The 72,089-nt window shown below is 41.0% G+C and overlaps 2 protein-coding genes across 3 annotated transcripts; one reads left to right on the top strand and one right to left on the bottom strand.

Moving 5' to 3' along the window:
• The first annotated feature begins 17,483 nt into the window (after positions 1-17,483).
• On the top strand, positions 17,484-40,717 carry LOC122653050 (3-hydroxyisobutyryl-CoA hydrolase-like protein 2, mitochondrial). The gene is made up of 14 exons (XM_043846980.1): positions 17,484-17,737; positions 17,824-17,904; positions 18,090-18,158; positions 18,312-18,375; positions 18,965-19,044; positions 22,237-22,320; positions 37,311-37,395; positions 38,414-38,499; positions 38,595-38,716; positions 39,204-39,264; positions 39,968-40,066; positions 40,152-40,253; positions 40,333-40,374; positions 40,462-40,717. The coding sequence occupies exons 1-14, from the start codon at positions 17,606-17,608 to the stop codon at positions 40,579-40,581; spliced, it is 1,227 nt and encodes a 408-aa protein (XP_043702915.1). The 5' UTR covers positions 17,484-17,605; the 3' UTR covers positions 40,582-40,717.
• Positions 40,718-48,199: 7,482 nt separating this feature from the next.
• On the bottom strand, positions 48,200-54,795 carry LOC122651764 (leucine aminopeptidase 1-like). Of its 2 annotated transcripts, XR_006331505.1 has the most exons (11): positions 54,580-54,795; positions 54,016-54,436; positions 53,715-53,909; positions 53,247-53,472; positions 52,623-52,749; positions 52,408-52,503; positions 50,120-50,197; positions 49,220-49,280; positions 48,796-48,983; positions 48,343-48,567; positions 48,200-48,312 (listed from the first exon to the last, which is right to left on the bottom strand). XR_006331505.1 is itself a non-coding variant. In XM_043845295.1 (10 exons), the coding sequence occupies exons 1-10, from the start codon at positions 54,778-54,780 to the stop codon at positions 48,439-48,441; spliced, it is 1,722 nt and encodes a 573-aa protein (XP_043701230.1). In that variant the 5' UTR covers positions 54,781-54,795; the 3' UTR covers positions 48,200-48,438. The 2 variants fall into 2 exon arrangements, 1 of the variants encoding a protein (XP_043701230.1); XM_043845295.1 differs by having other exon boundaries at positions 48,200-48,567.
• Between the last annotated feature and the right edge of the window lie 17,294 nt (positions 54,796-72,089).

The following is a 72,089-nucleotide window of genomic DNA, read 5'->3' as shown; positions in this document are numbered from 1 at the left end:
CGCTACCCTTGCTTATCTTATGAACTGTTTTGAATTTCCCCTTAAGGTTTGCAGATCCATTGATTCTATTTGTCTAAACTTCTGGAATGGTAAGTATGGCTCTTAGAAGAAATCTACTCTTATTGCTTGGGATAAAATGTGTATTTCTAAAACTCTAGGAGGGCTGGGATTTCGCAAAGCTGAGCATCATAATAAGGCTTTGTTGATGAAGTTGGGATGGAGATTGATTACTAATCAATCATCCTTGTGGGCTCAAGTCATAAAAGCCAGGTACTTCCCTAAGGCTTCTTTCTTTGACCCCAAAACTGTCTTTAAGAATGGTTCGTGGACCTGGAATAGTTTTAGACATATTATTCCTTCTTTGAAAAAAATTGTGGTCAAGAAAATAGGTAATGGGAAATCGATCTTTTTTTTGACTGATCCATGGATTTCATCTATACCTGGATGCTCTATCTCATCCCCAAGTTTTGTTGGTTTGACAGACAAAGTTGATAAATTTATTACTAATGCTCAGTGGAATTCTAGTTTGCTTAATTCTATTATCTCGGGGGACGTTTCTTCACATATTCATAGAATTGATTTGTTTGCTTCTGATGATAGTTGGTGGTGCACTCTGACTAAATCTGGAAAATTCACCACTAAAATTGCTGCTAGATCTTTGTCAGCTCCAAATCCATCTTTTAACTTTCTTCTTTCCAATTGGTGGAAGTTTTTTTGGAGACTTAAATTACATCCCAAATTTAAATCTTTTTTCTGGCGTGTGCTACATGTAGGTCTCCCAATCAAGGCAACTTTACACAAGTGGCTTCCGATCGACCCCTATTGTGCTCTTTGTGGAAACTGTGTTGAGTCAGACTGGCACATATTCCTTTCATGTGACTGGGTTAAACGAATTTGGGCTCCTGGTCCACTGGGACTGAGAACCGAGTTCTTGTCTTACCCCTCTCTAGAAAAGTTTTGTCTCTCTATGATGGTTAAGCTTAAGATGGACAAACAAGCTTTATCTTGGTTCTTTGGGATTTTTATTATTTCTTGTTACTTTATTTGGTCTGTTCGAAACAAGGTGATCTATGGTCATGAGAAATCGGATCCAGTTTGGGTTATGAGAAACATTGATCGTTGGATAGCTGATTTGGAATTATTACCCCCCATTGTTCACTCTTATGGTGTTGTTCCCCATCTTGAGGAGGTGCCTCATCTTTCTAAATCTTCTAATTTACCTAATTTCAATTTTCCGGTCCTAATTTGTGCAGGTTTTCAAACCCCAGGATTTCGTAAAGCAGGATGGGCGTACCTATTTTTGATAAATGGCAAGTTTAAGGTGCTTGCTGCAAGTTCTATCAAATCTACTCAACAGCTGGAACCCGAGCTTTTTTGTATTCGCACAGGGCTCGATCATGCTTCCAGTTTAGGACTGAAGATGAAAGAAGTGTGGTGCGCGAATCAACAGATCCCTGATCTCCTTCCATCACCAACTACTAATCCTTGGCTGTGGCATCTGCTTCAAGACCTGTTGTATATCAGCTCTGTAGCCCAGGACTTGGACTTAGAGTTTAAAAAGTTAGGGAACCCTTTCTATTATGCAATTGCTTCTAATCTGGCCATAAAAGCCCTGAACTCAAACTCTTTTGTATTTTCCTCTTGTTAGTGTGTTTTTCTTTTGTTCTCATTAAAAAAAAAAAAAAAAGTTAGAAACAACAACAAAAATGCAAGCAAAAAACCTCCCGCCTTCGGCAAAGCCATCAACGGGAGGGAGACGCTCGCAGCTCCAAAGAAATATACCCAAAAAAAACAATAAATACAAAATCTGAAAAAAGCGTTGGCATTTGGTAACCATTTCAAAACCATTCTCAGCTCCCATATCATTCATAATTAAATAAGTTGACGATGTTCTTCTCTACCTCATTTGTAAGGTTTCCTCTCAAACAAAGAATTCCTTCTTAATTTGTATATTGAGATCACTTCTAATCTATATTATTAATTTGATATTTTTCTACTTCAATTTTCGTTGATGAACAAAGTTGAAAATAGTGAGTAAAGAAACCAAAAGCTCTAGGTTTACCACTAGCAGTATGGAACCCCAATATTTAAATCTTTCTTATCTTTCTTATTTTCTTTATAATGGGTTTTTTCTTAAATGACAATAGAAGTATTTGTTTTGGAGTTAGAAGATATCATATCATGATACATACTCATTATAGGGTATCCATGGAGCGATGTTTAAAAAGGATGTTTGGGATGCTTAGGTTCCTCTAACTGTATCTTTTAATTAATTGATTTGATCAATTAAAATGTTGAGTTTTCCACTTGACACTCATTTGTTTTAACTAGAATGTTGGGAGTGTTAAGATGCCCGAAAAATATTGAGAATGATAGGTGTATAATTTTAATTTTTGTTTTACAATATTATTATAGTGTTTTTTTTTTTGTTGCATTTTCTTCCCTACTTAAGCAACTACATATTTTACTGTTTCTCCAATTTTATTTTCTTTTTGATATTTTCTAAATTCTTTATGATAAATTTATTTGTACAAGTTTAGTTATAATGAAATATGTATCTCCTTTTATCTAACCTTGTCCTCAAGCTATTACAACTTTGAAGTTGTAGACAATTCATGGAATTTAACGTTGAGATCAAAGAATTATCCAAATTACTCCTTAATGTGAGGTCTATGCAAATTATTATTATTTTGACAGAGTGATCTATACACTATAGTAATGATATTATATGCTAACATTTAATTGAGTATTGGATTCTTTTTTTCTTTTTTTCTTTTTTTAAATCTCTAGAAACTTGGGATTCTTTTTATTTTATTATTATCTTTTAAGTGGGATAAATTTGACAATACAAGGCACTTAGAGCACATGATCATAATATAATAAATTTACTTATCTCTATGAAAGTTGGCACACCTTGTATTTGATTAGTGGACATTCCTCTTGAGATATCTATATGAAAAAAGAGCACCTATATGTAATACTTATTATGATTTGTATATATATTTATTCCTGCCCTAATAAAAGTTGATATCTCAACAATAAGTGGCCAACTGCCCTATAATGTCAACTAAATGTCTTTATAATAATTCTGTCATTTTACTTTTTACTCGAGAACCATAATAGAATTGCAACTTTATATTAAAACCACGATAATATAAAGAGTAAATTACTCCCCGCCTCCCCTCGATTATGCTCAAATGACAAACCCCTCCCTTAGGTATTGAGTAATGACTCTCTCCTCCCTTACATTAACAAGATTCTATCAAACATACCCATTCCGTTAAAATTCGCTGTTAAGTGATGACATCATCAAAAATATTGTCATTTAAACCCTAAAATGCCCTTATTATTCTGATATACCAATAATACCCCTGTGATATACCAATAATACCCCCTAATAAAAAAAATAGACAATGAAAAATCTCTTCTTCTTCTCGTTGGAACATTCCAGCGGAAGTTCTCGGAGATCTTTTGTTCGAACACTCCGGCGGAACCAGAGAAGATATTCTTCATTTCATTAGATGAGGTAGGTAGAATGTTAGCTCTTTTTCTGCTTGTTAAGAATATCTTGCTCTATTCTCTAACAAATTAGTAGCTACTCCGGCAAAACTCTCTCCTGTAGTCCTGTGCCCAAAGGCCCCAAACCCCAGAGATTAGCCATGGCCTCAAACTCAATCTAGAATAACAATAACAACAACAACAGTAGCATCAACAACAATCTCCAAGCTCTCAGTAACCTTTCTGGTTTCATGCAATCTGCTTCCTCCAATTTTGTCTCTCTATTCAATTTCAACCTCAACAGCAACGCCAAGACTTGACGACCTCACCACCATCTGGTCTTCTCTCTACTACATCATCTTCTTCGTCAGTCATATGTTTGCCTTTCTTATTACCCGATGTCCCGCGGCCACCAATTCCTTCTCTGTTTAATATGCCCCCTGCTTCCTCTGACCAAAGCAGTTCCCTTTCATCTTCATCAACATCGGCAATCAAGGGCATGTCGCCGGCATCGGGTTCCCTTCAACTGTTAGGGTCGTTGGTCTCAATTCAAGCGTAAAGGAAGGTGGACTTGCTTTCGTGGGTCAGGTCTTCAGCATGTGTGACCTTTCCGGTACTGGGCCTCATGGCCGTCTCAACTCGCCTCAAAATTCCCTTATTCTTTTCCAAAAGGTCAGCATTCGTCTATATCTCTCTTTCTTCTCTTCTGTAATTCAAGTTTATATATGCAAATAATTCATTGAATCCCACTGTCATCATTGTTCATGGTTTAAAAAAAAAATTGAGACTTTTGTTTGGTATTAATTAATTTATGCCCCACTCGATATGGGAAGGTGGATATGAGCTTCTCTATTTGGTCGGGTTCTACATCAGCTTGGTTTCATTGATGTTGCAGCGAGTGGCTTATAACTTCTCTTACTGTTTTAACTTCAACGTGATAGTGACGTCCAATCTGGGGCAAGTGCAAGCCGAGGCTTTTCCACCTTGCATATTGTCCGTTCTATCAGTTACAAACTTTTGATTGTTAATGGGTAATTCCTCTGTTTATACCTCGAAACAATCGGAGATAGTTGGGAGTGAGAGAAGAACCCTAATCGTCGAGATGGTAATTGCAGGTCCAAGCTGAGCCGAGATGGAGTCGCAGGTCGAAGCTGAGATGGGATGGGAGTTGCAGGTTCAAGCTGATATGGGAAAGAAATTGCAAGTCCAAGCCGATTTGAATTGCAGGTGGTTTCAGCTCCTCATCTTGGATTTTCTCTTTTCCAAGGGTTGAAGACAATAGGGAAAGGAGAAAGAAGTAGCCTATTTGGATCCCTAGAATGTTGTAACACTTATCTCAATGGGTAATATGGTCTTTTTATAACACTCAACTTTTAGAGGGTCAAATGGTCTTTTTCTAACACTTAACTCTTAGAGGGTAATATGGTCTTTTTTTATCACTTAACAGCCATTTTTTAACAAAATGGGTTTGGTTGATAGAATGTTGTTAATGCAGGGGAGGGGAGAGTCATTACTCAATACCCAGGGGAGGGGTTTGTCATTTGAGCATAATCGAGGGGAGGGGGGAGTAATTTACTCTAACATAACTAACCAATACTAGTAAGGGGTTAATGAATGGAATGTGTACTCTAGAATATCTTTCCTATTATTTTTTAATGAGCAGCGAAAGAGCTGTCTTTATTTTATGAGTAGTAAAAGAGCTATTTTTCCAATCAAAACTTCGTTGAAAAAAATTCAGTGGTGAAGTGCATGTTATGGATACGATAACATTTATATTAGATAAGAATATCCATAATCTCATAACGTAAGCACATGGACAAACGTAAAAAATGGATGTGCATAAAAACCTATCTAATTGAACATGTAAAGTAACTTGAAATATTAATCGACATACATAATACCATGTGAGCAAAGGCATACATAAACAAACATGTGGATATTCATCAAAACATATTAAGGCAATATAAGAAAAAGGATGTACCCAGTGCACAAGGCTCCCCATTGCAAGTTTGGGGAGGGTTATAATGTACGTAGCTTTACCCCTACTTTCACAGAGAAGTTGTTTCTAGATTAAAGCAATATAAGATATATCATAAATTACATTAGTACATGCAGTAAACATACTACAACACATATTATAACATGTAATAAGAACAATATCGCCTTAATACATGTTATTCAATGTTGAAAAGTAAATGTGTAGTAACACTGCCTTATTACATGTTATTCAATATTGAAATACAAATAGAATTGTGTAGTCATACCATCTTATTATATGTTATTCAATGTAGAGAAAACAAATGGGTAGTTGTTGGATATATATCATCCAAAACATACATGATACTACATGTAACAAGGGGTTAAGATCACTTATCTAAGTTGTAGACAAATCAAGTTTGAAGATATGATTTCAAACACTTACATTGCGTCACGAACCTACAAATACATAAAGATACTTAGGTCCTATTTGTTTGATGGAGAAGTAGAGAAGATAAAAAGGATTGGGAAACTTGTACTTGCTTCCCACAAACTACTACAAATATGAGTGTTTGGTTAGGTGGGGTAGTAAACTTTCAAATAACCTCATTAAATGTATTTATTCTTATCTGGTGATGTGGCAGTTCACCTTTTCTCACTCTACTTTGTCATTATTCATTAAATAGTTCATTTTATGTCTATCTCTCTCCTTCTCCCATTTCCTCTCTCTTCCATAGAATCTCACCCCATCTCCATTTTCTTTCTATCTCACCCACTACAAAGTACATATTCCATTATTTCCTTCCCTTCCCTTTTCTTGTCAACCCAACCTACAACATGTGAGACCCACCCCTTTTTATCCATCAAACAAATGAAATCTTTAGGAATCGATGGGGTTGAGTCATGCCCCCCTTAAGACTGTAAAAATCCCCTATGATGCAAAAGGGTTCTTGCGAATTAGTCTCCAAGATAAAAACAACCATGTGAACCCTTCCAATGGTCACTGCACTCATTTGCGGGGCCACGTCCAGGTTGTGCTCAACCAATAACATGAATGGAGTAGTCAAACCTCCCAAAACGGTTAAAATGGGGGGCAAAACTCAAGAGAGAATGCAAGGAGAGTTCGAGAACTAGAGAGTATAAAACACTTATATTTTCATATACAAAAATGTCCAAAAACGTTTTCCATATATAGAGGAGAAAGACCCCTTAGAAACACCCTTCCTAAAGGCTGCGTATATCCAAAAACATAGAAAGAAACTATATGTAACCGATAATGAGTATTGGATGGCACACAGAGAAAACGTTGACACCGGCAACAAGCTAGTCGGCTTTGAAAATCGGCACCCAATATCGGACAAAGAGTTATATAAGTCGGCTTGATTTTTGACAAACCCCAACAAATAACATTCTCTAGCCAACGTTGGTCAAGCCATGACCAATGTCGAAAATACTCTATTTGGCGTTGGTCTAAGAGAAAACCAGACCAAGTCTGGACCAAAGTAAACATAAAAAGGTATTATGAAATTTAATTGTTTTAAGTACAATAATAGTGACACCTTCGTATTATATGTTACAAATTTTTTTTGGTAATTACATGTTACAGATGAGTCTCCATCACTGTTTAATATTATAATTAGACTAATTTAAAATGATCTCATTAATTATTTATACATTATTATCATCACTTTTTACTTCTTAGGCAAAAAATATGGCATTTTGGTAACCATTTCAAAGCCACTTTAAGCTTTCTTATCATTTATAATTAAATAAGTTGATGTTCTTCTCCACCTCATCTGTGAAGGTTTGCTCTCAAACAATGAATTCATTCCTAATTTTTACATTGAGATCACTCTCATTCCATATTATTAATTTGATCTTTTTCCTACTTTACTATTCGTTGATGAACAAAGTTTGAAGCCTTCTTCTCTTCTCTCTTTCATTTATAATGGCCGGCATTTTTTATGACAATAGTAGAATTTATTTTGGGATTAGTAGGTACAATATCACGATGCATACTCGCCAAAGGGTATCCATAGCCCAGTGTTTAACATGCATATTAATATTTTCATTTGCAAGTAGCATGTTGAATTCCTCTTCATGTACTTGATGCACATCAAATTAGCCCTGCATGATGGTCTAGGACATATAATTATGGGAAAATATTCGAAATCAAGCATCTAGTAGAAAGATCGGTTTAACCGAGCAAGATGGGGTGCTAATACCTTCCCATTCTCGTAACCTGACCACTTACCTAAAATCTCTGATAAGACCATATGGAATCATGTAGTCCTTTCTACTCACCCCAGATGGGGTTTCCGCCCATTGGGTCATAGGTCCAAATCCGAGATGGTGACTCCTTTTATTTTGATATATGAAGCATAATTCCGAACCCCTTGTCGCCAAGGGACCCCAAGACCTTCGAACCCGCCTCGGAGGACCACAGTACCCATAGTCCCCATGTTGTGTTTTATAAGCTAGAGTCTCTGTTAGCAATGGTTGTCAACTACTCTATTGAACATGGACATGTCAAGTGAGACTTTAGTTGATTCCATATGATCTATCACCATTTAACGTCTGAAAAGATTGAAAATCATCTTCAATAGAGTTTTCTTGCTCTGAGTCATAATCCTCTTGAAAACCCAGGCATTTGTTGTGTTGGTCATCCTCACAAGGAACAATATTCATCTATAGATGCAAAAAACCCTCTACCACCACCAGTAGCATGGTCCTCAAAGAAAACCTTCCTTTTGCCTAACTGATCACTACGGGATCTACCCGAGCCTCCACCAATAATGAAATAGATCAATGAATTATTATCGTATGTAGCACCTGCAGTCATAGCCTCATCAGATCTCCTAACCGGAGAACCAACAACATTGACAACATTGATCCCAGCCCTAACTTCACCATTAGGACTTCCTCCACGAGAAGAAATCTGAGCCGCAACTTCCATAGAAACTGCAACAACCATGTTAGGGTTAACAAATGAAGGATTTGTATGATTACCTATAGAGTTGACTCGCCACTCCTTTCTAAGACGTGAACAAACTTTTGCAACATAATTTGTGCCTAGGATTGAAGGCTCTTCCATATGATCACAATCCCTAACAGTGCAAAATTCGGCTTGTGATCGTATTATCGACAAACCACACATCGGGTGGGAGGGTCTTCAAAAACCACCAACTTCTTGAAAAGAAAATAAATTAGACATCCCATGTTGTTCCCTTTCAACCACCAACTCCTCCACCCTAGGTTGGGTGTCATCAATATCCACACACATCCTTGTATAGCGTCCATAATTTGAATCTTTGGTTTTTCTTTTGAATAGCCACAGGTCTGCCAATAGCGTCAACCAAAGAAAGAATGATGGCATCATGCCAGTACTCTTACGGTAAATCTGGAAAACAAATCCTCGAGAGAAGATGAGTAATCTGTTGGAAGTTCACATTGAAATCAGGCTTCCAATGTTGGAATCGCATTAACTGACATACATGATACTCTGTACAATGAAAACATCGTATGTCTGTTATTCTCTTTCTGTGGCTTACTTTGTCTATTATCTGTGTGAATTGCCATTAAGCTTTGTAAGGGTAAGGATACCATAATCTGTGGGGAACTGTAAGGATCCAAGTATGGGGACCTGTGAGGATCTAACTATGGAGATCTGTGAAGATCCAGTTATCTTGATACACCTCAGCTAATACCTAAACCCCTACTAGAAAAGGTTGACAGTCACAAAGTCTTTACTTTTTTTGTACTAAACTTTTCTTGAACTATTGGTGCTCCTCTGCTTTCGTTACTAACCTTCACATCTAGTCCTCACTATTTATCCCAACTCTAGGATGAGTAGGATATTAATGGAAATCCTAGAACATTAAGGGACATCATTATCCCTCTCATTCCTTTTGTTGAACTAGACATTGATGAAACCTTTAGTTTCAACTCTTTTATGTACTTTTCTGGTCTTTTAACTTGTCATGCCTCACTTTGCTTATAATCAGTTATAAAATGAACATTTCATTTCTATATAAAACATAAGAATCTTAGAGGTAATGATATTATATACAATACTTATTAGAAAAACATGCAAGGATATGATAGAATTCCCCTCATCTGTCTGTGTCTTTACTATGATGTGTCTATTGTCCTCAAACAGTGATAATCTAGTACTCCTCTGTCACTTTTGGATCAAAATGGATCCCTAAATACCATTCATTCACATTAGGCTTCTCTTTTATACTCTTGCACTAGTGGGTAAGGTCCCCAATGAACAATACTAGACAAAACTCCTCTCTACAACCCTACTTGGACATCTGGGCACTACCGGTCAAAAGAAAACAAAAAACTTTATTTGTTTAAAAGGACGTGAGCCAGTGGCCATTGGACATGGTAACAATCTGCTAATGGAGCGGACCTAGATGGAACTGGTAGCCAATTTGGAAAATCTCAACCTTAAAATAGGGTTTTTTACTAATTTTCTCCTAACTTTATGGGACTTCATCCCTTCTCTATATAAATTACTTTAACAACTTAACAATACTACTAGGGAACTTTCTAACGGATTAAACATCTCAAAACACTAAAAGAAATCGAAAATGGACATAGAGTTTACCTTTCCAAGCTCAAAACCCTAACTAGAGAGATCTTCTTTAGTTCTTTATGATCCTCCTTCGATCTAAGAGCCTTTGCTATAATTCAATGCAAATCTTCAAGCCTCTTGCCTATAATCCTTCTCTTTCTCTCTTTCTTCTTTGGTTTCCAAGTGTTAGAACACTTGGAAATGACCTTGATTTGGCTCTAATATAGCCATTTTCAGCACAATCGGTCGACCGGTTCTCAACTAGCTCAAGCCGGTTGAGCTACTGTGATTAACCGGATTGACCCAGTTCCTGCTTATTCAGGATCCTTTGATCAACCTTTGCTTACTAAATCGGCCATATCTTGGTCGATTCAAGTCTAAATGCCCTGATTCTTTTTTCACTTGAAAGGTAACTCAATTACCCTCATTTCTCATGTTTTGGGCTTTCCTAAACTTTGATTAGATGGTCATATAAAACTCATGTGGATTCACCGCTTCACCTACCACCCTACTACTGACAATGTTTTCTCTTTACTGTGGAACACCGAACACCGATAGGGTCCACACTATTCTTCGGGTCAATCTAACCCACTCAATGCTTGTAAATAATGAAATTCATATTTACTTATGCTGTCAAAACTTCTCTGCTAATTCAACATCAAACAAAATCTATCAAAACGAACCCGTGCATACTTGTCAACAAAGACAATCAATATTAAATATTTTTCTAGGTACGGAGTATTACAATGAGGGATCATATGATTTGGGGTAACTGTGGGGACTTATAGGAGTGAGCATCATGAGGCCATCATCACCACAAGGGAATGAACGAGAGGATGGAGGGTGGTGCTCTACATTTGGAGGAGAGACCACAAGAGAGTGAGTTTGTGAGGGCCATGAGGCTTCCATCGCCACGAGGTATCAAACAACAAGAGTAGGGGAGTCACAGTTGGAGAGGGAGAGGGAAGGGGACGATGGTGTGAGGACAATGACATGGTGGGGGACCGCCACGTGTCCTCCACTGTTATTGGTGAAGCTTGATTTTGGTCCAAAAAGTGGTTCAAAGGATCTTCAAAGGGCCATTTCGGCCTCAAAACGAGCTCAGATGGCCTAAAAAGCGGATATGCCAAGGGCGGTGTGTTGTGTTGGGCTCGTCGAGACCTTCGAAACGATATGTATTTCAACATATGTTATGTTTTGGTCCGACCCTGTCCAGTTTGGCAATTTTTGGGTCTAGGGCCATTTTTGTACTTTCTCGGGTGAGTGAGATCTGAGGGTTTGTAATATTTCCACAGATAGTGAAATTCGTTCTGTTGCTTGGCCGTGGACGTAGTTTCCCATCATGGGGTGAACCATGTAAATCCTGTGTGTTTGTGTGTTTTTGTTCTTCTCTGTTTCTCGTATTTCTTTTGCAAATCACCATTTCTGGGTATTGTTTTCTTAACATCCACCTCATCTCCTCCTTGGGGAGAAGAGAAAGAGGTGCAAATTGTAAGTGTATATGGAGTCACCACCTAGAGGAGGGTCTAGGACCCGAAATTGTAATGTAATGACTCTCATTGCAATGCCCTACTGGGGACAAATGATCCATTGGTCTGGACACGGGTCAAGTTACTGTCTGAGGAAGGTATTAGGCACCCTAGCCCGTCTGGACTTGCTGGTCTTTCTATTGCTAGACAAAATTAGGTTATAACATGCTTTTGGGTAGGATGTAAAGTACGCAGATGGATAAGAAGCACATATCCAGAAGTTTGGCTGCAAAAATAAGGGTTAATATATAGGAATGTAAAATAAAGGACTCAAAACCTAGAAGACCTAAGCATGATTGACACTAATCTAAGCATGGTAAAATGGTGAATGCATGAAGAACCAAAAATTGCAATTTGGTACATGTACATGGAGGAGCATGAAAATTAGGATTGAAGACGTATGGGAAACACGTGCATGGCATGTGAATATTCATAAAAGAAAAGTTATATTAAGAATGTAGGCAAGAGGGAGTCTTAGACTATGGGGGATAGGGATCATGAAGGATGCGTACATGCAAAGGATTTATGAAAAGAAAGAGAAAAGACTAGAAGAAGAGAGAAAGAAGAAAGAAGTGTGATCACCATCTAGAGAGATGGGATCACACTCCTTTGGAGATGCAAAATAGGTTAAACAATAAAACAATGTAAAATAAGCGAAAGCTTGAGAAGAAATAGTCACCTACCTAGTTAGAAGATAACCCAAACGGAGATGTGGAGGTTTCCCTTTTGTGACTCATGGGGTTCATACGTGGAGCAAATATCGTTGCTTGTAGCAACTTCTCTTGTCTCTTTATATGCGATACTTCGTTATCCAAGCCGAAATTATTGGGTAGGGTGATTCTAGACTTTGATCTTGAAGCTTTGAGTGGATTGTTGTAATCAATGGGACACTGAGGCAATAGGCTAAGGCCAAGTAAGGGCCAAAGACTAAGGACTAAAGGCACTAGAGTGGGCATGGATAGAGGCTTGTGGAACTTGTGGGTTCGCTCATGTAGAGTTCATGTAACCCTCCTTAATGTGAGAGGGGGTATATTTATAGATGTAAAGGGGTGTGTGCACTCCCAAATTCGTGTAGGGATGCTAGGTTCGATCTAGATCATCCAAATGGACTGTCATTACATCGACGATGGGTGTTTGATCAAGGCTAGAGTCAATGAGGTGTGAGCAAGTGTTTAGTTGCCTTAGGGGATGTTTATTGGGGCCTAAGGAAACCATAATACACATCCAAGATGCCAAAAATAGGCTTGGTCGCAAAAGGAATCGAAATCGGAGTTAAACATGACAAGTTTTGGCTTCTCGGATTTGCATAGATTCGATAGTGAACTAGGGTCGAGTCAACATCGAAGGGGGGTGAGGTCGACATCGAAGGCAATGGCTCGGCTATCGATGGTTACATTTTGAATAGCGAGGCAAGTTCGACAGTAGAGATGTTCTGCCCGACAGCCAAAGGGCATGGCTAGATGTCGATGGAAGATAGGGTCGATGTCGACTCGGGGTCTTTGAGTATCGACTTGGGTTTTGATGTAGACATGGATGAAAGGGACTATTTGGACCAGGTTCTGTACTGGGCTAGACTTGTTCCAAGGGGTTTGGGTCAGGGCTAGCCTTTCCAAGGGATCTTGGAGGGTTTGGAGGCTCTGGTTTGGGCTCCGACAAGGGGAATCGATGATCAACAAACGGGTCCGGATACGCACACTGACGATACATCCACAGAAACATTGAGTCTAGGCCTTGGAGGCCATGGGTGCTCATCATCGTCACTGAAAACATCCGAGGGGAAAAACAAAATGAAATGTGTACAGATGGACTGAAATTACGTATTTAGGTCTTCCCTTATACCGTCGCCTCATTGTATTGGAATAAAAAAAGTAAAATTACAAATTCTATTTGTAACCTTCTTGATTACATCACAAACAGATGAACCCTTCAATTAAAGCATAATATTTTTTTTTCCTTATCAATCCTTCTAATGATCAATTATACTCTCTTATAATTTACCAAGGAAAAAGGTATACTCTCTTCTAAAAAGTAAAACAGAAATTTTGGAAAAAAAAATGTCATGCCATCTCCACTGTTTATTATTTTAGAGTAGAGACCTTTCATTTTATTTTCAAGAAGAAAGGTTAAGATAATTTTCCAGATTTATTATGGCTCAATGGGTGTAAGTGGTAACCCTCCCCCCATTTACTGAAGAAAACATAAAGGACACTAACATTTAAGGTATCTAACATTTTGTAAAATTAATTGGAGTTAAAGTACCCAGCGTTTCACATTTTGTGTTAAGGTTACCTAAATCAAGATAACATTAATCAGATTAATATTTTTTTTATTTCCAATTTTACCCTTTAACCTGGCACACAAAACCGTCAATCCAAATAATTACCCCCCAATCTCCCATCTCCCATATACCAACTCCCACCTCTCGTCTTCCTCACTCCCAGGTATAGCTCTGTTCCACGCCCCCATTCCCGCAACTCCCTCAACCTCATCACCCCTGTCCCACCCCCACCATCACCATCTCCCAAGTCCCACCTCCCACCTCTCCCCACCATTTTTAAATCCCTGTTGCTTGGTGACATTTGCCCATCATAAGGGTATCCTCACTTTCTTCTCTAGAAGAAACATACTTCTTCCCCGCTTTTGTACTTTCACTACTCCATCTTGCTTCAAAAGACTTCCATCTGAAATTAAAGCGGTTGTTAAGTTCATTGGCCATGAGATGAATATTATTGGAAGGAGGACTATATAACATGGCATTAGACAATGTCAGCTGCAAACTCTTAGATTCCTCAAGCACAACTTTTTTGATTGGAATTCTTTTGTATCCTAGTCCATGGGTTTGGAGATGACTGAGAAATAATCATCAACACCACTTTCTGTATTTTTGAACAATTAATTTCATTCCAATTTTCTCTTCTGTTTACCAAAAGCAATCTCATTGTTTTCACCCTGTAATGAAAACTGCCCGACAGATTCAAATAATCTTCTCCCATGGACTACTTCAATCCTTTTTGTTGTAAATTGTTTGAGTTAAAATAATAATGCAAGCGTACGGGTCAGTCGTAGCTACGGTTCGAACACGAGGAGATATACGCCACTCTATTTAACTAACTTAAAAATAATGCCAAGTGAACCAAATTAAAATATTAAATTAAACTAATTAAACTAATGAAAATTACTGCATCCTAACTCATAAGTATCTAACAAAATTAAGGGATTAAATTGACGTCCTAACACATGAGCATCTAACCTATCAAACTAACGCAAATTGAAAGGAATAAAAATGCAGCCATATATAATAACCACATAAAAAGGAATAAGGGAATAAAAGTGCATCCACAAACCACAACCGTATAAAAAAATAAAAGAAATAGAGGGAGAAGAAGAAGAAGATAGAGAGAGATAGAGGAGAGGGAGAATGAGATACCTTGATGTGCTTGAACCGGATTGAACTTGCTTGCATGAATACTTGAATAAACTTACCATGGCTTCTTCTTCTAAATCTCCAAGTCTTGTCATCAACATAGGAATTTAGACTAGAAAGCTTTAGACTAAAGCTATTACAACCATTAAACTAGACTTATGAAATCAAAACTAAAAACTTGGAAGAACTAATCTTATGAAATCAAAACTAAACACTAGAAAGCCAAAAATCACAATTTAGAAGGAAAAGAAGAGAAGAAATTTCACTAAGTGAATGAGCCAAATTTACAAGAGAGGTAGGGGGTATTTATAGGGGAAAGGGGAGAAGAGAGAAGAGGGAAGTGTAGGAGAAATATTCCCTAAGAAAAGAGAATATTCTCTTCTCCTTCCTCCTTTACATTGCCTTGAATCCCAAGAAAAAAGAAAAAAAATAGAAAGAAGGAGAGAAAAAAATATTGTTTACATAAACCTTCTATTTCTAAAAAAGTAAATTTCTAATTCTAACTTGTGCTTCCTTTTCTTTGTAGGTATTTTCTCCAAGCAATAAAATCAAAGCATCTTTGATTTTTCAACCTTCCATAGATGAGAAAATATCTTTCAAAATAAATCTATCCCAAGTAAAATTTCAGGAATGCCCTTGAAAAGTCGGAGGGGGGAGAGAGAGAGAGAGAGAGAGAGAGAGAGAGAGAGAGAGAGAGAGAGAGAGAGAGTAATGACTAGGATTCCACTCAACCAAATAACAAAATCCCCAATGTGTCCTCTAAAAATCGTGGGGCATTAAATGCAGCCCATAAAAATCGTGGACACTTTGTGGGCCTTCAAAATTAATGGAATCTAATGGCAATGTGGGTCCCTCTATGTGGGTAGCAGTCCTTCTCTCTCTTCAAGAATGCAAAATTACCGAAACGGCCTTGTACTTGCAGTAGATCTCCACCATTGCTTAGAAATATCTTCTATAATGTCAAAAATGTCCTTGGGCAATGGTAGACTGACTATGGGCTTGCACTACAGCTCATTTCTGACCTATTATCCTTTTTTGGGCTGAAAAGAATAATCAACTGTACGGTGGGCTAGACGAATGCGTACTTGCATTCCGTCACGTCCAATTTGCTCCAAATTTAGTCCTCTTTACAGCCATGGAAGGAAAAATGACAACTTTACGTGTAACTTGGGACATGCAGCTCCCGATAGTCCAGAATAACCCAAAACCTGAAAAACATAAGAAAACATCAAAGTAACTCTGTCCAATGTGGTAAAATGTACGCTTTATGCCTTAAGATTTCACACATAAATGTGCTCATCACAAATCTAACACGAGCAAGTTCACTATTCAATTTCTTCTTCAATGCCATCTCTCTGATGGCATTGGTGAGGGAAGGAGAAATGGAAAGGAAGATGAGAGATGGGAGTTGGAAGATTGTGGTGGCCTGGTGGCGGTGGGACAAGGGTATGTTATGAAGGTGAGAGATATGATAGAGTAAAATTGAAAATTTTAAAAAAAATTAGGGAAAAAGTTTTCTGTCCGGGAGTGTGGCCTACGCCAGCACTCCCATGAGTCTATCTCTCTCCTCCCCATGTGAAAAGACACCTCTACCCCCTTGTTTTAAGGAGGAGAGAGATACACACATGGGAGTGCTGGCGTAGGCCACACTCCCGGACAGAGAACTACTTACCAAAAAATTATTAATCTAGTTATGTTAATTTGGTTTAGATCCCTCAAACATAATATGTGAAAGTGTGAAACATTAGATATCTTAGATGCAATTTCATGAAACGTTAGATACACAAAATGTCATTTATCAGGAAAAAGAAGGAAAGTAGTTTTCTGTCAAGAAATGTTGCCTACGCCATCACTCTTAGTCTTATGTGTGGGGAAGTAGTTTTCTGCACTTGAGTGTGGCCTACGCCAGCATTCCCTTGTGTCTATCTCTCTCCTCCTTAAAACAAGGGGGTAGAGGTGTCTTTTCACATGGGGAGGAGAGAGATAGACTCATGGGAGTGCTGGCATAGGCCACACTCCAGGACAGAGAACTTTTTCTCGTGTTTATGTCTCTCTTCCTTAAAACAAGGGGTAGATGTGTCTTTTCATATGGGGAGAGAGAGATAGACTCCCCAACGAAAATTTATCCTCTCAAGTGCGGTGCACTGTCCAATGCACCACACTAAAGAATCCTATTGTCCACCCAACACTTGAAAGGGTGAAAAGATATCACTACCCATGTTTTTATGGTTAGATTCTTAAGGGTGGCGCACCGCCTTTGAGAGGATGAAAATCCCTAGCTAGCACTCCCGGAGAGAATTCTTTTTCTCAAAAAATAACCCTCCCCTCTCTCCTCACCAAGAGAGGGGTTTAATAGTCAAACGTCAAAATACAGGGTATTTGGTAAATTATGAGACACTAGAGGGTGTTTATGACTTTATGTCTGAGATACGACCGATTTCGTTTTCTTAACCTCTTCCGTCGTCACTCCTGAGTCCTGAAGAGGCCAACCTCGCGGCTCGACTTTCCGAGAGAAGAGAAGAGAGTTGAACCAAAATCAAAACGCGGGTTTTTGCAGTATTCGAAGGTGAACGTGAAGGTGAAGGTGAATCAAAGATGCATAGCTTCAATGCTTTATCAACAGTGAGGCGTTCTCTTCAAAAACTTAGATTTCTCTCTCCTGGGAGGAGCTTCTCTGCTCAGCCCAACTATGCCGCCTATGCCCAAAACGACGATCTTCAGAACCAGGTCAATCTCTGAAGACCGACGTTTCTATAATCCCCTTCCATTTCGGGATTGCTTTCTCTTTAAACTTTTGTCTCAATCTGTTTCAGGTCTTAGTAGAAGGTAAAGCTAATGCACGAGCTGCGATTCTCAACAGACCCACCACTCTCAATGCCCTTACGACTGCAATGGTACTTCTTTACTTCCCTTCCTCTTCTCTAACTTCAGGGTGAAGTTGATTATTTATGTCTTTAGTTAATGCTCTGACAAAGACAGTTTTTCTGTTCTTAATAGTCTCACTTTTCACACTTTAATGGTAATCATGGCTTTTGCTTATGACCCATTTAAGCAGTTGTAATTCAAACTTGTTTTCCAGGCAGCTAGATTGAAGAAGCTGTATGAATCCTGGGAGGAGAACCCTGATATTGGGTTTGTCATCATGAAGGTCAGTCCTATTTTATCTTTTCTCTCAGCTTGCCGGAAGTGGTCCATACCCCTTTTTTTCCATCGCTCTTTTCTTTCTCATCTTCTGCATATTTTTGGGATTCGTGGATTTCTGTGCTTCTTAAGACTCAACTACCGTTTTGAATTTTTTAAGGGCAGTGGCAGGGCTTTCTCTACTGGTGCAGATGTTGTTACCCTTTATCGGTTGCTCCATGAAGGTTGGTATATAACCTTTTAATATGATGTTGGTATTTGAGAAGAAAACGTTAGTGTATTTGTTATAAGTGAAGGAAAGTGAAACTTACTGATAAATGGTTATTTCGTTAAATGTAAGCAGCAAGTGGTTGTTGGTAAACCTATAAGTGCTTAAGGTCCATACTATCATATTGAAAGAACAGTTGTAATCTCCTGGTCAGTCAATTCCAATCTAATCTTCACAATTCAATTCTAATGGCCGATATGATCTGAATGCAGTATGTAATTTGAGGTTCACTAGGATTCTTTGTTTGCCACAGAATCTTTTTCACTAGCTTCTTTCATGTTTGTATTTGGCACTCAAAGAAATCTACGAGCTTCTTATAGTTAACTTATAACTGGTTAATATTTTGGGAAAGTATTTATTTTTCTATCCTCAATTCCTAGCATTATCATTGTTAAATCTTTTTCCAGAAGATATCCTGGCTAGGCAACTTCATCCACATTTTGTGTGCTAAGTTTTTAGTTCCATTTTCCATGCTTTTTGTCTGCACTTCTAGTTGTGTCAATTGAAGTGTGCCTTTTGCTCTAACTTTTATTCACTGTTTGCAGGAAAAATTGAAGAATGTAAGGAATTTTTTGGGACATTATATAAATTCATATACCTTCTAGGGACATATGTGAAACCACATGTGAGTATGCGGTGTTTCTCAATTACACTACATTGAATATGCCCTTTTACTAACAATTGGAGTCCTTTTTTGAAAAAAAGAAAACCCCAATAATGTTGCTTGGAACATTGTCATATGTCAAGATATTTTTTTAGAAGGAAACCCCAAAACTAACAGAATTATCCCCCTCCAGAAAGTTCCAATTCTAATTGATTCTATACTTCGAACATGATAATTGTCTTCTAAAAAGTTTTGAAGGATGAGTATAATCTACACTAACAAAAGATTTGCAGGACCACAGAGAGAAAGGGAAAGGAAGAGGGAAACTTTAAGGGGAAACAATATTAGAACCCCCTACTTAAAGGTTTCATTGAGGATAAGAATTTCCCAAGTTGACAATATTATCTACAGCTTGTTTTTTGTCCCCCCCCCCTTTCTCTCAATTCAACCAGTTTCAGTTCTGAATTAGTCTGCATTTGCATTTTAACATGACTAGTGTCTGAAAAAATGTGTGGGAGGATGAAAAATTCTCTTACACCTAGTAAGGAGTTGTTGGACCCGAAATATGGGGATAGGGGAATGGGAAGAGGAGGTCAGATTGTTTCTTCAATCCCTAGATATAAAACAGACTAGTATGAAGGGTGGTTGCTATTCAATTGAATCCCTCTTTGTGTTTCCGCTCAAGCTTGAGCTGAACAAATGAGCACCAAAACCATGGTTCAAGAAGAAGGTCGAAACTGAATTATTTTGGGTTTCAACCGAAATCTGGTCAAAATCCTGCAGGGGTTGGTGGTTGGTTTCATTTGACCATTTTGGTGGTCAACCGGCAATATTTTGGGTTGAACCTTGGTAGAAACCCTAATTAAGTATACCTAAACGCAGTGGAACCTTTAGATTGTTGAAAAGCACACTCAAATTGTTACTTTGTTCCGTCCCTAGGTTGGCAGTGTACGTTGTACCTTGATTGTAAACTTCTCAAAGATAGCCTATGTTACACACGTTGTAGTACTATAACATACAAAATATAATGAAACCAATTAAAATATGCAATTGCAACTGAAAAATGGAGAAAAATTATTAAATTTCAAAATATTACATCAAAGGCGCAAATGTACAATCACTGACTTCACAAGTTCACATCAAAGTTGGTGTGTGACATGGCTCTGGAGGAATTAACTCCTCCCCTGAAGTCTTTGTGTCTATCTTGCTCCTACTAATGTGTGACACAGCTTGCTCTGATCGCCTACCGAATCTGTCTGGCCTTTATCTCTGTCTCCACATCGGCAGGCACATATTTAGAGATATAAACGGATTGAATATGGATTGGATGTGATCGGATGCGATTATCCCCTGATTGGATATGAATGCAAATTAAATCTGGATTTTCGACTATCCGTTTACATCCTTGACTTGTGTAACCTGGACCTTCCTCCCCCGACAAATATGATTCACCCACAATCCATGTTTCTCCATTGGATAACTATTCGGTTCAGATAGATTATGTTCCGGATACCCTCTGACCGGATATGGATACAAATGCGAATCGAATTCGGATTTTCGACTATCTGTTTACATCCCTACACAAAGTCTTCATCAAAATCAAAATCAGAGCCCGAGTCCCCTCCTCCTGCCTCTGCCTGTCTCTCCAGTAGTGCATCGTAAAATTCTTCCTTTACACTCTTGTCAAATTTCCTCTTTATCCCTCCCTTCATGAGGGTAGCAATGGCCTTCTCACCCCGTGCCTGAGTTGCAGCCATGAATTGAGCACTCATGGTCTCCACGAACTGTTGTTGCTGCTGCTGTAACCCTTGCATCATGTTGCCCATGATCGAGGTCACATCTTGTGCTGTGAGCATGGGAGGTGCAGTGGGAATGTCAGGCTCAGATGGGGCTGCGGGGCTGCCGCTCCCTGATTTGGAAATGAAACGGTACAACTGAAACCTACCAAGATTTCGACGTCGAAACTTGGAATACTGGTGAGTCTCATTAGGTTTCGTGCTGGTTCAGGTCGAAATCGGAATTTTTTGTTAAGTTTTGACCAAAAGCACCAACTTCTTGAACCATGACTAAAACAATTGAAAAGTGATTAATCTGTTTCAGCAGTCGCCTTAGTGCCTTACATAATACGATAACGATCGCTGTTTGCATAGATGCCAGCGAAAAAGGAGAAAGAATATCTCAGTGGTATCTCAGTGGTAGGATTGTAAATAATCTGGATTTAGTATAATTTCCATACCCTACTGGATGGTTTTCTCACCAGCCTGGTCCTCACATGACAGTTAAATGGGATGATAGCTACGAATGGTCATTACCCCACCTTATAAGACCTAAAATTGATTTTCAAATTCCTATGTATATGGCCTTAAGCAGAGGGAGTTTTGGAAAGGAATTCATGTAGTCAGCCTATCCCAAGTGATTGGAATGAGGTTTAAATTGAGTTGAACATTGAGATTGATGAATAACTCAAAAAAACCCGTGGTGCACAATTTCAAGTCTGTTCTCTTCAAGCATAATTAAGTTTATAATCTGAGTCAGATATATTTAATCATTGGGAACATTTAGAAAGTTTTGGGATACATTTTTTTTTTTGGGTAGGATTTTGGGATACATTATACTCTCATCAAATCAACACTAATGTGTAGTTGTACATGGAAGCAACCTTTATCATGTTGTGATTTTCTTTTCTCCCTGTTTTAACAATACACATAATTTTGCATTGGAATCATTTCTTCAATTGGCACATGGAGTGTGGGCTTTGAATTTGCACTTTTACTTTTGTTCTGTTTAAATTTAATGGTGCACAACTCTGTTCTATTATGAAATTTCTGCTTTCAGTCATATAAGATATTGGGATTAAGCCAGTGTTTGCTTTAACAATTCAAACCTTTAAAATTTAACACTCTTCAGCCGCTTGTTTTCTTGAGCTTTCATGTGTCAAGAACTCCCCCCCCCCTTCCCCCACCAATTGGGTCTTAGCCTAATAATTAAATATTATTGTCCGGTCATGTTAAGTTTGTGTAGTTAACTCAATGTTTATCTTTTTGTGGTCATTTCTATTATTTTTTATTGAGTTACAGTCTTCTTTTTACTATAGTAATGATCTTATGAATAACCATGTTGTTGTTGAAGTGGCATTCATTTATTTGTAATCTAGTTACTTATGATTAATTAGGTTGGTTATTGATCATTGTCTACATAATGGCTTTCATATAGATATCCATCATGGATGGTATTGCAATGGGAGGTGGGGCCGGCGTTTCACTCCCAGGGGCATTCACTGTGGCAACAGATAGAACTGTATGTGATTTCTGATCCACATGATTAGCTGCAACTTGTTTTATCAGAAATTATTCATTTGACAATTGATATTTGTTCAACTGTAATTGTCCTTTTTCCTTATGAATGTAAAGATTCTAAAGATACTTATATTCCCCTCCTTTTTTCTATCATAGCAAGATTTTTTAATGGATTTAGTACAAAAATGCTTAGTTTGAAATGGATTATATTGCATAATTTACATTTATTGTGCATTAGAGATTAGTTTCTTTATAGGCATTTCGCAACAGTATATTTGTCCTGAAGTGAAACTTGAAATTCAATAGTTTATGCTTTCTTTTTATTAATGAAAAGAAAATAATATATTTTCTCAAGCTTGATTACATTACTTCATGGATTTTTTTCCCATCCATTATTTTTTTTTACCTCCACTATGATCCTAGGTTAATCTATTTGTTATATTTCTTTTATTTTGTTGAGAGTCAATAACAAAATATATAAATGAAACATGAAATTCTTTGGGAACTTTCAAGGTGCTACAACTTGTATGTCTTTAGGTCTGTCACACAATCATTGTTGTCAAGGCCTCATCTAGGCCCTATTACCCAAGGCCCTTCAGAATAGGCAAGGCATGCACTCGCTAATGCAATCTGGGGTTCCATAAACCCTTTTTGGATCACTTATGGGCCCGCCCAAACAATTAAAACTAAATTATTAGTAACGGCAATTTGGTATATGCTGAACAGTTTAGGACTAATAAGTGAATGGGAACAAATTATGGACTTAAATGGAGGCAAGTATGTAAGTGGGGGCATTTCTCGAATTTAAAATAGAAGGGGGAAAAGAATCAATGCATCTAAGAATTAATGAACAGTTTAGGAAATAAGTGAATCAATTATGGACTTAAATGCTAAGATTTCGAATTTAAAATAGAAGGGAATCAATGCAGCTAAATAACAGATCATAAATAACAGAAGATGAGAGTTAATCGAAGGGCACCTCCTTCAACCTCACTATTCCTACACTTATAGCAGAACCCAACCTCGGTTCAGGTAGGATAACTCCCTCATATGTTACTCTTTCAATTTGAAATTTCAGGAGAAAATCCATAACCTTTAGATCTCTTGTGAATGAATAACAGCAGGCCAAATCAACAACCATTAAATGAGAAATAAATCTCTGAAGACAGAAGAAGCTGTAGACTAGAATCCTGAACTGAAGTTCTGATTAGAACTTCCAATTGTCATCCATTTTCGACCCAAAATTCTACGAGATGAGTTGTTTATAGCATAGGAATTATGTTCTAAAATCACTTGCTGATCTGATGTGAATCAAGGAGTTCAAACTCCAATGTTGAGGCTGCCAATGCCGTCTGGAAACAGAGTAACAGAACAGAAAAAGGAGATGGTAGAAGAAAGGAAGAACAGGGAAGGAAGGAGAAAGGAACAGGGAAATGAAAGAATTAAGATAGCTCACCTAGAAGGGAGGAGCTCAGACCTGGGTCGATGCAGGGAGAGTGAGAAAGAGAGGACTGAACGCCAACCTTGGCTCCAAAGTCATGGTTATCAAACTAATCAGTTTCTTTATTCCAAATCTAAAACTCTAACATTGAGATTACATATATAAAGAAAACTCCAAACAAAAGAATAGAAACCTACTCTATTTTGGAAACTAACTTAACAAGGGAAGTAGGAAACTACCAAATATCTCCTATGTAATCTACCTAACAAAATAAATAATTACAAGTAATCCTCAACTAAATAAACAAGTAAATCTCCACCAACCCCCTTTGGACCAAAAAACTGGTTTAGGTCCTTGGTTTGTGCCACCAATTATGGTCTTGTTGGTTGAACCATGCTAGCACTACTGCATCACTTGCCTAGTCTTTTACAACTTGGCCCTTGTTTTGGTCACCAAGGCCTTGCCTAGGTGTCATCTTGGTTGCCTTTACCAGGTTTTTGACCCAGGTGGGCACCATTTTGGGCGTTAGAAAAACAGAAACATGTTTTGGTTGTATGCTTTGAGGTTCACATATTGTAGCTTATAATTTATTTAAGGGGGTTTTAATATTGGAGACAAAATAAAATTAAGGGGTTAAAATTGGAAAAAGAAATAATTAACCCTGAAATCATGGTAATTGGAAAAACAAATATTTCCATGAACTTTTATTGCTTATCTTGATGAATGTTGAATAAACATGATTGGTGAATGTTTGATGTCTACTATTTAGTTTATACTTAATATTACTACTAAGTATATAGAACATTAACATAAGTTGCTCAAGGGATTAATAAATCAGGAGTATTAATGTAATCTGAAAGCCCTAAACTAAACCCTGTTTAATGCATGCCTTGACCAGAAACCCAGCTCCGAGGCTCCTGGACAGAACCTTGGTTTGTCTTGGCACCTTGAAAACTATGTACACAATTTTTCTAAAGAAAATGAGGTAGACAGGGATGTCCCTCAAAAAGTTCTTCCACTGGAGTTTGTTGAAACTTTCGATTAGCTGGCATTTGATTGATTTAGATCACTGTCAAAGTAGCTTTTTGAGTGTTCAGTTCTGACCTTTCTTGCGGGTATCTGCACGGAATATATTATGAGAAATTTGCCTAATTCATAGCCCACATGGTGATCTTTGGGCCTTGGAATTCCCTTGATGCAAACTCCAACAGCTAATGGTTGCTGTTTGGAAAACCCTGGCTTTCTGGTATAATTGGAGGTAAGAGACTACCCAGTTCAGACTTTTCATGATTCCCGTTGATAGGTTAAATATGGTGATTCTGTTACAGATGGGACCACTCCATGAAATCTGTTTCAACTTGTGACCCTGGTGCTTGAAGACTGATGATCATGGAACACATTTAGCTGCTGTAGTTCATTGTATTGAGACCTACCAGAATAGAAGTCCTAGAAAGTTCAGTTCTAGCATGGCCCAGCCTATTTTAAAGGCTTGGGTCCACTTTGTTTTATTGCTTCAGTGTTTGTTTTCTGTTTTAAAGTGTTTTAGTTAGTACTGGTTGATCGGTGGTTCAATTGGTCCAGTTTAAGTGGATATTTGTTTCTTTTCTTTTTATTATTTAAGTTTGGGTCCTCATCCTTTTTAAAGGTTAGTTAGACTTTAAATATGAATGACCAGTTGTAATGGGAATCGGCTATGGGGTTTCCTAGCTTGACTTCAACTCTGCTCTATGGGTTTTTGTAAAATAATGGACTTGGGGGGCTCATAACCCATGATTTTGTTTTGCTGGAAAAGTTGTTCTCTGCTCCTTGCGTGGTGAGCTTCTCCTTATGGTGAATCAAGGTTTGATTGGTGGTGATTCTAGTCAATACCTTGCGGTGGGAAGCCCAGGTATTGTCCTCTTGTTTGCTTGGTGTATTTGTTGGCAGACTGTTTCGGTGGGCAAACGTCCATATTAGGCTCTGATACTTCAGGGAACCCTTGTTTTAGCTTATATAAACATCTGTAAGCCTTCATATTGCTAGAAAAGTTACACAAAGTCATGTTTTGGATTTGCATCCTTGATTGGCAGTAAATGTCAAACCCTATTCTATACCTTATGTTATATTGCCTATTCTACACGTTGTTTTAGTACTAGAAGACAGAAAAGGCAAGTAAAACAAGTAAATTATGCACCATGAATGAACAAACATAATATTAATCAATTATTTATGAATGAGTACAAACTATAAAGTACAATTAACATAGGCACCCAATTACCAAGTCTCCCAACAATACAATACTGTCTGCTAGTATGAACTATGGCGTGTAGGATCGAGTCCACTCATGGTCGAATGGAGCTGACATGCATTTTTCTCCGACTGCATGACAAATGCATGTCATGTCATAGTGTGTGAAAAGAAATGTCAATATCCCTCTACAGCTGTCTTGTGAATGGCCTCATCTGCATACTGGAGGTAAACGACCATTTCGTGGGGCAAACGGCCGAAATTTTCAACCAAAATTATCAAAATTTCCACAGAACAGTTTTGTGACCGAAATTATGCTGCTTATGGGTTTTGCCTCCCATTTCATCTTAGGCATGTCGAAACTTGTGAAATTTCGCCAAGATTTCAGCAAAATTTTGAACTATGGTTTCAATAGGATTGCTGGAAATCAAGGTTTTACAGACCTGATTTCAATTCTGGTTTCAGCCACTAGGATGCGGCTAACCTCATGAACACCATAGGATTCCTCCTCATTTGCATAATAATCATCATTAACATCACCAACCATAGTTGTCAAGGCACCGCCTAAGCGTCCAGACGGATTTTGTGGGGTCTAGGTGACTGTCGCCTTAGTGGTATTCTACCAAATTTTGCCCTTATTTATGCCAAATATCATTTAATTTGTTATTTCATTTACTTAAGATATTATTTATAAATAAGCAAACACCCCCTATTTGAATCTAGTAAAAATAGTTTAAAAAAATAAAATTCTAAAAGGATAAAAAGTCAACCCCCCACATCAAGAACAAAAACTGAAATTTCAATTGTAGGTGAAATTTTCAACTTTCTAATGCTGAAGTTTTCTCAAATCTAAAAATTTAATAAATCTTAATATAATAAAATATTTGTTAAAAACCAAAAGAGCAGTAAAATATTCACTTGTTTTGGTATCTAAAAAAATATATTTTCATTCCAAGTGATTTTGACAGCATTCGCGCCCACCAAATAAGGTTCGACCGAAACATAACTCCTTCAATATAAATCAGATTTAAGCAATCTTGGATTTGTTGGAAAGTTGGTTTTGTGCTCTACCTAAAACAAAAGTCTCATGTAAAAATAAAATCATTTGATTAGTCAAGCTTCTTAGAGAACAAATACATTTCTCTAAATCGAGAGCAGTTTTAATTACTTATAGATAAGATCATATTTTCTAAGAACAGTATAAACCAAATGTGAGACTAGGTATACCAGGACAATGACCAATTCCAAGAACAATATAAACCAAATGTATATGATACAATACCAGAAATAAGAGAACCAGATTAGAGAAGGTGGGAGAGAAGAGAGAAGAGGGAGAAAGAGGAGAAGAGAAAGTGAGCAAGCCATAAGAGAGAAGACTTGCGTGAGAACTTAATGTTCTCTCGCAGGTTAATATGATTTATTTATATAAAACTTAACTGGACAGAATTGCCCTTACATAGTCGAAATATAAAGGACAGAAACAAAGGAATAAAGTAACTACACAAAGACCTATTTGCCCCATATAACTCACGACTTCAACACTCCCCCTCAAGCTGGAGCATATATGTCACCCATGCTCAGCTTGTTACAACAAGACCGGAAAGTAGGAGCAAATAAAGACTTTGTGAACACATCAGCAACCTGATCAGACAAAGAGACAAAAGGTATCTCAACCAGCTTCTTCAACACGGCACTGCGAACAAAGTGACAATCCACTTCTATATGCTTAGTCCTCTCATGAAAGACGGGATTACTAGCAATATAGATGGCCGCCTAGTTGTCACAAAACATCTTCATTGGGGTTGGAATAGAAAAACCCATCTCAAGAAGGAGAGACCTAACCCACATCAGCTCTGCGGTGGTATGGGTCATGGCTCTATACTCAGCTTCAGCTGGACCTGGCAATCGTGGTCTGTTTCTTGCTCTGCCACGTAACCAAGTTTCCCCCAACAAAAGTGCAATATCTTGTAGTAGATCGACGGTCACTAGTAGAACCTGCCCAATTAGCATCCGAATAAGCAACCAGCTCCATATGTTTATTTGGACGATAAATCAGTCCTTTTCTAGGGGCTCCCTTCAAATACCGAAGAACACGGATAGCTGCATCCCAATGATACTTGCAAGGGGGCTGCATGAACTGACTAAGAACCCCAACAGCATAGGAAATATTTGGCCTAGTGACTGTCAAATATAACAACTTCCCAATTAAGCTTCTGTAGGAATGAATATCTTTAAGACTCTCACCATCATCAGAACCAAGCTTGTGATTAGGGTCCATAGGAGTATCCACTAGTTTTGCAGCAAGCATACCAGTTTCAGTCAATAAATCTAGTACATATTTCCTTTGAGACAGGCTTATTCCTTTCTTGCTTCGGATAACCTCAATCCCAAGGAAGTAGTGAAGCTGGCCCAAATCTTTGGTCTGAAAGTGCTGCTGTAAGTAACTTTTCATCTCCTGGATCTCATTTTCATCATTTCCTGACACAATGATGTCATCAACATAAACCACTAGAACCACCAATTTCTCTCCTTGGCGGCGAACAAACACAGAATGGTCAGAGAAGCATTGAGTAAAACCAAATTGTGTGACAACAGAACTAAACTTCTCAAACCATGCACGTGGAGACTGTTTCAGCCCATAAATGGCTTTATGCAGCCTACACACACGACCACTATTCTCCCCCAGAACAACATAGCCCGGAGGTTGCTCCATATAGACCTCTTCAAGCAGGTCACCATAAAGAAAAGCATTCTTGATGTCTAACTGATACAACGGCCAAGCAAAATTCACAGCCAAAGAGATAATGATGCGAACATAATTCAGTCTAGCCACAGGAGAAAAAATCTCAAAGTAGTCAACACCGTAAGTCTGGGTATACCCTTTAGCCACCAGGCGGGCTTTAAGCCGCTCAACAGACCCATCGGAATGGTACTTAATAGTGTACACCCAACAACACCTAACTAGGTCTTTACCAGGAGGTAAATCCACCAACTCCCATGTATGTCGAGTCAGTAAAGCATCCATTTCCATATCCATGGCCTGTTTCCAGGCAGGACTATGAAGAGCCTCAGTGTGAGTGCGGGGAATAGTATATGAAGACAAAGAGGTAGCAAGACCATGGGGACAAGGAGGAAGATGAGATAAAGAAACAAATTGTTCAATAGGATAGGCAACGAGAGACTTTTGAGTACATGAACGTTTACCTTTCCAAGTAGCAATAGGCAAGGCATCAGGATCCGGATCAGCTGGTGCGACAGGAGGGACAGGTAGAGTAGGATCTCCACCAGAGGTTGAGACAGGTGCAGGAAGCGATGCGGATGGGCCAGGCTGATTCGGATGGAGTTGCCCAAAGTGCCTCTTGCGCCGGTACACCTGTAGTGGAGGAGTCATAGGGACAATGGCAGGAATAGGGGGAGCCTCAGACACAGCTAATGGATCACTAGATATAGTAGGGTTGTCAGAAAAATAGGATGTACCCTTGAAAAAGGTGACATCCGCACTCACAAATTGTCTGCGAGTGAGAGGGTCATAGCATCTATACCCCTTTTGGGTCCTAGAGTAACCCAAGAAGATATACTTGGTGGACCGAGGGTCCAACTTATCACCATGAAGATGGAGATTGTGAACAAAGCAAACACACCCAAAAACCCTAGGAGGCAAAGCTAAAAGTCAAAACATCGGGAAATAAAATAGAGAAAGGGGATTTGTCGCCAAGGACAGAAGAGGGCATGCGATTAATCAAAAAACACGAAGTAAGTACAGCATCACACCAAAAATGTTTGGGCACCTGCATATGCAACATGAGGGCCCTGGCAACTTCAAGTAAGTGCCTATTTTTCCGTTCCGCAACTCCATTTTGTTGAGGAGTATAGGAACAACTAGTCTGATGAATCATCCCAGTAGAAGCACAGTAAGAAGAGATCTCATTTTGAACAAACTCTAGAGCATTATTAGATCGAAAAATTTTAATAATAGCATTAAATTGAGTCTTTATTTCATTGCAAAAATTCTGAAAAACATTTAAAAAATCTGATCAATCCTTTAAAAGATACAGCCAAGTGGTCCGGGAATAATCATCCACAAAAGTGACAAAATAATGAAAACCATGTCTATTGCTAGCACGACAAGGACCCCACACATCTGAATGTACCAAGGAAAATAAAGACTCACTACGAGGCATAGAACGAGATGGAAAGGTAGCACGATGATGCTTACCCAACTCGCAGCCCTCACACTCTAATTTATTCAAACTCTTAAACTGGGGAAAAACAACCTGTAATCTAGATAAAGATAAATGTCCTAGCCTACAATGCCATCGAAACGGAGACTCTCCACCAACGTAAGTAGCCGCAGCCAAGCAAACGGGCAGCGCCATACAAATAATCATAGTGTCTGCTGCAAGCGCTGGGGAGGGCTGCATGGCGACCTACGCCATGGCGACCCTCTTTGATTTCTTCTTCCGACTCTCTTTCCCTCTTCGATTTCTTCTTCCTGTCTTCGATTTCTTCTTCCCTCTTCGATTTCTTCTTTCCCTCTTCAATTTCTTTCGATTTCTTCTTCGATTTCTTCTTCCGTCTTCTTTCCCTCTTCGATTTCTTCTTCTGTCTTCTTTCCCTCTTCGATTTCTTTCGATTTCTTCTTTCCGTCTTCGATTTCTTCTTCGATTTCTGAATTTTCTTCTTAAAACTTGAGAAACAATAGAGAAAAATAAAACATGGCTTGAGTATACATCTATTAACACATTAAAAATAGAGAAAATAAAAAATAAAACATGGTCGACATGCTCGCCATGGCAACGCCATGGCAGCGACATGTCGATATATCGACGTGACACCCCTCCACCGACTTGGATCGCCGTGGCGCCGTGACAACTATGCAAATAATATAGACCATCTTTCTCACACCCTCCACCAATCGTCTTCCTCGTGTGAAGATCCTGAAAAACACAGTAAGAGGGAAAGAAGGTTTCCGAGCAGTTTAGATTTTTAGTAAGTTGGCTAACGGACAAAAAACTGAAAGGAAATTGAGGAACATGTAGAATTGAAGAAAGGGAAATATTCGAATTGAGAGATACATACCATGCCCGTAATAGGAGTGGAGGAACCATTGGCCACAATAACAGGAGGTGTGTGAGAGTTAGAAAAGATAGAATTAAAAACCGATGACTTACCAGTCATATGAGCGGAAGCCCCCGAATCAATGATCCAGGGTGTGGAAGTAGTAGAAAGGAGAGCGGCAAGAGTACCTGCATGACCTAGGGTGGCAGTGGTGGTGGAGGCCCCAGAAGTGGAAGGGGATGATTCCAGACTCTTGATGCGACGCATGAGTTGTTGCATCTCATCACGAAGGTTGGTAGAAGAATCTCCCACGGTCGAACCAGCTTTAGAATCGCTAGGTGCAGCAAAATCAGAACCATCTTCAGAGACTGCATGATTGGCCAAGTTTTGAGCCCATTCGGGTTTCCCATGCTTGGACCAGCAAGTGTCAACAGTATGATTTGTCTTCCCACAATAAGAACATAAACTGGCTGCTTTGTCAATATGCTGTCCGCCAGAATTACGACCACCAAATCCGTGTCCTCCCCTTAAGCCACGGCCTCTACCGCGGCCTCTAGTAGTAGTGAAAGCAGAATTTTCCTTTGGATTGGTGTCGGGCTTGGAGCTAGAAGAAGCAATACGCTGCAATCGAGAAAAAGTGTCATTCAATGTAGGGACAGATTCCCCAGCAAATATATGTCCTTTAACAGCCTTGAGACTAGGATTCAAACCAGCCAAAAATTTAGATACAAAGAATTCGTTTCTTTGAGACTTCAACTTCTCAATATCAGTGGTGAGGGGCTGGAACATATTTAGTTCTTCGACCATTCCCTTAAAAAGTACTGTAATAGTCTTGGAGAGACTTGTCCGATTGCTGAAATTGAAATAGCTTCTCATAAAGGTCGAAGATACGTGTCATACTCTTCTCTTGAGAGTATGTCTCCTTGAGATCATCCCAAACTCCCTTTGCCGTGGTGTGGAACATAACATTCGCAGCAATGTCTGGCTGCATGGAGTTCCACAACCAAATCAAAATAATAGCATTCTCCCTTTTCCAAGTACTATAATCCTTAAAGTCAGCCGCTGGAGGAGGAGAAGTAAGATAGTCAGCCTTGTCCTTGGCCATAATGTAGACTCGAACAGCCTGTGCCCACAATAAGTAGTTGGAACCTCCCTTCAACTTTATGGGTGTAATCTGAACATTCACATTGTCGTTGGAGGTCTTCGAATAAGCCATAGTGTATATACGTCAAAAACCGAGGCAGAAATAATGTAAATATGCAGCAGCCAATGTCACTCAATGAAGGCAGCCAAGAACAGCAGTAATAAGTAGCAGCAGAGGATAATAAAAGGATGAATAATCTCCAGCAACCCAGACGTAATAGACAGCAGCAGCCCCACACTGATAGAAGCAGCCAGGCAGAATCGATCTCAGAATTTCTGAGAAGAAGAAGGGATCTTCACAGCAGCAGCAGCATCACCCCAAAACAGGGTAAGATAATTTCTAGAATCACTAAATACCATGTAGGAGAAGGCCAGAACAACCAGACATCAAGGGAGAGCTTCGAAAGAAACAAAACAATAATTGTCAGGGTTTTCTCCTGTACTCGATCTCAGCAGCCTTCAAGAAAAAAAATCGAGGGAGGATTCCAATCGATCATCAAATCATGTAGTACCAATATGTATCACTCCATTCATTCTTCAAGGAGTGAACTTACATCGTAGAAGAGACAGCTATAGGTGGCTGTACACCACAAACCAGAAATCGATAAAGGGAAATCAAAAGAGAATCGTGGGGGTTTCTCCAATCTGATTATTCAGGCTCTGATACCATGATACAATACCAGAAATAAGAGAACCAGATTAGAGAAGGTGAGAGAGAAGAGAGAAGAGGGAGAAAGAGGAGAAGAGAAAGAGAGCAAGCCGTAAGAGAGAAGACCTGCGTGAGAACTTAATGTTCTCTCACAGGTTAATATGATTTATTTATATAAAACTTAACTGGACAGAATTGCCCTTACATAGTCGAAATATAAAGGACAGAAACAAAGGAATAAAGTAACTACACAAAGACCTATTTGCCCCATATAACTCACGACTTCAACAGTATATTTTGATTGTTTCAAACTTCCAATTGCTTGCTTCTTCACTTCTGCTGTCTTCTATTTCTATGTTGATTTTGATGACTTGATATTGCTTAATGTTGATTTTTGATGGCTTAATGTTGATTTTTGATGACTTGATGTGGTTTAATGTTGATTTTTGATGACTTGATTTGGCATAATATTGATTTTTGATGATATAAGGTATATATTGTAACATACTAAATAATGGTAGAAAAGAGAGGAAAGAAAAAATTAACACTAGGACGCCTTGTCGCCTAAGCTCTCAGGCACCCCTCTACCGCCGTGGATTGCCTTACTGCCTTGACAACTGTGTCACCAACATTTTCTTCATCAAGTGGATAAGAAAATAAGCCATCATCATTAGCGTGTTCCTCCGTATTAGCAACTGCATTGACTTTCTGACAAAGTGGACAGACCTTTGCAAAATGCCAATATCCCTACAGTAATAACATTGTGTCTTACTACAGCTCGTCATAGGTGTCTTCCCTTTATTATCAAAACGTGTAGGAGTTGTGGCACATGTAGGACCCGTATTTGTGGGTCTAGGTGCTGGAAAATTTTTCCGGTTCTCCCCAGCTTGAAACCCATATCTCTTGACAGAGGATGTCAGTAGTTCTTTTGCATGCATAGCCTTTTCAAAGCAATCCTGGAGACTGAACATATATGAGGCCAATTGCCTTGTTGATATCAAGCTTTAATCTCAATCTTAACCGGGATAATGATTAATGATTGTATATTATCTTCTTCAATATTTTGTACGAGCAAAAAGAGAAACAAATTTCTTCATATGTTTAGCTACTGATGAATTCCTTGACGAGCTCTGAATGTTTGTGGTTAAGATTTAGTTATTCTTTCATCTCTTCCCACATAGTTGGTGCTCTGCCACGACTCTCCAGCTTCTTTTCATCAGTTCTCCACCATTCACTTGTTGCACCAATCAATTTCATTCGAGCCAACTTCATATTTCTTGTTTCTGAGAGTTCGAATCAGTCAAAACAGTCATCCAAGTTCACCAACCAGTCATAGAACACCTATGGATCATGTCTCCCACTATACTCCTTCAATTCTAGCTTGACCTTCTGTGTATCACCAAAGCACACCAGTACCACCATTAAAATATGCGCGCATGTGATGCAAAATGGCCGTGGATGGGCTCCATAGGAGTAGTAGTTGTGTCCTCTACTGCAATCAACCGATCAGCAATACTTCTTTGAACGATAATCTATTACTGTAACATCTCAACAATCTTATTATAAGTATCAGGAGGCTGTTCTGGAGTTCTTGAACTGTTCTCTGCCATAGCTCTGATGCCCCTTAATATGGTTTTGATTTAGATATAAAATCAGTACCAAACATGATCAAAAAACAGGGTGAAGATTTTCCAGAATTTAGTGAACTTGCATAAAATCAGATCAACAAAACAGATCAGCCTATAGAGCTGGTCGAGTGGTCCTTTATAGGGGTATAACAGTTGTTGAAAAACTCAGCTAGATCTAATGGCCAGATCTGCTGATGTGGACAAATCCTAGTGGAAGTAGGATAAGTCAAAACCAGTCAAACTAGGAGTCGTATGAGTGATCTGATTACAGTTTTGATATGCTCACCAAAAACTCAGTGTATGTTAATAATTTCAGAATAAACAAAGCATTAAAAGTCAGATACCTGTTAGTCTTCAAGTAACCAAAACCCAATCCCACTTGTAGTAGGATTGTAACTACCAAACAACAGAACCAGAATTTGATAACAGAATATGAATTAAGGTATTGTCAACTGAAGATTTTTGAAACCAGAATTGAAATCAGGTCTGTAAAACCTTGATTTTCATCAATCCTATTGAGACTAGGACTGTCTTTAGGAGAATAGAGGTCCCCATAGACTAACTATTGAAGGGGCTAGCTAGATTCCTTTCATCCTTCATGATTAATAACAGTTTTAAGGGGAAAGGTGAAAGCCACCGAAAAACAGAAAAGAGAACAATGGAAAACAGAAAATTCAACTTTGAAATGTTAAGTCACAAACTCATAAAGGCTCCAATAGCATATCCCAGGCCAAACCACTCCCTGTGATGTAGAATTCCAGCAAGTAGAGAAGAAGAAGAGCATTGTTTTGGGTCCAACTGAACCTGTGGTTCATGATTGGTTCAAGTTAGATTCAAATTTAAGCCCCAAATAGGTCATATAGGTGATGGGCTAAGTGGTTTTGGGTTTTCTATTGTAAAAGGCGAAGCCCAAATGTGAGGGATTGAGGCCTATACGAAATTAGGTGTTTGTTTCTACTTTCTTAGAGTTTCTTGAGACTTTCTATTTTCAAGAGGTTGTAATGGGACTTTTCTTAGCCTGCACATGGAGAGTTTCCTAATTCTGTTATTTCTTAGTTTTATAAACAAAGAAAAGGGGCTACACAACTCCCCTAAGATTTTGAGATTCAAACATTGCTTTTGCTTGTTAGTTCTGTGAGATTCAAAACTCCTTTGCTGTGAGATGCATTGAAGGCCTTGGTGGGATGCCAAAGTAACCTGGTGGGATTCCTGCCCTACGGTTCTGGTGTGACTCCTGAACATATCCTTCTTCTAGTTCTCTTCTTTTCTCTTCAGTTTCCAGGTCAGTTTTTTACATACCTTTTCTGCGTATACCAGTCTTTTATCATTATGTTTTCCTGCTACTGGTTCTCCATTCTGTTTTTTATCAGATGCATAATCTGTTCTCAAATTTGTAACTCTTCTGCTTTGTTTCAAACCAGATTTAGGCCCATCGATTTAGTAACTTCCTGTTAACCTGTTTCTGGACCTTTCCCTTGACCTGTGGCTACCAGCTCTAGTTACTATTTGTTGTGTTTGTTGCTGGTTACTATTTCCTTCAATTACTGATTCGGTTTCCTATTTCAGTGCCTGTTCAAGCGATTCCTAGTTATGTCCAGCCCTGATTTCTAAATCTGGTTTTGGTTCTACTTTCTATTTCCTGGTTTCTGGTTGCTATTCTCTGCCAGTTACTAAATCTGAGTTTCTATTTTGGTTGCCTGCTATTCTTTTGACTACCTGATATCTTAGATATGATCGTCAGGTCTGAATCAGAGTTATAGGGTCTGTTCTCAATCCCTTACAGCATACTTGACCAAATTTCTGGCCTCATCAGGCTTGTTTTGCTCCTGTTTAAATTAAATCTCTGTTTGCTGGTTCCTAAACCTATCATTGTGGTTCTGGTTTTATTGGTGTTCTGAACCCTAATGCCTAGGTGACTTGGAACCACATTACCCTGCCAGCCAAATCATCAGCAACATCATTAATGGATCTGGGCCTCCATTGGATAGATATTTTCTGAAAAAAAAAACCTAGAGTGATAAGACTATACAGGAAGTCACCACTTAGAGACTATGAAGTTCAAAAGCAGACCTTTAAAGAAAAATCATAACGGTTTTGCAAGTGCAAAAGTTCAACCCTAGATGAATCACCTTTCCAATGGGACCAACACTAGGAACTCTATCTGAATATTCTCTGATAACTCCCCTTCTGAATGACCTAGGTTCCCAAAAGAGCAACCAATTAAAGTTATAGTACTGCAAATCTTTCTGATGGAGGATTCACAAAGGAAAAACTTATTCCACTGTCAACTTTGAATTTTAATTGCTGTCTAATGGACTACCCTACAGAGATTTCTTAGCACAATCTGAGTTGAGGAGAAAAAGACCCGGTTTAGGTCGGTGCTGAGGTTTTCCAAATCATTGGTAGTGCTTTGGCCAATCATGGTGTTTCTTGGGCTTACTTGTATCTTTCATTCATAGTATCTTGTTCTAGCTCCCCCCCCCCCTCCTGTGCGTGTGTGCGTGCCTCGGAGTGGAGGGGAAGGGTTTGGTTTGTTTTGTTAGCTAATCCTACTAAATTTCTGTTGTTAAATGTCATCATAGCACTGCTAACATCCTCAAAAGACATTAATAACTGAGCAATTAAACCAAGTTATTCATCAGCTAGGGAATTGCTTTCTTGGTAATTTTGTAAAGTATTTATGATAGAGATTTTAGTTCTTTCCCATCTATACACACTATTAACATCATCAGAGAGTAGAGATGTTGGTTTTGCATTGTATCTGATAGCTTGCTTTTCAATCTCCTTGTTATTTGATACATGCAACCAAGTTTGGATTTTGCTCACATTATGGAGACAAATGACAGGTATTTGCTACTCCAGAAACTCAAATTGGTTTCCATCCTGATGCTGGGGCTTCCTTTTATCTTTCTCGTTTACCCGGCTATTTAGGTTGGTCCCGAGTATGCTTTGATATTTGTGCTGCTTCCTCTGAATGGTTAACTTCTCAAATTTGTCTAGAGTTGTGATGATGTTTAGGAAGTTTTTATTAACTTGTTACTTGGTTAGTTTGAGTACTTATTAACTTGTCACTTTGTTAATTTGAATACCACTAGTGCTTTTCGGGTTTTTTTTTTCCCTCTCAATCTCATTAATCAAATTCGTGTACAAGGCTGTAGCCACTTATAAATTTATATAGAAGACTCTAAAACAGATTCAAACACTAAAAAGGAAAGGCCCAGTCCTTAACTAATAAGGTAACATAAACTGACTAGGAAACTAAAATAATGAAAGAAGCAGACTGAAAACATGACTCTAACTAAACTAATGAAGTAATCCCGTTTTCCTACTTTCTACCCATATTTTAGGCTCATTAAATTGGCCAGTTACAAAGAAAACCCATGGGATCAAAGGCCCAACACCTACATAACCCAACTCAAGGCTTATTTCCAATAAAATAAGCCCCTGTAGATGACTAATCTGCATCAACTTCTTATTCATTTGTCCCTTCTCTTTGTTTAATATAGTGTGCTACAGTATGGAGGGTCCTACTAAGAATGTGAACATTAACATGACAAATATTGATTTGGATTGATATTTGATAATTTGAAATAATCCTCCAGTCAGGACTAAAGCAGGAGTAAAGGTGAACTACACCTTACCAATATGAAAGAAATGCCCTTGTGCATTACATTTGCCCTTTATGTTGTGAACTTGGGGGTACAAATTGACAAATTCCCTCCGTGAACACCTAATATATGAAAGCCTCTTTTCAGTTCCTTTATTACTGTTTTCTAAATAATGTGTGCTAGATGTTCTTGTACCTGCCTGCTGGTTCAACAAATCATACTAGTCATATCTATTTGAGTCAGAAAGTACAGGTTATTTTATGTAAATAATATATGCCATGATTCAAGATTTTGTGACCTGGTAGTAATTTTGAAATGTGGCACTTTTTACTGTATTACAGGGGAATATTTGGCCTTAACAGGGGAAAGGCTGAATGGAGTAGAAATGATTGCTTGTGGCCTTGCCACTCACTATTTCCTCAATGCAGTACGTTGCTTCATTCTTTTATTCCCCAGATATTTCTCCCTGTCTTGTTCCTATGTCTTAATATCAGCTATATAATGATTGAATTTCCTTAACAGAGACTTCCTTTGATCGAAGAACGACTTGGTAAATTGACTACAGATGATCCTTCTGTCATACAGTCTTCTCTTGAGCAGTATGGTGACCTAGTCTACCCAGATAGAAGTAGTGTTCTTCGTAGGTAGTTTCTTTTTGCTTTCTACTTTCACCTACTTCAGGGGCTCATAATATAAATATTTCACATGCTATTTCTCTTCATAGGACGAATAGTAGAACGCTAGTTTTGCTTTGAGAATACCTTGTGCAACAGAGGTTGCAGCTGTTATTCTCTTCTTTTTTTCTGTGCTAAGGCAAAAAACTCTTTTTGACTGACAATAAAGCTTAGATCACTGGGAAATAATTTTTATCATCACCAAGGTGTCAGTTATAGAAATTGTCGGCTGAATTTTATGTACGATTCTTGGATTTGTATGTGAATTATCTGCAATTAAATGTTTAGAAATCTCAGACCAGCTTACAAGTCAGATATATTCTCATTTGCTCCCCACCCACCTGGGTATATAAAATAGACTTTTTATTCCTCTCTACATTATAGTGTTATATTTTTTACATTATATTGTGATCTTTTTCCGACTATTCAACTCCTTGTTTGTTGGTCATTTCTTCAGGATTGAAACAATTGATAAATGTTTTTGCCATGACACAGTTGAGGAAATCATTTCTGCTTTGGTAAGTAAAAATTGTTTCCCCCCCCCCCTCCCCCCTCCCCCTCATTTTTATTGATGAAGTTTTTAGAATTTTGTAGAAATACAAGGATGGCTTATACCAAAACACTCTTGTCCTTTATCAATGACAAGAAGCTTGGCAGATCCTTCTCTTTATTGAGAAAAGCCAAAACTCTTTGATCCCCACCCGCCCCTTTTTTTTTTTTTGGTGGGGGAGGGGGGAGAGAGAGAGAGAGAGAGAGGGAGGGAGGGAGGCAAGCATAAATTATTGTCTTGCATAGTTGATTCTTCATCTAGTTGAGGCAGTTTGCTAATATTTTGAATTTTCTATTCCTCCCTTTCCCAAAAAGTGCTAGATGGACCAACTGTTGGGTATTGTTTCAAGGGGGGACACCTGGTTAGTTGAAACAGTGCCCTTCCAGAAATTATTGCATCGGTTGCTGAAAAGAAAAGGAAAATAATTGTTATCAAAGAAGTTTTAAGTTTTGATGTACTTGACTAGCCTGCCACCTTAATCAAAAGAGAGAGATACAGAAGTACTATGTCAACCTGAACTCCGTTCTCTGCTTGTTTGTCTAATGCCATCATCGGATCATGCCAGTGTCAAGAATAAGAGAAATGCTACAAACTCCTGATTTTAATCTTATTTCCTGGCTAACTTCACACTTGGACTCCCGGTTTCTGATTTTGTTTTTCCCCCTTCTCAGGAAGATGAGACAGCTAGTTCTTACGATGATTGGTCCAAATCGGCACTCAAGAAACTAAAAGAAGCTTCCCCACTGAGTTTGAAAGTTTCTTTAAGATCAGTGAGATACTAGCTTTTGCTTTACTCTTGTCTTAAAATCAGCGTTCATACATGATGTCATGACTCAGTATGTTTTACATATTTAGGTAAGGGAAGGGAGATTTCAGTCTCTTGATCAGTGCCTTGTTCGTGAATATCGCATGTCCCTTAATGGGATTTCTAAACAGATTTCAAATGACTTCTGTGAGGTATGGGATATTCTGATCTCCATACCGAGAATATCTTTTATGATCCTTCACTTCTTACATTACTGTGTTCCTTGTATAGGGGGTTCGGGCACTATTGGTAGACAAGGACTATGCTCCAAAGGTATCTCATCTTTCTCTTCATAGAGTGTCTGAATTTACTGTCCTTTGCTGTGACCAATAAAATGAATTAATGATCCAAAAAATGCAGTGGGATCCTCCAACTTTAGGACAAGTCTCAAAAGACATGGTGGACTGCTATTTTTTGCCACTAAGTGAATTCGAGCCTGAACTGGAGCTACCTACAGCATTACGAGAACCTTTGATGTGAGGCAGATTTCTAGTATGCCATTTTAACTCTGCAGAGGCAAAATCTGAGATGTGTGATTGTGCCCATTTTTCTAAGTGGCAACTATGGTCATCTAGCTGAGGTCACGCCATTTTTTTTTGGATAAGGCCACACCAATTTATTATCACTCTTACCCTCCCTCCCTCCCTCCCCTTTTCCCTAAACCGTGGCAGATTTGTTGTAATAGTCTGTTAAAAGGTTTGGTTTTAGCAAACCCCATTTATGCGTTAAGGACTGTTCAATTTGTTAGTTTGTGGATGCAATGGTTTAAAAAACAAATTAACTGCGTAACAATAGTGCCCAGTCGTTTTTAGAAATGGTTACATGTTTTACTAGATTTGGTCAAGCTAACCAGTGAGTAAGCAATCACTTCTCTTCTTATAAGACCTGGTAGCAATGCTTAAAAATCCAGAATCAGACAGAGGATCGCAATCCCTTTCCCTCTAAGTACTGGCCTTCATCGATTACTATTTGAATTGGATAATTGGTCGGATTTTATTGGAATCACTCCATATCCTAGAAATTGGAATCAGAAAGCAGCAAAATTTTCTATAATGTGAATTTTTGAAGTTTTTTATTCAAGGGAGAAAGAATGCTGCTTGGTCTTGTCTCCTTGTGCCCTCTCACCTGAGCATGTGAAAAGACCATCCCACCTCTATTGGTAGATGCCAATGCTTTTGCTACCACTGGCACAGCTGTTGGAACAGTGGCCATGAAAGTTGGGGAAGAAAGGTGATTTCGTAATGTGTATCACTTATTTCCTGTTGATATTTATATAGTATTACATGAGATTTATGCCCAGTAGTATAGGGGTAAAAGAGGTACATAACAGAGAGTCATGCTATACAGGTTGTTACACAAAGAGAATATTTCGGACTCTAACAAAATCACAAATATCAGAGGTTGTTAGAGTCACGCAGATCATGTTGGTTATCATTCCCTTGCAAGCTGATGGGTGGTAAGCAGAGCAGCTTGGAGTTGTGATTGTGAAACACCTGAGAAGGAAGCCCTTTTGTGAATATGTCAGCCACTTGAGAAGAGGATCGAACAAAGTGAACCTGAAGAGTGTGATTGAGCAGTAGATCCCTGACAAAGTGGTAATCCACTTCTACATGCTGGATTCGAGCATGTAGGATTTGATTTTCTGTCATGTGAGTGGCTGAGATGTTATCACAGTGAATGAGGGATGGAATCTTCAGGTTGAGATGAAGATCTCGAAAAAGATAGGAGCACCACAGTAGTTCAGAGGCTGTAATAGCCAAGGCCTTGTATTCTGCTTCCGAGCTAGATCTTGAGACTGTGGGCTGCTTCTTGGAGGACCATGATATCAAATTGGGACCTAAGAAAATGCAAAAGCCAGTGGTGGACCTTCGAATATCAGGGCAGCCTGCCCAGTCCGAATCAGAATAAGCTTGGATAGTGTTGATAGAGCCAGGGATAATGCGAAGGCCAGCCCCAAGTGTGTGTTTGAGATATCTAAGGATTCTTTTGATTGCATTGAGGTGTTCAGTTGTGGGTAAGTGCATAAATTGACACTTGGTTTACAGAGTAGGAGATATTAGGCCTTGTGATGGTGAGGTATTGAAGGGAACCCACTATTTGTCTGTACTCATGTGGATCAGCCAAGGGTGTACCAGCTGTTGAAGAAAGCTTAGATCCAGCAACACATGGTGTAGAGCATGGTTTATTGCCTGTCATTCCTATCCAAGTTAGCAGATCAAGACAATACTTCGATTGGGTGAGAAGAAGACCCTTACTGCTGCGGACTGCCTCAATGCCAAGGAAATAATGTAGGCTGCCAAGATCACTCATAGCAAATGCTGAGCCAAGGAGATTAACAAAGTTATTAAGCACTGCAGAGGTGTCTCCAGTGGGATGAGCAGCGCTGATAAAGCCTGGAGGCTGCTGCATATACACTTCCTCATGGAGAGAGCCATGAAGGAAGGCATTTTTGACATCAAGTTGTTTAATTGGCCAATTGGAGGAGATGGCAACAAAGAGGACAGTCTGGATGGTTGTAGCTTTGACGACAGGGCTAAATGTCTCTACAAAATCAATGCCAGGAAGCTAGTGGAAGCCCTTGGCAACAAGGCGTGCTTTAAGCCTCTTAATGGAACCATCACTGTGAGTTTTAATTCTGTATACCCACTTGCATCCTATGAGATTGGATGCTTGAGAAGATGGAACAAGGGTCCAAGTGTGGTTGGAAATGAGTGTTGTATACTCCTCCTGCATGGCAGAGACCCACTTTGGGTCGGCAGAGGCCTCTTTATAACAAGAAGGTTCAGCCAAGGAGGGTGATATAGAAGCAAGAAGGGCTCTAGAGATGGGGTACTTTGTGGTGAGCATGGAGATGGGAACATGGGGTTTCAGGTGCCCTGTTTGTTGCCTAGTAACCATGCGATGATGTGAAGGAGGAGGGGGAGGTGGTGGTGGTGGTGGAGATGGTGGGGAAGGAGGAGGTGTTGGGGTAGGTAAGGCTGGGATGGGTTGTGTAGGAGAGGGTGGAGGGGAGAGAGCAGGTGGAGTACTGGATTGTGTTGAAGGTGGGGTGATGGGTAAGAGAACTGTGGTGGGGTGATTGGTAGTGGTGGACTGTGGGAGGTGAGAGGCCTCGGTGGAGGGTGGAGCAAATGGAAATGAATGTTCATAAAAAATTACATGTCTAAAGATGTAAACCCTGCCAGTGGGGAGGTGAAGACACCTATAGCCTCGGTGATGAGGACTATAACCAACAAAAATGCAGGGCAGTGACTTGGGAGAGAGTTTATCCTTGCGGTAGGGTCTCAGACAAGGAAAACATTTGCAGCCAAATACCCGCAGGAAGGTATAGTGTGGTGGTTGATGAAATAGCACCTCATGAGGGGATTTGTTGCCCAAAACAGGGGTTGGGAGACGGTTGATCAAGTACACGGTTGTATTAAAGGCCTCAAGCCAGTACTGGGGGGGGGGAAGATGAGCTTGGAACAATAAGGTAAGGCCCATATCAGTAATATGTCTGTGTTTCCTTTCAGCAATGCCGTTTTTCTCAGGGGTGTGAGGGCAGGATACCCGTGAGACAATACCATGGGAGTCCAAGTAGGCCTTGAAAGGGCCCTTAGTGAGTTCCAGAGCCCCATCACTATGGAATGCCTTAATGGAATGAGAAAATAAATTTTCAGCCTGCAATTTAAAGTGTTCAAAGCATTGAAGAACAGTGGATGTAAGATTAAGGGGATAGAGCCAAGTGAACCTGCTGTATTCATCAATAAAGATAACATAAGAGTGATACCCAGTGAAGGATGCTGTTTGGGTAGGACCCCAAAGGTCACAATGTATTACTTCTAATGGATATTTGGAGGTTCTTACAATAGGGGAAAAAGGCAGCTTATGATGTTTGCCTAAAAAACAGGATTCACAAACAAAATTAGACTTAACACTCTTAGGAAAGCTAAGAAACTTGCTGTTCTTGAGATGGTGAAGTATGGTGGAGGAGGGATGCCCCAAACGCATATGCTAGATTTGAGGAGAAAGTCTGGAGCTGAGAAGAGCTGTGTGAAACTGCTGAAGGGAAGAAGCCTTTGTGACTGGAAGGTGATAAAGTTCATCCTGAAATGGACCCGGGAGCAGTGTGTGACCTGTGAGAAGGTCCTTTACACAGAAACCCTAAGAGTAAAAACAAACACAGTAGTTGTTGTCACGAGTCAGCTTGGAAATGGATAATAAATTCTTAGAAATTTGAAGAACTAAGGTATCCTTTAAGAGTAAAGCAGAACCAGGGGTGGGGAGTGAGGTTGAACCCAAATGAGAAATGTGCAGAGGCTTACCATCAACAACAAGAACCTGGTCAGAGCCTGTGTAAGCAGCAGGTTGATGAAGAGCAGGGTCAAACGTCATGTGGAATGTTGTGCCTGAGTCAGTCACCCAAGAAGAGGTATCTGAAGGAGAAAATGATGATGGAGGAGCTGTATGCAGGCCTGCAAAGGCTGTAGGAGGATCAGTTGGTGGTTGAGGACCTGTGGCACTGTTGCGACTTGCAGAGTAACGAAAATAGCACTTGCTGGTTGAGTGCCCTGTTTTGGCACAGATATGGCACTTGACAGATCTATTGAAGGAGTTATTGGAGAAAGACCGATTGGAGGAAGGGAAAGGACCAGTGGGTGATGGAGATGGCTGATATTGGTTGGGTGGATAACGTGGCTTGAAGCTAGAGTTAGGTCTAATGATGGGTTGCCCTTTGGGTTTGGTATTAGGACTATGGGCAGTGCTTTGTAAAAAGAGAAGAGCAGTTTGGGTATGGAGATCTGGAAGGGAAGTAGGGTTCCCAAAGCCTCGTTTGAGGTGTTGTTCATGAGTTAACAATTTGGCCCGAAGGTCTGAAAATGAAACTAGAGGAGTAGAGTTTTAAATGGTAATGACAAAGGGTGTGTAGTCTGTATCAAGCCCATTCAGGGCGTAACCCACAAGTTCATCATCCTTTACTCGATCTCCAATAACAGCAAGTGAGTCAGAGAGGCTCTTTAGTCTGCTCATGTATTCAGTGATGGTGGAGTTTCCTTTACGGATGGACATCAGTTCTTGCATGGCGCAGATAGTTGCGTTGAGCAGCAGATTGTTGCTGGAAGAGATGAGCCAGGGAATCCCAGACATCTTTGGCTGTCTTCAAACCAAGTATGTGAGCAGAGAGTGATTCATTGAGTGTGGCAATGATGCAGGCACGAACAAAGTGATCAGTCTTTCGCCAGATTGGGTAGTCTGGGTTGGGTATGGTGGCAATGATTGTTGTGCCTTCAGCGTCCTTAGAAGTTTGAGTGATGGTTTGGGGAGGAACAGGAAGAGATCCATCAACATGCTCCATTAGATCTGAGCTAATGAAGATGGACTCAAGTTGTTCTTTCCAGAGAAGGTAATTAGATCCATCGAGTTTTATAGCAACAAGGTTGCTGAGGCTGGTGATGGGAAAGGGTAAGCCATTTGGCTTGCAGGGAGAAGCAGAGGAATAAGCGGAAATTTGTTTCAAAGCTCTGATACCATGAAAGTTTGGGAAGAAAGGTGATTTCGTAATGTGTATCACCTATTTCCTGTTGATATTTATATAGTATTACATGAGATTTATGCCCAGTATTACAGGGGTAAAAGAGGTACAAAACAGAGAGTCATGCTATACAGGTTGTTACACAAAGAGAATATTTGGTACTCTAACAAAATCACAAATATCAGAGGTTGTTAGAGTCACGCAGATCATGTTGGTTATCAAGCCACATAACCGTTCTTTTTTCCTAGACTTAGATTTTGCTATATAGGTATATATCATTGAAAAATGCTAAAATGAATATTAAGGAGAGTATCCGTGGATAAGGCTCTCTGTCCTGCAAGTTAATCATGGCATGTATGGTCTTGTCTATTACTTCTTCCTTTATCTTTGGAGGCACGTATTTGTGTAGAAGTCATCCTTAAAAGTTAGTTGTTAAAAGGTGTCCAAGTACATATAAAGTTTCCACAAATCGATGTGAGATTATTATTTCTGCCTTCTACGTCAAATCCTAACATGAAAAAGAGCCTCTCTCAGCAAATGGTAATGGGAATTGGCACAGCTCCGCTTCTAACCTCATCGCAAGGCAATAGGTCAAGTGTGAGAAGGGTTCTTCCTCAGTTCGCTAGAGCTAGGAGTTCTTGCAATGGTTATGTAGAATTTGCTAGCATGTCCCACTTCCCACCAATGGTTAGGCTATGAATGAAGGCTCCATTTACTTCAAGGGAGGAAGCCAAGCCACGAGAATCTAATCAATATGAATTAAGCTTGAAGGCGTTGTTACTGTTTTGTTAAGTTTCCATCAGCAACCAGTGACAGGACCAAAAGTATGAAAATCGGTGAGATCGGAATCAGCCTAATTAACTCTAGAATCGGCCACCTCAGATCTGAAAACTTAATGATTTGGTGAGAAAAAACCACCTTAGAATCAATTAGAAAGGAACATCCAAAATCAGGATCATTCATGACCGATTATGATCCGAATCAATTGGTTCAACCAATCCAAATCCGATTTTTGAAACAGCGGTCAAGACAACTTGCATCCTTTCCTCAATCCTCACAAAATAATTACTATTATCTTGGGACCTTGATAAAAAAAAAATGGTCTATGCTTTCCACATGGTTGCATGGGCTCCTACACCAACGTGGGGGTCAATGAGAGTGTGCGTAGAAACGTCAACATGGATGAAATCTTTTATTTCATGAGCAATCAGGCAGCATTCTTTTTTCCTTCAATTTAAAAAAAAGAAGGAAAAATCAGAAAAGAATATATACACCAGCGCATCCTCTCTCTCTCTCTCTCCCTCCTCCAAGTCACCAAACACCCATTCCCTCTCATCAATCTCCCTGCCCCATAATTGGACGAACCAGCGGTCCAGCACCCAGCACCCAGCCCACCATTAGTGGGGCACGCGAGGAGCATGTAGATCCCCTGCCGAAAAGAAAATACATCCTATTGCTGAAAGTTCTCAAATAAGTTTTTTAAAGCTCTTGGCAAGGGAGGGGCCATGGCATCCTTAGTGCTTTGGTAGCTTGGTGACTAGACAGAGAGTATCCTCGTACAACACTGCCCCTATCTCCTTACCGCACAATGCAAAACCCATCATGGGCCATTTCCCAAATGATGGAAGCACTTTTTTGTGGGAAATGCATGTGTGGGGTAATAATGTCAAGAAATGCCAATTCAGCAAATATGGTAAAGGAGAATCAAAAAAACTGATGTTTACATAAAACCTAAGACCAAGTTTCCTTTCATTGATGCCTGTAGATGGCCATAGCAAAGGGAAATTTCGATTTCGTCAATAGAGTGTGAGTATAATGATGACCCAAGAACCCCAAGGGGTAACTCAGTTGGTAAAGACCAACACTTCATAATTAAGAGGTCATGAGTTTAACTTTCAAGGTTTACCAAAAAAAAAAAATGAGTTTAACTTTCAAGAGAGAATATAACATAGGTTCCGTTTGGTTGCTCAACATGATTATATAAACTATTTAAATTTTATATCATATTTAATAATGATATTTTTTAGATGTAATTTTTTATTTTACTTTTCAAATCCTAGGGATTTAGACACTAATTAAAACAAAATTTTAATAACCATATATAAAATGATACATAGTTAATGATATAACCATATGGAATAATTATTACAAAAGTTTCTTTATTAGATTTGAAAATTTCACTTCCCTTCAATTTTCCTTGCAACTAAAGGAAACCCTAAGGAATGCAAACCCCAATATAATATCAACTACTTGGTGTCCATCCAATGTATCTGCCATGATTATTCATATCCCTCCTTTTCTTTGCACAACACTTCTATTGTGATCCAAGAATTTGGCTTCAGCCTGTGAATTGAAAATTTAGCTCAGCTCTATTTGCCCCCTTGTCCAGACCATCCAAAATGTGATGAAAAGAGGCTCTAAACAGCTTTAACAATTTACACCACAAGATCTAAACATGTCAAGAGAACTGTCGAACTGATAAACCAACTACTTGACATTCCACATAACATTCTTCCTTCTTTTAACTGTGTATGCATGTGCGTGCGTGTGCTCCCAGTTATAAAAAAAAACAAAAACACAAGTATAAAAACCTTCACTCCAAAATTTTATTCCCAAATAGGAGCAAAGACGCTCAAATGTTTCAAAATAGACAGCTACATGAAGAACATTGAGAGCAATTATTTATCAGTGTAAGCTCAAAATCACACCATCCATTATCCCAAGATTTCTCCTCGTATTCTTCCAATCCATCCATCTTTTACTTGAACCATTCTCATGCCCCTTTGAACCATACACATATCTGGATTAGCGATCTTTAACCCAGGCTAAGCAGAGTTCTTCAGAACCCATTCCACCAGAGTTGAAACGCCAAACCCAGTTGCACACTTTTTCTTGTCATTCCAAACAGGGCCAGCCATGTCGATATGCATCCATTGGACTTTCTCATCCACAAACTGCAAAAATAAGAAACATTAGAGTTTCAGAACCAAAACATAATTCTCAGCTGGCTACTTAGAATCAATCAATACCCTTCCCGGGGGAGGGGGAGGGGAGGAAGGACATCACTGAACCCATGGTTTAGTCTCAAGAAGCCAAATATATTCAGAACAGAAAAATCATACTGAATTTTGGTAACTAATAACATTATCCATTAGAAAAGAAGATAATAAAAACATCTATACCTGTTTCAAGAAGAGAGCAGCAGTGATAGAACCACCTGGACGACCGCCTGTGTTCACCATATCAGCAACCCCTGATTTCATGGATTCCCAATAGCTGTCCTCCAATGGCATTCGCCAGAGCTTCTCCCCAGCAACCTCTGAAGCAGCTAAAACCTCCTTTGCCAGGTCATCACTTGGTGTAAAGACTCCTGTTCAAGAATTGAAGTTCCCCCAATGTAAACTCTTAGATTTCAAGTCTTCAGAGATTTAGCATTTTCATAGCAGATTGCTTACAAAGCCACAGGCCACTTATATGGCTCTGTCATTCCTATATGATGGATCCACAATCCACATGTTTAACCATGTGGTCCTGAAAATTCTGGACAAAATATACTCCAAAGATTTGGAGTGGGAGGGGAGCAAGAGAGGGAGTGAGTGAATGCACCTGCAATAGTGGGCCCAAGTGCAATTATACAAGCCCCAGTCAACGTTGCCAGATCGACTATCTGAAAAGCGCAGTTTCAGAAGGTGTTAGCAAGAAATCTAAATCGACAAAGAATCCAAAAGAATATCTTATAAAAAGGAAATCAGAAAGTAAAACTTTAAAAGGCTAAACAAATAAGATTACAGGAGCAAAATAACCATATGCTTTTATAGCAATACCAAAAGACATAAGCAATATCCTAATACATCTCAATGAATTGCACAAAGAAAATCTAGCCATTAAACAAAAGAACAGCTCCTCCATTTTTCAATCAAAGCCACATGATCTGCAAAATTTCCCCAACCAGAAAACCTTTTGGGAGATATCATCGCTCTTTTTTATAGGGTTTCCATTAAAGACAGTAAGACACTCACTGAGGGGAAGGAAACTATATGCTAAACATTATGATGCATGAACACATTAATTGAAAAAGAATTCTAAAGAAATCTTACATCTTCCAAACAGGTCACAAGAACGGAAAACCAATTATCTTGTGCTAAATCTAGAATCCGATTCTTCAAATGAATTACCAGCCACAAACTCAGAAAGGGTATTTCAAGAGTTTTTTTCCCCGGGGGGGGGGGGGGGGGGGGAGGGTTGTTAATCTATTTCAAGATTTTAGACTTCTATTGTTTATGGAGATGTACAAGCACATGTACTCAATCACACCACTACATACATACATATATGAACACACATGTATATGGCCAAAGAAAGAGTTTGAAAATGATGGTAAACAGATTTTTTTTCCTTTTTTTGCAAACATGCGCTTTCTTGGTGGGGTTAATCAATATTAAGACCAAGACCCAAGGATGTCATGCTCATTCTGAATAACAATGCGCAAAATCAAGATGACCATACCTTCTCTACACCTTGGTTGCAAGCATAAACCAATGCATCTGCAAGGGTAAGTCTGCCTTCAGCATCAGTATTATTGACCTGCCATTCAGAAATACAGCCAAGAAAACCTGATTAATCATTAACATATATAAACACGTATGGAGAAGTTGAGAAGTAATGCAGATTGTTAAAAAGGCCTGAGGAAATTCCCAAAAAACGAGTATGTTTCCCTAAAAGGTTAATATGTTAACTGTAGAAAATGCAAGTACAAGTACCAACACACATCCACCACCAGATGCAGTCAATACAATTTGAGAAGGGGCAGTGGGTGGGTGAAATAGCCAAGCTACCGTTGGTTCCAATATCATCCCACTAATAGTTTTGAAGAAGCTCGGCCGGGAACGCACAGATATGATCTCTTTTCCTTCCCCACCGTCCTAGCTTCGTAGTTCCGTGGATCCGAACGAAGTGGTTCCAATGAACCGGTTAAGGTATGAAGCAGCATTAGCCTCAGAATCCACATCTGAATCCCCCGTAGAAGCAGAGGAATCCGCATTAGCAGCTTCAACTAGAGAATCCGAATCTGAATCCCGCAGTCCCATCCGTCGAAGAGAAGACCTTGGGCCCTTCCTTGGGTTAGCCTTTAGCAGAAACTATCAGTGAAATCCACACCCAAAAAAAAAAAGACTCATCTAGAAAGTTGAAATTGTGTCCAAGTTATCATCGATACCTGACCAGTTAACCCACAGAAAAAATATCTAACCTATTGGAACCAAATAACTGAAAATGACCAGATGCAGTCAATACAATTGGTAAGTTGAAACTGCTAATTTTGTTAATGTGGTCAGGCATGAACAGTCCTACTAACAGGAGCAGAAACTATCAGTGAAATCCACACCCAAAAAAAAAAAAGACTCATCTAGAAAGTTGAAATTGTGTCCAAGTTATCATCGATACCTGACCAGTTAACCCACAGAAAAAATATCTAACCTATTGGAACCAAATAACTGAAAATGACCAGATGCAGTCAATACAATTGGTAAGTTGAAACTGCTAATTTTGTTAATGTTGTCAGGCATGAACAGTCCTACTAACAGGAGCAGAAACTATCAGTGAAATCCACACCCAAAAAACAAACACTTATCCAGAAAGTTGAAATTGTGTCCAAGTTATCATCGGTACCTGACCAGTTAACCCATAGAAAAAATATCTAACCTATTGGAACCAAATAACTGAAAATGATTAGCAAACTTCTTTTGACACAATGGGATGCTGGCACAACAGCAGGAACTGCATGGGAAATTCTAAAAGGCAAGTTCTTCCATGTTTTAGTAGGGTTATCAACAGATAGGGTAAGGATAAGAAATTGCAATTGAGGTGGTAAAGCATTAAGAATGTTGTTTTAACCTTTTGATTGGGGATACCAAATGGGACACAGGATACTGCTTAAGACTTGAAAGAGCATTTTGGTAGATTAGATGGGATGGGTTATGAGAATATGGGCTAAGTCTGGATTTAACATGCATTAAAGGGTAATTGGCCCAGGCATCCAGTCAACTTGACATGGGATAAGGGTATATGGTCTAGGTATCAAGTCAACATATAAATATATTGTATATGATGTACAAATGTGTCAATTCCACCTGACCATCCCTATCTAGACAGGCAAATGTAAAGGTTAAGATTGTCTTACCTGTACCTACCCTTTAATTAAGGGCATAATAAATTTTCTCTTACACTCAATAACATTTATCCTCCAAATGAAGGTCGGGTAATGGGTACCTATTGACAGTCTTATGTTTCAGCATACTGTATAAGATGCCTGAGCCCATTTGCATGTCCTAGATTTCTAGAAATTAAGAGCTCTAATCCCCAATCCTCACCAACAGTGTCCATATCGAATGAGTATATGGGCATCTCAGGGTCTAATGCGACAGTGAGAGACTATTTCACCATTTAACATAAATAAGTAAATAGACTGTTAAAAACAAATGGGCCCAATTGTAGTAAACAGTCAAATGTATGCAACTACTGTTCTATAAATGACCAAAACTCTAATTTGATTTATTAAATCAAAACAAAGTAGAAAGATATTGAGGGTAAAGAAAAACACCTACTAGAGTTTTTAAGGATTTTATGAAAAGAAACAAAAAAGAAACACACAAGTGCTCGCACACACAGAGAGCACATGGTGAAATTAGAGCTCATTGGAAGAGGCAGAAAAAGTATATATAACCAGATATCACGAGTCATTCCCAAAGTTGAAGACCCCAAATTAAATTTTTCAGTGAGACACCAAAAAATTTTACCTCAATTGTTTTCCCATTTGAAGCTGTAAGGATGTCCCCAGGTCTCATTCCTGTACCACTTATCATGTTCTCACAAGCTGCAACAATGAAATGTACCTGGAAATACAACACGTGTTAGAACACATAACTACTCTGGACTTTCAGGCACTACTTTGGTAGAGAAGCAATGTACATATTGCTCAGATAGGCTAGGTGAACAACAAATGAAAACTTGCCTCTACTCCTGGAGGTTTGATTTCACCAATAGCTTTTGCTGCACCTAGAACTGCTGCTGAACCTCCCATGTCAAATTTCATGAGCTCAATCATGCAGCCTGGTCCCGTCTTGATGTTGTAGCCACCACTAATAACATAGAATTGAAACAAACATTCAGTATAAACCATAAGCCATACACATAAAGTCTCAAAAGGCAACAAAAATATCAATGTCAATGCCTATTTTCTACTTTTTCCCCCCCTCTTATCCTTCAACATCACAACAAATAGAAATATCGGTGCAAAAAAAAAAAGTTGCAGTAGAACAGAATGACACATCCTCTATCTATCCGGAGGCATAGTAATATGTACTAATCAAGGTATACCTAAGAAAACTCCAAAGCCAAGAATTAATCAACCAACCAACCAGATGATCATTTAATTGATTAAATTCTTCAGAAATTTGGAAACTATACGGAAACATCTATAAAATGAGTGATAGAGAGAGTATCAGATATTTTGGGACCTAGAAGATTTCTTGATTTCGGGTGACACATAGATACTCTATTCAGTGTCACCATCTTAAGAATTTTCAGAAACCAATATGGCAATATGGAAAAACACATTTAGAAAAGAAACAATTACCTGTCAAAAGTTAAACCCTTTCCAACTAACCCCAATTTGGCTTTGACAGGCCCAGTTACAGGTTTGTAACATAAATGGATAAAATGAGGAGGATTAGCAGAAGCAGCAGCAACACCCAAATAAGAACCCATTTTCAACTCTTTGCACTTCTCCACATCCAATATGTTTGCAGTAAGAACATCACTATGCATGGAAGCAATTTTGCAAGCCTCTTCAGCCAGTACACCTGAGATAGGAGGAACAAACAATTAAATCCATAATCAAATATCTAAATCACTTCTGCTCTAAAATGCAACAAATAAATTCACAGAAAGTTTAACCAATTCTTTTTGTAATACTAATCAAACAAGATGACCACCGGTATATGGTGCCACAGATGATGCGGATAGGTGCATGATACATTTTCAAGTCCAATATATCAAGGATGAAATCAAGAATTTACAATGAAAATTTATAACTTGTACGAACCAGGGGTAAGTACATTAGGAGGTGCATTAACGAGCTCTCTTCCAAAAATTACTCCAGAACAAACATCACCAGCGTACTTGAGATGCTTCTCTAATTCGGGTCCAGATCCCAGACCAATAATATCAACCGACTTCAAAGAAGCCTTCTTCGACTCTGACTTAAATCTAATATCTTCGAAAATTCCCAGCACAGTTCCTGAAACAATAAAGCATGATACGTTGAAAATTATAAATAAAAAAAAATCAATAAAATATAACAATAACAACATCAATCTCAATTGCAGGAATCATTAAACAAGTACCCGAAGTTATCGCCGAAGCAATAGTAAGCTTTGAATCAGCAGAGAGCCCTTCAGAGGAAGCAAGGGTAATAGCCACATTACTTGCTTGGGCAGTCTTGACAGCAGCCGCAACAGCCTCACCAAGGCCCCTGTAAACACTAGCAGACGAGGATGGGGTGCACTGGCCAAGCCCAATCAAACAGATCCTCTTAGAACCTAAACCCGGAAGCCTATGAACCGTTGACTGCCCAGCTTTCCCAGTGAAATCCTCCTCCGCCGATACTTCGGCTAACAGACCACCCAAATGGGTATCCAACTTTTTCAAAATCGAGTTCTCAAATTTACAGTTCTCATCCTTGGACATGTCTTTCTCTGAGACACCGACGGCAAGAATGTCTCCTTTCCATTCCACCAAATCGATCTCTTTCACGGCAAAATCGATCTGCAAGAAATTTTCGCAAACACATAAAACCCATTACAGATTGACCGTAAAATAACATCTTAAGATATTCAGAGATGAATCCAGTAAAAAAATTAACACAAAACTTTCCCACGTAGAAATGTTTCAGAGATAGATAGAGAGACCTTGGGGACCTCGACATGAGCAGGCTTAGTAAGGCCAAGAGTGGCCTGAGCAACAGTATGCGCCATGCGCAATCGCCGTCTAGAACTGAGAGGGTAAGCAAGAGAGAGAGGAAAGATCGGAAAAGGACTTAGTTTAGAGAGAGTTGAACGAGTAGAGGAACCCAAAAGAGAATAGAAAAAGGAAACAACTATAACAGCCATCGTCTGCAGCGAGTACGCTATTTATTGACAAAGCAAATGCGGTTGAGATGATCAAACAGCAATGATCTCATCAGCGTCAGCAGCATGACTTTATGATACCATCTTCCAATGGGGGTTGTCTGCACTCTCCATCTTATAGTTATCCTCATCCAAAGCTTTATTATTTGTTTGGTTTTTTTTTTTTTTTAATATTTTTTTATTTTATTTTTTATTTATCTCTTAAAAACAGATATGTGATTTAGTATTATTAGTAGGCGTGCGAATACTCAAAATCCGTTTCCGTATCTGTATCTGTTTAGCACTATCCGAATCCGTTCGAAAACTAAATGGATGCGGATACGGATAGGCTATAGTTATCCAAAAAACTATATTTACATGTAAACGGATAAAATATCTGATCCATATCCATGTCTGTATCCGTTTAGCACTATCCGAATCCGTCCGATAGCTAATCGGATGCAGATGCGGATATAGCACTATCCGAACCGAATCCAATCCGTTTACAATCCTAATTATTAATTACATAATACGTTTCGTATCCTATCTTAATCATATGATCCACTATAAATATATTTTTTTCTTCTTATTTTCAATGGTCTCTCATCTTCAAATATTTTTTTCAATTAAATTTTAAAGAGTTATACTATCATAGATAAAAGTTATGCACTTATATTGGTTTGAAAATTAAATTAAGAGCAGATGATATTATGGACAATATTTTTAAAAATGTTAAACTCCAAATAATAATGTTTCACGGGGTAAATTAAGTTGGCTTGAGACCTCTCATATTATTATTTTATTAGTATATTTAGTTGAATACAAGCTCAATGTAACATTATAATGGCATTAACCTTCTGGGAGTTTACACTGTATTGACAAGGTATCAATCAACTGGACAGGTATTGTCTTCAGAATGTGCCATTAAATACAAAAGAATACTAGTTCGACACAAGTTTTAATGGGATCAGATCCAATGTTTGAGTTTGTATCTTACATGGTTCTTTGTCTAAAGCTAGGATGAGATGAGCATTTTTCCTTTGCTTGATGCTCTCTTTTTTAATTTTTTTTCTTTTATAGTACACACTTTGTGGTCCCTCTAGGAATACAAGACTGGCACAAGGTTTGAGGAGATTAGATCCAACGGCTGAGCTTTGTCTCTCATGGGGTTTTTTCTCCTGTATAAGATGAGTTGAGCATATTCCTTTTGTCCTCCTCCGTCCTTTTTTTTTTTTTTTTTTTTGGTTTCTTTCTTGGGGTAATTTATTCTGTTATATATGCCTTCTTTTCTTTTAATCTTGTTTTATCCCTTACTCTTTTTGTATAAGTGGAAATCTCTATACAATAATAATACTTGACACTGATCTCCAAGAATGTAACTTTGGAACATTAAGGACGACTTGAAACTACAGAATTTGTGGGAGAAAATAGTCAAGTCAGGATTTTAATCTTCTTCAATTTTCTAGACTGTGGCACAGTTTAGAGTGAAGATTTTGACACATGGCGGCTCACATCCTTTTTTTTTTTTTTTTTTTTGGTACTGTTGAGGCTTGGTTTTTTTCCAGTTATGATGAATTAAATCTGGAGTTATGTGGGTGTTGCATCAAGAAATTGTTCAGCGGTCTTTCGAGTGTCGTAACCTGCAAAAGATCCTGGGTGACAAAAGAGAACCAGTGTGGTTCCGGCCTAGGACTCTCCGATGCCTAAGTTAGATATCTCTGAGCAAACAGATGAATAGTAGTATTCAATATGAGTTAAGATGTCCCTCGATGGGACTGTGTACCTTGCCTTTTATAGTAGAGCATGGCGGTGTGGAGAGTCCCAGTTGATGTAGAGTGTTTGTCGTAGATGATAGAGTCCCTGAGTAGCAGGGCTTATCCTTGATAGGTTGTCTTCCCGTGAGACGTGGTGTCACGGTAGACCTAGTAGTCGTCTTCCTGTAAGAAGTAGTGTCCTGATAGACTTAGCATCCTTGGTGGATAGGCCTCATCTACGTGGTAGATGAGTCCGTTCAGACTACGTGACTCGATAGGCGGTGGCCTAGAGTCCTTGGTGATGCGATCTGTGTCTTGTTGATGGCGATGGCGACTACCATGTTTGAGGGAGACTGTGCCCGGGGATGACGTGTTCGGGGAATCCATGTCTCGGGGTCCACGCCCCAAGGGGGGTTGGCGCCCAGGGAGGTCCGTTCCCCCAAGGGGATTGGTGCCCAAGGGTGGCCGCGCCCAATGGGGTTGGCGCCCCTGGGCGTTGGTGGTCGGCGTCTGCGGTCGGTCCTTCCCCTACTCTGTCTTGGCCCACATTCCTGGGTCGTGCCATGTGGCGACCCTCTAATTGGTTGGCGTGAATTTGGGTTCATCATTTACCCCCCACTCTCTTGGAACAGAGTGCTCAAGAGAGTGTCACTTGCCTTTTTGTACCAATTAGGGGGTTTCCTACAAATAATTTCTTTTCTGAGGATGTGCTTGTGAATTGCTTGGTGAGGGAGAGGTTGTGGGTTCAAACCTCTCCTCTCCCATCTTTTTTGTCTTTTTCTCTTCTCCTTCTTGTAGATATATATACTTTTACCTCATTCTCTCATTTCACTTTTTGCCTTTCACTTCTCTCTCTCTTTCTAGCTTCTCTCCTTCCACTTTTTACTTGAGTTTTGGATTTTGTGTCTCTTCATTGTGCCCCCCATATGTTTGATATTGGGCTACAATGAGGTGCGTCATACCTTACTTGCTTTCTTGATTCTTCTTAGACATTAGCCTTGCCCTTGGTGACTTGTTTGGGGTGGTGCTCGTAGCCTTGCTCGTTGTGCTTTGCGTTGCTTGCTTGTGCGCCTACGTGCTGCTCGTGCGCCCAAGCCACCTACGTTCAAGAGATCCATGCCTAGAGGGTGGCGTTCGAGGTGATCCGCGCCCAGGCGATCTATGCCCAGTCGGTCCGCGCCCCTTGTGACTTCGATCGGCGCCCTATGGCGATCTGCGCCTGGTATGTGCTGTTCTTCTTTCTTTTTCTTCTTCCCCCCCCCCCCTTTTTTTTTAATTGGTTCTGCATTGATGATTGCAGGTTATCCCCTTTCTCTTCACAACGGTTGCTTGGTTTTGGGAGACCTTTCTGAGTAAGTAACCAATTTGCTTCCTTGTCTGTTCATGTCTTCGTCTGACGATTCTGATCCGACTTCGGTCGGGGTCAGATTTGTGGAGGCGTCCTCTTTGGCGTCGTCTTCCCCCGCAGATACTTCTGCTTCTTTGCCTTCCCCCTTCGCTAGTGATGGGGAGGAGGTTTCTGGAGATTCCGCCCCTAGTAGGGGTCGTCAGGTCTCCAGAGCTTCCACTTCTGTAGGCGACCCCAGGAGTAAGTTGGCCCATATTGCTAGCATCTTGACTTCTTTGGACTTGGTGTCTCTCCAACGGGAGTTCCATATACCCTCTGATGTCGTGCTTTGCGTCCCTGGGTTTGACAATCGTGCTTACTCCCATCGAGGGGACAAGGTCTGCCTTTACCGCATTTTCTTTGTTCATGGTCTTCGTTTCCCTACCTCCCGTTTCATGGAGCTGGTGTTGGAGCATTGGTGCCTTACTCCTGGGCAGGTGCTGCCCAACTCTTGGCGGGTTATATTGGGCTTCTATGTGTTCTCCGCCCGGATGGGGCGCGCTGCTACTGTTCCCTTGTTCTCTTACTATTACGTGTTGAAGAAGGGGGAAGGTGGGTGTTACCACTTCGCCCGTCGCCTCCCTAGGAGGTCTCTTGCCTTACTTGATCCTCTGGTGGGGATCACCAGTTCGGTGTAGTACTGGAGGGATCGCTTCTTTTCTGCCACGGTCCCCCGCTGTGCCTTGTGGTCCACCTGGGAGGTTATTGATATCACTCTTGAGTTAAGCGACTTTGAGCACAACTCCCTCCAACGATGTTAGGGATGCGATCCGTTCGACGTCCACTAGTTGGATTCTGAGGCCTTCTTATGTCTTTGGAAGTTGAGTCTTGGTAAGATACTTGGCTTCTTCAATATTTGCTTATGTACTTTTCTTCTATGTATTCATGGTTTAACCTGCCTTGTGTTTTTTATTGGGTGTTGTCGTGCATTGGACATTAGGTCTTAGCACCTTTTGCTCCAACCTGCAGAAGAGGAGCACTCAGACTGCTGCTTCTGGGGGTGGTTCTTCTGGTGCGGTACCCCCAACTTTTACTTCTCCTCCTGCGATCGTTAGGACCAAGAGGAAGGGAGGTCCTGATCCCCCCAACTCGGTGAGGATGGGGCCACGTGTTATTCTTCCCTGGAAGTCCCCTCCTATTTTTATCCCCGGGCCTGCTATTCCACCCCCTTCTAAGGGCAAAGGGGTGGTTTCTTCTCCTGCTGGCACTGTTGTCGACCCACCGACCTCTTCTCCCTTGGTGTTGCCTTGGGATCTTCAGGCTGAAGCGACCTTGGCCACCCGTGGTGTGAGCCGAGAGTGGTTGGACATGGGTAGGCTTCCCGACAAGCATTCTGTCCTACAGGGGTTTAGCGATGCCTTCCTGACACAGACCCTTTACCAGGATATGGCCTCTGTGAGTTGTGCTTCTCATTCTTTAGCTCTTGGTGTGGTTTCTGCTCTTGTACTTGGGATGACTTTTTGTGACTATGTTGCTTGTAGGTCCAGCATCGTGTCACAGAGATGGTGCTTCGTTTGGAGAGCTATGTCTTCCAAGAGATCCAACTAAACCACAAGTTTCAAAGTTTGGAGAAGGAGCTTCAAGGGCATAAGGTCACCCGAGAGGAGGCCGTGGCACGGGAGAGGAGTGCGACTGAGGAGCTTAGGGTGGCGTCTGCTGCTGCGACTGAGAGCTCTTCTAGAGTTCGCGCCTTGGAAGAGGAGCTTCGCACCCTGAGGCGGAGTCACGAGGCTGAGATGTCTGAGGCCGGGGAGCGAACAGTAGCGGTGTATCAGCGGTCTCCTGAGATTACTGCATACTTTTATAAGTACAACCAGGAGATATATGATGCTGGCATTCATGACTTGAAGGTTCGCATTCTGGAGAAGACCCCTGACTATGATTTCTCAGGGTTCCCAGAGGTCACTACAGTGCTACCTGAGACTGCTGTTGTGGCTCATGTCTCTTCTGAGGATGGCATTGTGGTGACTGAGGAGGGTGCGATCTTACTAGAGGAGAGTGTCGCTCGTCCTATAGAGGCTAACATGATGTCACCTACTGGGTCAGATGCTGCTCCTCCATCGGATGCCCCCTGATTCTAGTAGTGTTCTTTGGACATTGAACTTTTTGGATGAGAACTTTTGGATTGTGATACTTATTTTTTGTTTCCTTTCGATGTGGATGTGATATGCTTGTTATCTTTGTTAATTCCATGGCTTTCATATCTTCGCAACCCCATGTGGTTCGTAGTACTTAGGGGTGTCATGTCTTGGTGGTCTATGGACCTTGGTGGCCAACGGGCCTTGGTGGCATTACGCCTTGGTGATCAACGGACCTTGGTGGCCAGCAGGCCTTGGCGGATTGCGTCCTGATGGTCAATGGACCTTGGTGGCCAATGGGCCTTGGCGGCATTGCGTCCTAATGGTCGACGGACCTCGGTGGCCAACGGGCCTTGGCGGCATTGCGCCCTGATGGTCAATGGACCTTGGTGGCCAACGGGCCTTGGCGGCATTGCGCCTAATGGTCGACAGACCTTGGTGGCCAACGGGCCTTGGCAGCATTGCGCCCTGGTAGTCAACGGACCTTGGTGGTCAATGGCCCTTGGCGATATTGCGCCCTGATGATCGACGAACCTTGGTGGCCAACAGGCCTTAGTGGCATTATGCCTTGGTGGTCAACGGACCTTGGTAGCCTACGAGCCTTGGCGGCATTGCGCCCTGGTGGTCGATGGACCTTGTTGCCAACGGGCCTTGGTGGTATTATGCCTTGGTGGTCAACGGACCTTGGTGGCCAACGGGCCTTGGTGGCATTGCGCCCTGGTGGTCGAAGGACCTTGGTGTGGTGGCGGTGATTCGATTATATAGTAGAAGTAGGCAAGTATTCTTGAAACAACTCATTATTTTGAATGAAAAATTTTCAAATTATCCTTGAAGCAGCGATGCCATCTGCTGCTACTACTGCTACTGCTGATGGTGCTATTGCTCTGCTACTATTGCTTCTACTAGTAATACTTCTTCAAGTGTTCTGAGTTCTAGGTACGGTCTACCTTCTTGCCCCCCGGAGTTTTCAAGCGGTATGTCCCTAGGCGTATTTGCTTGGAAACTATGTAAGGTGCTTCCCAGTTTGCTGATAGCTTCCCTTCCTTGCGTAGCTGTGACGCACTTGCCCTCCTTAGGACTAGGTCTCCCTGGTGGAATAACCTTTCTCGCACCCTGTTGTTGTAGTACTTGGTTGTGCGATGCTGGTATGCCACATTTCTTAGCAGTGCTTTCTCTCGTACCTCATCCAGGAAGTCCAGATTTGCTCGTAGTCCATCTGTGTAGGTCCTTTCGTTGAAGTGTAGTACTTTGTGGGACTAAGACCTCTACTGGTGCTAGTGCCTCTGTTCCATATGCCAGGCGGAATGGGCTTTCTCCTGTGGGTGTCTGTACTGTGGTGCGGTATGCCTACAGAACACTCAGTAATTCCTCGACCCATTTCCCTTTAGCTCCTTCCAATCTTTTCTTTATTCCATCCAATAGGGTTCGGTTTGTCACCTCCACCTGACCATTGGCCTATAGGTATGCTACCGAAACAGGCCGATAGTCAATGTTATAACTTTGACAGAAAGCTCTAAACTTGGGGTTTTTGAACTGCTTGCCATTGTCTGAGACTATTATCTTTGGTACCCCGAACCGGTAGATGATGTCGTCATGGACGAACTTCTCCATCTCATTCTCTGTAATTTTTGCTAGCGGCTTGGCTTCCACGCACTTGGTGAAGTAGTCTATGGCAACCATCAGGTACTTGCGGTTGCCTGATGCTGCTGTGAAGTTTCCCAAGATGTCTACCCCCCATATGGCGAAGGGAATAGGGTTGAGGATCGATGTCAGTTTGGTGGCGGGTAGATGGGGTACTGGGGCGAACAACTGACATTGCTTGCAAGCCTTGACATATTGTATTGCATCCTCTTGCATTCTCGGCCAGTAGAGTCCTTGTCGAAGGATTTTATAGGCTAGATGTCATCCTCCCATGTGGCTTCCACAGATCCCCTCATGTGTTCTGCCAGGGCATATTGAGCTCCCTTGGGTCCTAGGCACCGAAGTAATGGTGCTGTGGCCCCCCTCTTGTACAGTACTCCATCCAGGACAGTGTACTTTGCAGCTCTCATCTTTATCTTCCTTGCTTCGACCTTGTCTTCTGGTAAGACGTCATTCTGTAGGTAGTCGAGTATAGGGTCCATCCAGCTAGGCCCTTCCTCAATCTCATTCACTTGCTTCTCCTGGTATGTTGGTTCAGGAAATATTTCCACGTACACTACATTGGCTAGGTTTTTAAGTTCATCATTGGCTAGCCTAGACAGTGCGTCTGCAGTAGCATTCTCGATCCTGGGTACCCAAACCATCTCGAACTTCATGAACTCCCTGATCAATTCTCGAGCGCTCACTAGGTATGTTGCCATGCACTCATCCCTCGCCTCATACTCTCCATTCACCTGGTTCACTACAAGCTGGGAGTCACTCCGGATAGATATATGTGTGACTTGGATGGCTTTAACCACCCGGAGTCCAGCTAGTAGTGCTTCATACTCTACTTCATTGTTGGATGCTGGGAAGGCGAACTGGAGAGCATACTGGATTCAAAATCCTTCAAGGCTGGTGAGTATGAAACCAGCTCCGCTTCCTGTGGCGTTACTTGAACCATCCACGAACATCTCCCATGATCCTCGGTCTTGGTCCTCTGGTTCCTCTGCTTCCACCTCGATCTTAGGTAGGGTGCATTCGGCGATGAAGTCTGCTAGAGCTTGGCCTTTAATGGTCGTCTTGGGTTGGTACCTAATGTCGTGTTCGCTCAGTTCAACCGCCCAGGCGATCAACCGTCTGAAGATGTTCGGCTTGTGCAGTACCTTCTTCAATGGCAAGTTGGTGAGGACTGTGATGGTATGGGCTTGGAAGTAAGGTATGAGCTTCCTAGCCGCGATCACCAGTGCATATGCTACCTTCTCAATCCTTGTGCACCTGGTCTTTGCTTCAATCAAGACATGACTAACATAATAGATGGGTCTCTGTATCTTACCCTCTTCTTTTAGTAGCACTGCGCTCATTGCGACGGGTGTCGCAGCCAAGTAGATCTGTAACTCTTCATTGGGTTCTAGGCGCCCAAGCAATGGTGGATTCTCGAGGTACACCTTCAACTCTTCAAATGCTTTTTGGCACTCCTCTGTCCATGCAAAGTCTTTAGGACTTCGAAGGTTCTTCAACGTCTTGAAGAATGGCAGGCACTTGTCTTCCGATCGTGACACGAACCTGGAAAGGGCAGCGATCCTTCCATTCAATCTCTGTATTTCTTTGACCGTTCGAGGTGGTGCCATCTCTTGAACGGCCTTGATCTTGGATGGGTTGGCTTCTATTCCCCGTACTGAGACCATGAACCCCAAGAATTTTCCTGACGTTATCCCGAAGGCGCACTTCGCAGGGTTTAGCTTCATCTGGTTCTTTCTCAGCACGGCGAACACTTCTTCCAGGTTGGTCAGGTGTTGGTGGGTTGGACGCTTTTCATGAGCATGACATCTACGTACACCTCCATGTTACGCCCAATCTATTCCTCGAACATCTTGTTGACCATTCTTTGGTAGGTGGCCCTTGCATTCTTCAGTCCGAATGGCATGACATGATAGCAATAGTTCTCCTTGTCCATCTGGAAGGTGGTGTAAGACTCGTCATCCTCATGCATGAGGATTATAGCCAGAGTAGGCGTCCATGAAACTCAACATCTCATGTCCGACGGTGGCGTCGATCAGCAGATCGATCCTGGGTAGTGGGTACTCGTCTTTAGGGCACACCTTGTTCAAGTCAGTGTAGTCGACGTACATTCTCCACTTTCCAATGGGCTTGGGTACCATGACCACGTTTGCGAGCCAGGTAGGGAACTTCTTTTCTTTGATGAACCCTGCTCGGCTCAACTTCTTGACCTCTTCCTTGATGGCTGCATATCAGTCAAGGGTAAAATTTCTTCTCTTCTATTGGACGGGCTTCTTGGTTGGATCTACATGCAATTTGTACTCTGCTATGGATCTGGGTATACCTGGCATGTCTGCAGTTGACCATACGAAGACATCCATATTAGTCTGGAGGAGATGCCCCAGTTCTTCTTTCTGTTCATCGCTCAATAACGAGCCAACCTGTACGACTTTGGAAGGGTCGTCCTTGCTGAGTGGCCAGGGGATGAGGTCCTCCACTGGTCTTCCTCTTTTCTCTGTCAGTTCATCTCTCTGGTCACTGACCAGGTTCTTTATGCATAGTGTCATCCCCCATGTGTTGCCATTGTTCTTCTTCACGAAGGTGGCATAGCAGTCTCTGGCCTTCTTCTGATCACCTCGAACTTCCCCCACTCCGTTGTCAGTAGGGAACTTCATCTTCAGGTGGAGTGGATACACCACACCTCTAAGGACTATCAGGGAAGGTCGCCCTAGGAGGCCATTGAACGACACCACGGACCTGACGACTATGAAGGTTACCATGATGGTCACCTGTCGAGGGTGCTCTCTAAAGGTGATGGGCAGCTCTATGGTGCCCCTAATGGAGGCTATGGGGCCTGAGAATCCATGGAGGTAGGTGGGCTCGTGCTTGAGTTGATCATCTCCAAATCCAAACTTGCGGTATGTTTCTAGTGAGAGTACATCCATGGACGCCCCTGTGTCTATCAGTACCCTGTGCACGGGTCGGTTGGCTATCTCCACCTGTGCTCCAGGGCGTCCTCATGTGGAAAGCTCACACCTTCCAAGTCGTCATCTGAGAAGGAGATCACCGTCTCGATCTTGGCCATCTTGCTTGGCTTCTCTGCTACTCCCACGAACCTAGCATGGGCTTTGGCCTTCCTGGTTGATTCTTGCCCCGGTCCTCCAAGTATGGTGAGGATGGGGGCTCCCTTGGTGTCGCTAGGCTCTGCTACATCTTCTTTCATCAGTGCGGTCCCTCTCCCTATCTTGGTCCGCTCTTCTTTCTTCCCTCCTTGGTTGTCTTTCTCGGTCACGCCCTCAGTCTCCTTGGCCCGAACGTCCATCATGTCTCCCCTTCACGTACTTGTTTAAACTCCCTGTTTTCACAAGGCCTTCTATCTCCCTCTTTAGTTGGTAGCAGTCTTCTGTGTCACGCCCATAGTCCTTGTGGAAAAGACAGTACTTGTTGGGATTGCACTTCTCAGGTCCTGCTCGTGGCCATCGAATTAGGTCACAGTCCTAGATCTGCATAAGAATTTGGGACCTGGTGGTATTCAGTGGTGTAAACTTTGGACTGCCTGCTCTCTCACTCCTCTCTAGGCGACGATCACCTCTTCCTGATGGGCGATTGCCCTTCTCTTGTCGATGTTCAGTCCTTGACCTCTTACTCTCTTTACGGTCATCAGGTGCTGATCTCTTGTTGTCTTGGGTCTTGCCTTCGATTGCCTTCTTCCGTGAGTATACTATCTCGGCCATGTTGGCAAACTCGTTGCATCGCTCCAGGAGCTCTTTCATGGTCCTGGTCTCATGACTTGTTAGGTCCTTGATCAGTTCCATATCACGGATGCCCCTAGCTAAAGCAGTATGCTGGGTCTGGTAATCCAGGTCTCTGACTTCGAAGGACTCCTTAGTAAACCTACTGACATACTCCCTGAGGGACTCCCTAGGGTTTTGGATCACGTTCAGCAGATTGACCGTGGTCTTCCTCTGCTTAACGCTGCTCTGGAAGCGGGTCACAAACTGTTCGTATAGCTCTACAATGACCCAATCTACCATGAGCGTAGTCTGGAGAACCATGAGGTCACCGCACCCTTGAGGGATGCAGGGAATGCTCGATAGGATACCACGTTCGATCCCCCATATAGCATCATCATGCCATTGAAATAGTTGATGTGGTCATTAGGGTCGGTGGTACCACTGTAGAGTTCAAAGGTGGGTAGCCTGAACCTGGATGGGAGTGAGGCCAACATGATCTCTTCTGTGAATGGGTGTTGTCCAGGGATTGAGTGTGTATCACCCTTGGTCTACTTCTTCAACCCTTCTAGCTTCTCGCCCAACTCTCGGAGTCTCTTGTCTAGCTCTTCATCCCATGTTTGTCATTCACGCCTGATTGGTCGTTCACTGCAAGCTCGTTCGCGTCCTCTCCTGGAAGTCTCCTCCCACCTTGATTGTTAGTGGGATGGTGAAGGGTCACGTAGTGAGGAATCTTATCTTGAACGTGAGGGGCTTCCTTCATGGTAAGTCCGGCTATGCTCTGGTACGTGACTTCCTCCTAGTCGACCATCAAACACCGACCTCCGAATAGATCCTTCAGGGGTGGGTACCATGGATCGGTGTGATGGTGTTCTCCTTCGGTCTAACTGTGCCAGAAGGTCTACCGTTCTCCTTGGGAGTTGGGATGGCTCCCCCTGTTGCCTGGTGTGCCTCTCGGACCTGTCGCCCCTGGGAGGTGACCTCCCGGGGTTCTCCTCCAGCCTACGACGGTGGTTCACCGCTCTCTGCCTTAGGTACTCACGGAAGAGTCATTGGTCGTTGAGGATCTAACCCTATAAGTCATTGATCTGACCCACAGTTGCTGGTGTATTGGGGTCAGGTACTACCTCCACCACCACTTCGTTGTTGGGTTCGACCACCGCAACTTGATCATCGTTTGGGATCTCCTTCTCCAGAGAGACATGGTCCTGGTCATTGGCTCTGCGACGTGAGCTCTCTGGAGGAGTTGATCCATTCCCCTCCCTGGGGGCATTGTTGGTAGAGGGAGCGATCTTCTTGCCTCGCAGTGCCATGGTATCAACAGTTATGGAAACAAGCTAGTAAAGGTAATGGCTAACGTCGTTCCCATAGACGGCGCCAATCTGTTGCATCAAGAAATCGCTCAGCGGTCCTTCGAGTGCCGTAACCTGTAAAAGACCTTGGGTGACAAAGGAGAACCGGTGTAGTTCCGGCCTAGGACTCTCCGATGCCTAAGTTAGATCTCTCTGGACAAACAGATGAATAATAGTATTCAATATGAGTTAAGATGTCCCCCGATGGGGCTATGTACCTTGCTTTTTATAGTAGAGCATGGCAGTGTGGAGAGTCCCAGTTGATGTAGAGTGTTTACCATAGGTGATAGAGTCCCTGAGTAGCAGGGCTTATCCTTGATAGGTTGTCTTCCCGTGAGACGTGGTGTCATGGTAGACCTAGTAGTCGTCTTCCTGTAAGAAGTAGTGTCCTGATAGACTTAGCATCCTTGGTGGATAGGCCTCATCTACGTGGTAGATGAGGTTCCTAGTATATGAGTCCGTTCAAACTATGTGACTCGATAAGCGGTGGCCTAGACTCCTTAGTGATGCAATCCGTGTCTTGTTGGTGGCGGTGGCGACTATCGTGTTCAAGGGAGACTGTGCCCGGGGATGACGTGTTCGGGGAATCCATGTCTCGGGGTCCACACCCCAAGGGGGGTTGGAACCCAGGGAGGTCCGCGCCCTCAAGGGGATTGGCGCCCAAGGGTGGCCGTGCCCGATGGGGTTGGCGCCCGTGGGCTTTGGTGTTCGGCGTCTGCGGTCGGTCCTTCCCCGGCTCTATCTTGGCCCACATTCCTGGGTCGTGCCACGTGGCAACCTCTGATTGGTTGGCATGAGTTCATCAATGGGAAAATAGAGCAGGTAAAACTTGGAAAAGTAGACAAGCTGTACAAATTGGAATAATAACTTTTCAAAAGCAAAAGCAATCGAATTACGATTTACTTATGTTGTTCTCTTCTCCTTATTCGAACCCCAAGGCTATCGAGTTAGGAATTTTTATCGTCTACGACTCCCTATCCGGTATGGTTCCTACAGTCCTCTAGCAAGAGGGGGGTGGACCCCACCCAGGCAGAGTATTCAGTCAGGGGGTGGAATGGTCATTTTGACTCCCTTGTTAGCGAATTGTAGGAACTGTACCGGGTAAGGAACCGTAGGCGATAAAGGTCCATTGGGTTAGGGTCATTAGGCTGGTTTATTTATTATTATTTTTATTTTATGATATAGGTTGCTTTATCCTTGATCATCAGCATTCATCTCAGACTTGTCTTGGTTGCTACAGATCACTTATTTCTCTCCTCAACGGTTGAGGGAGAAACTCTTGTTCTCAAGATGGGTGTGAAAGTGGCACGCCAAAGATTTGTGCCGTGTCACTTTCTTTTCAGGTTGCCAGGTACTGATTACTGCCTAAATGATGATGTTTTGATCGAATCTTTATTTCCTGCAGTTCCCTGCTCGGCCCAGTTCCCCAGTTCCTCTAATAAGGGGGGTTGGAATGATGACCCCTACCCCTGCCCAAACACTCTACTCGAGTGGGGTCCACCCCCCCCCCCTATTAGAGGAATTGGTGAACTCGGCCAGGCATGGAAATGGAGGAGATAATTTTTCGATTCCTCTTGTGAGATATCTCATATCTATCCGCATTGAGGATATCCAAACTTGCCTTGTTTTCTGTTCTTTCATTCATGCAAATATCATAGGCAATTGCAATTGTTTGGCCTATGAGGGTATGCATGGTAACCTTTCAAAGAATGGATTCCGGTGTTTTTTCTGATTCTAGGGGCAGAATTGAAACAAATTATGTATGGGTTATCCGGTCCCTTTTTGTGATTTTTTAAAACGGACCGGGTGATAAAATAGATTCTGGCAAGTTTTTGAGAAAACTGGTGTTTCTCACATTTTAGAATTAATTCTACCAATTTTTTGGTGAAAAAACATGGACTTAAGTGAATCAGGGGCATTGATGGAATTTACCATCAAAACATAACAAATCCTAAAACCTAGCCCATCTTCTCAACTCGACCTATGCAACTCTCAAGTTTTTTTTGTTTTTAGGTTTTTTGGTTCCGAGGTACTATTCTTTAATGGCTTCGAGCTCCTTGTCACGTTCTCGTCTAGCTTGCTTCTCTGAGCGAGCCCTCTCACGCGCCTTGTTCTCTTCTTCTCATTCTCTCTCGCGGTTGCGCCGCTCCGAATCTCGTTCTCATTCTCGATCGCGGTCACGTTCTCTGTCACAATCTCGTCACGGTCACATTCCCGCGAGCGGTGGTAACGATTGTCAGGAGAATAGTCAGAGGGTTTAGTAAATCTATTCTGTTCCGGTTGCTATTGGAGACGAAGTTGTTCGGCTTTGCATTTCTGCTCTGTGACTTCTTCCTCATGGCGTTGAAGGGCTAATTGCTCGCGTTCGGCTTTGGTGAGAAAGACGGGCTTCTTGATGTTGGTAGCTGACGTCTTCGTTTGAGCGTTTCATGTTATCTTTAATGGGGGCTGTGATGCAAAGCGAGACTGTGGGAGCGAGTGATGGCTGAAGACTGATCGCTTGGTTACTTGCAGGCGGGGAAGCCAAAAATAGAGACGGCCGACACAAATTGTAACAGGCCTATCTTTTCCTCTTGTTGTGAAAAGAGTAATGAACCCGATTGTTGTGATACTCCAATAACCACTTATGGAGTATCATTCAGAGTTACAGAACAACAGCTCTATTAGAGAGCAATAGTGGGTGTTTTTCGATTAGTCATTATTGCCGGGACGACTGAGGAAGGGAAGGGGAGAAAATTCAGTGTTTATGGTTTGATCTCTGAGATAGAGGTTGGCTCTCAACCACGATTTGTATAGAGATTTCTGAGAACCCTTTTGTTTTTGTGTTTTTGTTTGTGCTTTGGCGACCTTTTCTCTCTTCTTTTTTGTTTGTTTGTGAACTACTCATCGCAATTCCAACGAAGCCAAGAACCTCTCTGAAATCCTGCATGCTCCTCTGAACTCCTCCATCAGTAAAGTCGATCATAGTGAAAGGGGATGCCCTAAATCGAAATCCAGCCTAATGTATCCCTAAATTAAATTTTGTGTTATGAAAAAACACAAAATCGATTCTAGAATCAAGTTTACCATACAGTATTTGTTCATACAGAATCAATCCAAAAATCCAGAAATAGAAAAAATCGATTCTGACTCAGAATCAATTATTTGAAACAGAATGGTTGCCATACATACCCTGAAACCCTAGATTTTAAAAACATTGTGTCTCAACCTTATGTAAAATATATCGTGTCCGCCAAGAGATTCTGGCGAAGATTGATTCCGACCTGGTCAGGAACAGCTTGACAGCAAGCAAGTTTGGCCTCTCTGATAAGGAGGATTGGTTGGCGTGGACTCCGGCAAGAGATTGCTGACTGCCAAATCAGTTTGGAACGAAATTAGAACCCCTTCCCCAAAGGTTTCTTTCGCCAAATGGTGATGGAATCGTTTGATTCCCACCAAGATAGGCTTCTTTACTTGGCAGGTGCTATGTGGGGGGGTCCCTACTAATGACGCTATAATGAAGATGGGAATCCCCCTTGCGTCGAAATGCATGTGTTGTGGACAGCCAAGAAGGGAATCAACTTATCACTGCTTGATAGCAGGTGGAGCGGTCTGGAAGGTTTGGAGTTTCTTCTCTTCCTTGTGTGATGTGGAGATGGTGCTTGGACAAGGGGTGAGAAGCAGAATTTTGTTCTGGCACATGCACGCCAAATTCGCTAACCTCGGTGGCATGATCATTGGTTTACTCCCCTCATTTATAGTGTGGGAATTATGGAAGGAACGTAATAATCGCAGACATGGAGAGCGATCTCGTCCGGCCAACCGTATCATTGAGGTAATTAGGCTCTGGATCAAGGAGATTCCCTATGCACCCAATTTAAAAAAACCTCCCACTTTCAAAGAAGCTCTGTTACTTCAATTTTTTGACATTCCCCACCCCCCTAGTATCAACAAGCCACCAGTTCCAGTTTACTGGTGCCCCCCCTTCTCCTCAGTGATGCTCAATGTGGACAATGCGTGTAAAGGTAATCCTGGCATAGGGGGGGGGGGGAGGAGGTATTATTAGAAACACACAGGGGGATATAATTGCTGCATTTTCTAATTTTTACGGGACATGCACCAATTCTTTGGCGGAAATTTGGGCGTTCAGAGATGGCTTAAAGTTGTGTACTAAGTTGGGCTTCGTAGATTTTCATGTCAAATCTGATTCGACAGTAACCGTGTTAAGCACCACAAGAAGGAAGTGTGGGTTTTGGGAAGGTTGGTATTGGTTCCAGGACATCGTAACACTAATGGATGCCCTTAGACCGATGATATCCTTTATGTACCATGAGGGGAACAGAGCTACGGATTTTTTAACGACGTTAGCGTGTACTTCAGAGTCGGACTTGGGATTTTATGGTGACCTGCATATACCTCAGGGGTTGCGTCGAATCGCAAGGGAGGATGCGCTTGGCTTCCCAGTTCTGAGAAATAGGTAATCCTTTTTGTTGGGGTTTTTGTATAGGGGTGAGCTTCTTTTCTGAGTGATTGAGAGATATTTGTAAATTCTTGGGTTGGGGTAAGGCGGGAATGTCCCCCTCTTGTATTCTTTATTCAATGATTTTGATCGCAATAAAATCCTAGGGGCCGGCCCGGGTCCTAGATAAGTTCGGGTTAAAAATAAATAAATTTAATTAAGGTTTATTATTATATGTCATTCAATATAAAAGTAATGTTTTATAAAAGTATAAGTGTGTATGTCTAAAGGCTTGACAATTGCCTATGCCTTCATGCCCTTGTGTGAGGTATGAGGTTCAATTCTCTTATGCACCAAATTAAGTAGAATTTTTTTTTTTTTCAAAATTTAAAATAGAGAGGGGAGGGACAGAGTTCAGCCAGCTTGATGGAAAGGGGCTGTTATGGGCTCCACCTTGACAAGTCGTGGCATGGTGCAAAGAAAATAAAGAAAACAGAAATAAAAGAGAAAGGGGCGGTGAATGCATCAGATTCTTGGAGAGGAAGTTCTTCTTTAAACCTAAATTAGTTTATGTCAAGGAGTGCTTAGGGTGTTTCGTTTTCCTACATCATTATTTGTAGGGGTTGGTAGATTTGACCGTAAAAGGTTGTAGACCATGATGAGAGGTTATTTCTGTAGGATGGTATTCTAGGACATTACATTGCATGCTCGTCAAGGATGATAGTCTTTAGGAGACTATTACTCTTGATATTTCCTGTACAAAATTTTCTGTGTACCATCTTTTGAAAATTCATAATTTTCAAACTGTTTAGAACTAGTATTTGAAATTTGTATGGTTGCGAAGTAGACAATTAGAAATTTTTATATATGTATTTTAAGCCCTTACTTCAGGCTGGAAGTGCATGAATTTTGGGTATCATTTCTGAGGTTAATATAATTTTGTCCAACTCAC

Source organism: Telopea speciosissima, chromosome 2 (assembly GCF_018873765.1).
Source record: "Telopea speciosissima isolate NSW1024214 ecotype Mountain lineage chromosome 2, Tspe_v1, whole genome shotgun sequence".
Taxonomy (NCBI): domain Eukaryota; kingdom Viridiplantae; phylum Streptophyta; class Magnoliopsida; order Proteales; family Proteaceae; genus Telopea; species Telopea speciosissima.
Note: the sequence above shows the minus strand (reverse complement) of the source record. Positions and strands in the feature narration are given on the sequence as shown.

Coding starts and splice junctions, on each gene's coding strand:
- LOC122653050 (XM_043846980.1), top strand. CDS start 17,606: ATGCATAGCTTCAATGCTTTATCAACAGTGAGGCGTTCTCTTCAAAAA. Junction 18,159..18,311: donor TTGGGTTTGTCATCATGAAG/GTCAGTCCTATT, acceptor GAATTTTTTAAG/GGCAGTGGCAGGGCTTTCTC. Junction 18,376..18,964: donor TTATCGGTTGCTCCATGAAG/GTTGGTATATAA, acceptor CACTGTTTGCAG/GAAAAATTGAAGAATGTAAG.
- LOC122651764 (XM_043845295.1), bottom strand. CDS start 54,780: ATGGCTGTTATAGTTGTTTCCTTTTTCTATTCTCTTTTGGGTTCCTCT. Junction 52,750..53,246: donor AAGGGTTTAACTTTTGACAG/GTAATTGTTTCT, acceptor CTATGTTATTAG/TGGTGGCTACAACATCAAGA. Junction 48,984..49,219: donor ACTTGGGCCCACTATTGCAG/GTGCATTCACTC, acceptor ATTCTTGAACAG/GAGTCTTTACACCAAGTGAT.